The sequence below is a fragment of the Motacilla alba genome, chromosome Z (genome assembly GCF_015832195.1).
Source record: "Motacilla alba alba isolate MOTALB_02 chromosome Z, Motacilla_alba_V1.0_pri, whole genome shotgun sequence".
In the NCBI taxonomy this organism is placed as follows: Eukaryota; Metazoa; Chordata; class Aves; order Passeriformes; family Motacillidae; genus Motacilla; species Motacilla alba.
In genome coordinates this window covers 27048604-27120692 of record NC_052046.1, presented here as the reverse complement: position 1 = coordinate 27120692, position 72089 = coordinate 27048604, and positions in this window count along the sequence as shown.

The following is a 72089-nucleotide window of genomic DNA, read 5'->3' as shown; positions in this document are numbered from 1 at the left end:
TAAATTAGATAAACCAGATATGTGAATGAAGAAGTCAAAGTTTTTGAGTGATGTGGAATAAAGAGAGGACCACGACCTTTTTATTGTTATCTGTGCTTGTCTTCAGAATACAATAGTTTTTCACAACAACTTTCGATTAGTTACATATGTGGTGAAAAATTATTACTCTCAGGCTGTCACCCTGATTTTCTAAGACCTTGTTAAGCCTTCTGATGTTTGCATTCTTGTAACGAACTTTCTCACACACAGTTCTGTAAACAACTTATGTTTTGCATTCTTTCTTGGAGGAGGAGAGAATTGATGGACTCTTGGTCTGTCCGGTGTCATTGGAGAGGTGGCACTGTCCCCCTCCAATCCACTGTCACTTTTGGAAAACTATAAATGTTGGAGTCAGAAAATAAAGGTCCCTCTTTTTGTTCACCTGGAGAGCAGCAGTGTCTGTGTCGTCTTTTCGTGTCGTATTACGACAGCTGGTGACCCCGAGTGTCTCGCAGCCTGGCTGGGTGAGATTGTATCCTCCCACCACCTTTCTTTTGCTTGGCGTTGCCTGCTGCTCTTGTGTGGGATGGCAACCTCTGTGAGATCCGTGGATGATTCTCTTGTTTTAGATCTCTGGAGGGATCTCCTGGACCGGAAAGGGGTTTCCGTCTCCTGGAGTGATTTTGAAAATTTATATCTGTGGGCCAGAGAGCAAGGGTTTTTTCCAAACCCTATGGAGGCGCTCTCTAGGGAGGCATGGTCTCGCGTGGGAGACTGTCTCCTGGACGCCCTGTTTGATGATTGCTCTGTGGATGTGAGACCTCTGCTGGTGCAGTGGAAAAAGCTGGGCGAGGTTTGGCAGGGATCTGCTCGTTGTGGCTCTCGGGACTCTCTGGGGACCCCTTCCGTCCCGGACGTGGAGGAGGGGGTGTTTTTTGAGTTTCTGCGCGATGCGGAACCCTCCCCTCTACCCCAAGATGGTGAGCTGGGGGGCAGCTCCGTCCCGGAGGGTGACGCTTGTTCCCCCGGGGTGGATTGGGCTTCTGGCCAGCTGGCCCTGGGTCCGGGGGGTGGTGCCCCGCGGGCATCTCGGGGCTCGGTGGAACCGGAGAGCCGCCCTCGCCCCGCCCCGTGCCGTGCCGTGCCGTGCGGGCGGCGGGGCGGGGGGAGTCCCTCCTTCGCTGTGCGCCTTCCCGGCGCTTGGGGGCGTCCGGGAATCACGGGACCGGCCGCCGCCTTTGATTGAGTCTGATTCCGTGACGACCCTGTGTCCGCACTGTGGGGTTTCCACGAAGTTCCCCCTGGCCGCGGCGGGGGCGGTTTCGCCTGCCTCCGGGTCGGGCCCGTCGGAGGGGGGGGCGGTTTCACCCGCCTCCGGGCATGCGCAGTCAGTGGAAGCGGCCCGTCCGACAGGGCGCCCGTCGGTGCTCGGGCGGGCGCTGCCCCCGCGGCCGGGCAGCCCGCCCCGCTCCGCTCGGCGGGGGCGGTGCCCGCTGCTGCATCGCGCGGCGTGAGTTCGGCGCTCATCGGGGCTCTGCCGGACCCCCTTGTGCTGCCCCGCGCTGACGCGGCTCCGCGGGCCGTGCCTCTCTCGGCGCTCCCCCCCCGCCCCCGTGTCGGGGCAGGGGGACCCGCACCGGTGTCATTCTGGTCCGCACCGTGTTTGCGAGCCGTGCCGGAACCCGCGTCCGCCGCGGTGCCTGATGCCGGGGCTGCGGCGCGGCAGGGCGCTGGGCTGTTTACCTTCAGCGCCACGGCTGGCGCGGCCGGCGAGGGGCCGGTGGCTCCTCGGGACCGTGGTCGCTCCTCGTCGGGCTTGTGGACGCTCCATGAGTGTCGGGTGACAGTGCGTCCGAAGGAGCCCGCACGTTTCCGGCGGGAAGTCAAAGCTAAGTCCGACGAGATGTGTTATCCTGCCTTTTCGCGGCATTTGCAGGATCGAGGAGGAGGGTCTCCAGGCTTTCCCTGTGATCAGGGGTGTTACTCATAACACCCATCAACCTGTTCTATATAAGCTAGAGAAGGAACTTCGTGATGCGGTTGCTAAGCATGGTCTGGGGTCTTTGGAAGTCATGCAGACGCTCCGGAGGGCTACTGCGGATGTGCTGACGCCTCATGACACCCGCACTCTGGCACATTCTCTTTTTGACCCTTTGCAATTTACAGTTTTCGAATCCAAATGGGCTCGCATGGCGGCTGCCATGGTGCAGCGGACTGCTGCGCTGGGACCGCAGGACCCCAGGCGTGCAGTTGTTGTTGACATGCTGTTGGGCACAGGGAATTTTGCCGATGCTCAGGGGCAGGCTGGCTTTGCTCCCCTTGTGCTTGACCAGTGTCACACGCTGGGCATGGCAGCGATAATTCGGACCCTGGAGATGGCTGCTCCGCGGAAGCCGTTCCCGACCATTCTCCAGGGGGTTGATGAGCCGTTCATGAAATTTGCAGCGCGGCTGACCGCATCTGTGGAGAGGCAGGTGCCTGATGCTATAACAAGGGAGATTGTCATTAGAACTATGTTGAAAGTTAACAGCAATGACGCTTGTAAGAGGGTAATAGTGGCTCTGTCTGCAGATCCTACTGTTCCAGAGATGGTAGAGGCCTGTTCGGGTCTCGACCTTTTGGGTCAAAAGTTGGCTGGCATAGCTACCGCTGTGCAGCCAGTGCGGACCGGCAAGAAGTGGGGAAAGAAAGCGCAAAAGGCCAGATATCCCATGTTTTTGTGTGGTCGGTGTGGACGGCCAAATCACATGTCCAATGCCTGCAAGGCGACTGCTCATGTCACTGGCCAGGCTTTGCCAGGTTCGGGAAACGGGAAGCGGAGCGCACAGGGGAGATGTGCTCCGACACAAGCTTCTCTCCAGACCTCGGAGCCGATGGAGGTTTGCTTTGCAGGCTTGCCGCCAGCACCCGTGGATCAGCAGGTGTGGATGTCTGCACCGCAGGAACAATTGTTTTAGAATCTTGTCAGATACACAAGGTTCCCCTGGATGCCTTTGGTCCCTTGGGTGGGGGCATGAGTGCTCTCCTGATGGGGAGGTCTAGTGCCACCCTTCAGGGTATCATTGTGCATCTGGGTCTCATTGATGCGGACTTCACAGGTCAAATATATGCCATGGTTTCCACACCCACCCCTCCCGTCACGATCCCAAAAGGGACGCAACTTGCTCAACTTGTGCCTTTTAAGTCGTCTGTTCGCAGGACGGCTGACCGGTCGCGTGGAGCGGGTGGCTTCGGATCCACTGGGCCGCCTCAAGTTCGCTGGACTGCCATCTTGACCAAGGACCGTCTCGAGATGATGTGCACCCTGTCCGTCCCTGGTGCAACGCCGTCGGAAATCCGCCTCTGCGGGCTTCTTGACAGTGGGGCTGATGTCACGGTTCTCTCCCTTGCCGCCTGGCCCCTGGAGTGGCCCCTGAATCCGGTGGAGACGCCTGTCGCAGGACTGGGAGGGACAGCGCAATGCTTTGTGAGCCAGCGGCCAGTCCTGGTCGCGAACCCGGAGGGACAGATGGCCTGGGTTAGGCCTCATGTTACCTCTACCCCTGCTAACCTCTGGGGGAGGGATGTTCTGTCCGCCTGGGGGGTGCGCATCGGGACGGGTTTTTGATGGGGGCCACTGCGATGAAGGGCGCAGAGTGTCCAACGCCTCCTATACGGTGGCTGGTGGACAAACCTGTCTGGGAAAACCAGTGGCCCCTCCCTCAAGAGAAATTGGTCGCCCTTCGGAAGCTGGTGCAGGAACAGTTGGACCAGGGTCATCTGGAGCCTTCTACCAGTCCCTGGAACACTCCCGTCTTCTGCATCAAAAAGAAATCTGGGAAATGGAGGTTGTTGCAGGGCCTCTGAAAGGTCAATGCCGTGATGGAAAGCATGGGGACATTACAGGCAGGCATGCCATCGCCTACCATGCTTCCCGCAGACTGGCCGGTCCTCATTGTGGATCTGAAGGATTGTTTCTTTACGATTCCTTTGCATCCCAATGACAGGCTGAAATTTGCCTTCTCTGTGCCAGCAATTAACAATGCTGAGCCTGCACAGAGATATCAATGGAGGACATTGCCCCAGGGCATGCGCAATTCCCCGGCCATATGCCAGTGGTATGTGGCCCGTGCCTTGTCTGAGTTCGCAAGCAGTTTCCTGATGTGTGTCTGTATCATTATATGGACGACATTTTGGTGGCTGCGCCCACCCAGGATGAGCTGCTGAGGATTCAGCCTCAGTTGCTCCATGCTTTGCATACTCATGGGCTGCAGGTGGCTCCAGAAAAGGTGCAACAACAACCACCCTGGAAATATTTGGGGGTCAAAATTCTGGAACGGACAATCTGTCACCAGGAGGTGCAATTTGTGCATTCTGTGAGGACACTGAATGATGCTCAGAAGTTAGTAGGTGTCATCACTTGGTTGCGTCCGTATTTGGGACTGATCAATGCACAGCTGTCTCCACTGTATGATTTGTTGAAAGGAGACTCTGATCTAAAGTCACCTCGCACATTGACCCCTGAGGCGCACAAGGTGCTGGAGGTGGTTCAGCAAGCTGTTTCGGCTTGCCAGGTTCATCGCATTGATCCCTCCATTGATGTCACTGTGTTCATCACCACTCCAGATTCGCATCCCACAAGTATCATTGGCCAGTGGAGTGATAAGTGGTCCGATTCCTTGCACATCTTGGAATGGGTTTTCCTGCCCCATCAGCCACAGAAGACGGCAACTGCATTGTTTGAGCTACTTGCTCGCTTGATAATCAAATGCCGGCAACGGTGTTTGCAATTGATGGGTGCAGATCCTGTAAAGATTGTACTTCCGGTGCAACGGGAGGATTTTGACTGGAGCTTTGCAAACAGTGTGTCCCTGCAGAGTGTTTTGGAAAACTTTTCAGGGCAGATCACTTATCATCTGCCCAGCCATAAGCTATTGCATATGGCAAAATTCACACAAATCTCTTTGCGGCCCAAAAATAGTCAGGAACCTGTGCAAGGACCCACCGTCTTCACTGATGGTTCTGGGAGGACCGGAAAGGCCATTGTTACCTGGAGGGACGGATCTGAGTGGTAGGTTCTGGAAGGTCATGAGAATGGATCAGCCCAATTGGTTGAATTGAGGGCTGCTGTCATGGCATTTGAGAAATTTTCCCAGGAACCTTTCAACTTGGTCATGGATTCTGCCTATGTGGCCGACATCACACAGCGATTGGGTCATTCGGTTTTGAAGGAGGTCAGTAATCCTGCCTTGTTTCATTTGCTGAAGACCTTGTGGTGTGCCATTCAGGCTCGGGTTCATCCTTTCTATGTTCTGCATGTGAGGAGTCACACCTCTTTGCCAGGGTTTGTAGTGGAAGGTAACGCGAGGGCTGACAAGTTGTCTAACCCAGCGTGGGTAGCACCTCAGCCTGATACACTCGCGCAGGCCAAGGCATCGCATGGGTTTTTCCACCAGAACGCACATACACTGCAGAAGCAGTTTCAGCTGATGCCAAATGAGGCTCGTGACATTGTCGAGTCACGTGACGACTGCCACGCACTGGCTCCGCCTTTGCCGGCAGGGGTAAACCCCAGAGGCCTTAGGGCCTTGGAGCTTTGGCAGACCGATATCACCCAGATTGCCGAGTTTGGCCGGTTCAAGTATGTGCATGTCACTGTGGACACGTTCTCCTCAGCGATGTGGGCTTCTGCTCACACTGGAGAAAAGGTCCGTGATGTCCTTGCCCAGTGGAGTCAGGCCTTTGCCGTTCTGGGCATACCTTCTGCTCTGAAGACCGACAATGGTCCTGCTTACGCATCGCAGAAGGTGTGGCAGTTCCTGCAGTTGTGGGGTGTCTCACACAAGTTTGGTATCCCTCATTCTCCGACTGGTTAGGCAATTGTAGAATGCGCTCATGGTACTCTGAAGCAGGTTCTTCAAAAACAAAAACGGGGAATGCAGGGTGAAACCCCGCAAAGTCGGTTGGCAAAAGCTTTGTGCACAATCAGTCATATCACTGTGCCGCAGAACTCAAATAATCCTGTCATTTTGAATCATCATCTCTTGTTGCAGGCTGGGGATGAGGCACATCAGCCTCGAGTGAAGGTTCGGGTGCGGAATTTAGTCACCAAACAATGGGAAGGTCCCTATGACCTTATCGCTTCGGGGCGCGGGTATGCTTGTGTATCCACAGATATTGGGGTACACTGGGTACCTTTGAAGTGTATTCGCCCTGACCTACGACCGCAGAGACAGAATCCAGCTGACGGGCAAAGTGGAAACCATGACCAACCTGAAAGGCATCAAGCGGGTGACTCATCAAGTGATGACTCGGATGCAGACGACGCGAGTGATCACTCCGATGATTCCTCTGCAAACGAACACTGAACATTGTTCATGGTTTTTTCACATTGTTCATTTTCTTTTCTTTTTCTTTTTTAAACGGAAAAGGGTGAGATGTCACCCTGATTTTCTAAGACCTTGTTAAGCCTTCTGATGTTTGCATTCTTGTAACAAACTTTCTCACACACAGTTCTGTAAACAACTTATGTTTTGCATTCTTTCATGGAGGAGGAGAGAATTGATGGACTCTTGGTCTGTCCGGTGTCATTGGAGAGGTGGCACTGTCCCCCTCCAATCCACTGTCACTTTTGGAAAACTATAAATGTTGGAGTCAGAAAATAAAGGTCCCTCTTTTTGTTCACCTGGAGAGCAGCAGTGCCTGTGTCGTCTTTTCGTGTCGTATTACGACATCAGGCAGCATCATAATCCCCACCTCCTTGTTCAAGACAATAGTATTACTACATGTAGTTTCATTTATGAACTGTGATGCTGTAGAACCTGTTACAAAAACAAAATGTCTGGACAGTCTTGAAAGGTTTTTGTGCATTCTATTATGAATAGAGAGAGAGATGATTTATTGGAAATAGCAAGGCAATAACTTCATGGCAATTATGAAGGAAGAGAATGGGGTAATACTCCTAGCCTGCTACATCTCACGGTGTCTCTAGTGAGATCTAATCTCCCTGTCTGACCAGATCTCTTCTAATATCGCTTAAAAACTCAGATATATTGGATTTAATCCTTGATGAAGCTGGTATATAATAAAATAAAATCCAAATTGCAGAGGGGCTGTTTAGGGAAGATTCAACTGACCTACCAGAAGCATGAACTTCACCGCAGGTAGAGATGTCCTGGCTGTCTGACTCTATGGCTCCTATGTAACAGAATATCTGGACAGTGCAGATGCCCGAGCTATAGGAGATAAATGAATTTGCCAGAGGTGAATCAGCTGTATCCACTGTCTACACCTACTTTGTGTCAGCTGCTCTGTCTGTGGGAATTTGTTATCCAAAAAATCCATCACCTCTTTGATATGGGAAGTAGGTACAGTCATGTTCAGTTTGATCCTAAAAAGGATATTCAGAAATACATAGCAACTTGCAAAACAATTTTGCTTTAGTATTGAATGAAAATGCTTGGGACTGTTTACCTTAGACAGGAGATGTATGAGAAGAGATGCTACACAACCATACAATGCAACACATGCTCTGGAGCACACAGATCCATCCATTGCTCTCTTTTCAGTGTTAGAGAGCATTTAAATAACACCAAAAGGCGGAAATGAAAGAATGATTGATTAAAAAATTATTTTGCATGAGATATATAAAAACTTTGTAACCATATCACAGAGGCCATTGGAGGACAGGAAAGAAATAGGATTAAAAAAAGATTAGACATTTTTATGCATATCTGTAAGAATCAGGGCTATAATTTAAGACACAAAGCATTTTGGAAGGGCTATTAAGCCTTGCATTCAAGCCTTATACAATCCCTTGTTAATGAATGTATTCCTACACAGGCTCTCACAGGCAGAGATGACTGGGTCTGATGGTACCCTGATGACACTAGAAATGAAACAGCTTCTTCCACTTCAGGCCAGTTAGAACATCATGGAACCGAGCAAGGGAAACTGAACAAAGCTGCTAGCTTACAAAAAAAGTGCAAAACATAGAGATCTGACACTTTGGACCACCTGAGAGTGGTACCAACAACTGGGTCTGAATCACTTTTGTAATGGTGATGTTCCTGAGCTCTAGTGTTCTTCTTTCCAGTTCTATCGTTTCACAGACCTCATTCTCATGACATTTGGCTTTAGTATCTGTGCAACGTAGTGTTAAAACAGAGCTACCCCAAAATTTAGGAAAACACTCAAAAGGCAAATTCTATTGCGTTAAATTTAATTTTCTTTCTGACTGCTAGAAAATTTATGAATGCCCCTTTTGCATACTGCTGCAAAGGAAAATAGCTGCTACAGAAAACACTACATTTTCAAAACTTGGTTCAAACTTCTCAAAAATATAATTAATATTTACTTGCTTCTGTAATTTATTCTCACTGGGCTTTTCCTGGAGTATTGTGTAGACAAGAAGAGTTTTTCCTCTCTCCAGATTGCTATAGCCAATTGCCTGATAGAAAGGAGGAAATTTAGTCACACAGACATGAAAATAAGTAATGTACAACCTGTTTTCTAGGTTTGATACACTTTTCAGCTCACTGTTCTTACTGAATAGAGGATGGGCACTCTGTTTCTCTGTAGGTGGTAAAGAGTGATTATTTCTTTCTTTGCACGATCTGCATCTCATCACTGGAACTCAACACAGGCAGTGACTGACCTGCAACCAGGATGAACCATGTTTTTCTCTGCAATCCTGCCATAAGTGTGAAGGTAGGAAGAAGAAATGTGATGTTACTGTGATGTTCAGTTGTCGGCTTAGGATTCTAAGCAAGACAACTAATTCCCAAAAGATATAACAGTGTTTCACCATGCCCTTTCACATGCCCAGGTGTCTATAGCACCTATAAAATAACTCTTAATTATATTTTCAAAAACAATTGAAAAAATTGGGATCTCATCTTCCCTAATCAACTCGGTCAATGTCAAAAAGTCATGAAATTGTAAAGGCTAGTAAAGACCTTTCACATCTTCCAGTCAAACCATATGCTGTAGGCTTTAGGCAGGAGGACATGACCTGTGTGCTGCATACTGTCATTAGAGTGTGATCAACTCCCTATTTAAGTTAACTTTGACATACTCAAGCAAACAAAAATAATTTTACTTTTGGGTTATTACCCTGGCCTTAGATCTGCTGTACTATGTTAACAGCATTGTACTGTTAACTGATCACGTTGTTGCTTCATAATTTTTGTATTGCAGAATTAGATAATTTATTTTGGTTGTTGTATATATAATATATGCATTATGATAAAAGTGATATTTAAGAATTATACCATAACTATGCATTGAGGTAGCTGGAGCTTCTAATATGGATGCCTTATATACAAAGGAATTAATGAAACATATGGGCTTCTTCAGTAAGTACTGTTTTTGTAGATGATAAACCAGAAGTCACAATAGTGACAAAGTGTGATATATGGCATTTTGTCAGTTTACAGTGCATTCAGATTAATCTTACATCTTTAACCTGTCAGGGTTAGGATAGTCCAATGGTTAAAATACTAAAGTATTCCTGGGATTCTGTTACTGCAACTGTTTCAATCTCTGTGATTAAATTGGGACAAATATTTTAACTCCTCAGTGTTTAATTTATCCATCTAGAAGATAAGAGTAGTAAAACCTTTTTACTTCACAGTGCTGAATATATATTACATAAATGTCTGTGTATTATTTGAATACTATAATAACTGGGAGCAAACAAGATACTGGAGACATATTTACTCAAATCTGCAGTAACCTTGGCCAAAGCCATGATGGGGAAATGGTCAGCAAGGTCTGAATAACTCAACACAGAAGCATCCCAGAAAAAAAGAGAGCATGATAGCAGAAGAAGACAGTGGATTTTCTCCCTGCAAACTAGATAGTATTTAAATGCAATTCAAGAAAAGGCCAGAACTGCATTAGTACAAATTTGGGTAGTGTTGGACAAATTTGGGTACTGATGGATCATCTGTGCCATGTGGAGGATCTCAATCATCAGAGCTACCAAAGATGAAACCCTTCATAAGTGTTTTTTTGGTTGGTTCCTCCCCCCGACTCCTTCCCCCCCTTCCCCCCAAATATGGGCACATTTGACACATTTGTTCAGGCAGTATTTCAGGTGTGGATGTGAGGAAATACCTTGCTTGCAGTCAGACTGCTGAAAGAGCATGTTCACAGTAAATGTCCTCAGTTTTATCTAAGTTGCCAGACCAGACTTACTTATATTCATGGGTACTAATTAGGACAGATTAGACTGTCTTGATGCTTTATTGACTATAACACAAATATAAGAAACGGTGATCTAATTTCAATTTTTACTGTGGCCTCTGCAGCTTGGTGAAGACAAAGAGATGTTTAGAAGACCATGGAAGAGATTTGTACTACACATATAAATATCCCACCTGGACATAAATAACAGTTTCCACTGTGCATTTGGCCACGGAACAGAGCTTTATGACAAAGGCCACAATTCCCATCTATCTACTTTTTTCATATGAGTGTATACCTACCAGAGGTGCCTGTGCAGGTAAAGTGCTTGCAGAACAGTAAATACTGTCAAAAAACTGTTGTGACCAAGGGAAGATTTCATGACAATTGTCTTGTGGGGATCTGAGCTTCATTTTCTCCAAGTGTACTGCCAAGATTCATAGGAAATTCTTGAATATAGTGATAGGCAATCTTCTGGTATATAGGGAGGGAGTTCCAGTTTACAAGTGAAAAAGGACAGAAAACTAGAAAGCCCTTAGTTTGGTTACAAAACCCCCTTTCCCCTCTTCAGAGTACTCATTGCTTTCTCACAGATTAGTGCTTTTCTTCCTACTGATGTTGAATGCAGATAAGACTTGGTGCAGCCTCTGGAACTCACTCTGCTGGTGAGCTAACCCATGGATTTTACTTTACACTAGGTTATAGCAAATTGCCTGATTTTTACACACCTCTGGCCAAGTACCACCTCAGTAAGCCCAACATAAATCCCAAATAATACCCTTTATGTTGGTGAATACGGCACAGAATTTGAAAACAATTTCAGGGTGGCAACATAGCAGTAAATTGAGTTAGTTATTCTAACATCCTATTTGAAAATGAACTTGTTTTCTATTGGTACCTGTGTTTCTGTTGCCTTCTATAGAATGTCATAAGTAACAGGAATGTTTCTATACCTTCTTTAATAAACATTCAATAGGCATGTCTTGTATATCATAGCTTCAGTTATGTAAACTTAAATCTGTCATCAGGCAAAACTATTATATCAGATTATTGCATAATAAAAAAATATTTTCCTGATAATTTAAATTTACTTATTTATTCTTGTATTAAATACAAGCAAGAGTTGTTGTAGTTTTGTGGTTGTAAGACTGTGCAGGTCAGTATTGGGAAAGGTTGCAAGAGCCTGGTGTTTTAATGGGATTGGCAGATGTGTATTCCTATGACTGTATGCAATAGGGATTATGCACATCCAAGGTACAGTAAAAATCTATGTCAGATGCAAATGCATCATATTAAAACAAAGACATCCTTTTTCAAATGTGAAAGGATTTACTTCCCAATTTTGCACTGATCAAAACTTCTGTGAGAGTAAGGCAGGAGATCTGAGCAAATGAATCCCACATAAATGTAAATCTAGCAGAGAGAATACACAAAATAAATGGCTCTTAGTTGAGTACAGTTCTCCAAAATAGATTAAAGGATCAGGTCACCTAGTTCCTCAGGACAGCTTCTAAAACATTAAATACCCTGTGTTCACTGTCAGTAAAAGTCTTGATAGAAGCTTCTTAAAAATGGGGAACCCTAACTGATTGATCCCTCTGGAAAAGTACATAAAAGTCACAGAAACAGTTAAAATAGTAATAGAAGAATGAGTTATTTACAAGTTAGTCTTTGACCAAAGACCAACTCTCCATCTGCTGATGTGGAATGGCAGTTCTTTAAACCTTAGGCTAACATACAAACTCTGAAGCTTTAAATAATTTTCCTTTGAAATGGGGAGTTAAAAACCCTTAGTAAAGCATGCACATGCAGCCTTCACATTGAAACCTAAATCAGCATTGTTTGGCCTGCAAAGAATTTTGAATTGTACACCGGGGTAAAACATACACTAAAGGCGCTATATGATTCACCTCACCTCCCCACATAACCTTGTATTTTTTTTTTAATATTTTCACTTAGGAAGAACAGAAAGATTGCTTATAAAGTTAACAGGGAAAAAAGATAGAATCTAGAAAATGGCATTTTTTGCTTTAGGAGTAAACACTGGGTGGCTAAATCTGATTGCTTATCTCCAATTTTATAGCAGCTTTGCCATAGGCCTGTTTACGGATCTTCTCTCCTGTCATTGGCATGAGCCAAAAAGCCTCCATTTGAATGAGCATATGTCCCAGTAACAAGTCCTAGGGGTTCCCAGTGCAAGTAATATCCCAGTCCCTGTAAATAGGACTAAATGGCAAAAATGACTGATGTAAACTGTGGAAAGGAAGATATTAAACATAGACATGGAGAATAGGATGGGCAGTTTACTATACAGACATCTATTATCCTTTTCCAGCTTAGAGTTAATGCTCTCTCAGAAAACCCTGTCGATGTACAATTCAGTTTGCATATACATGTACAGTTTTATATGGTTTCTTCTTTACATTCAATAGTAAATTTGTTTGGCAGCTAATGGACTGCTAAGGCAAAGGTAACTTCCAGCACAGTAATTATCAAGTGCAAAATAACAGGACTTTATTTTTCAATAGATGGGAAATATTGAAATAGATCACCTTTTATCATTAGAAGAATAAGTTATCACCTTAGAGGTGATAGGTTGTTCCTCATCTTCACTTCAAGGTATAAACTGTAGTTTTACCCAGCCTATAGTTCATCTTAGATCAGACCGCAAAGCTGAGAAGAGACAGTTATTGTCCAGTTGCAACTGCACCCAGTGCTGCTGAGTTGTGCTATGTTAGAGCAACTTCATTGCTGATTGTGCAACAGCAGCAAATAAATAAGTGAAGCCAGACCTGATATCACCATCCTGCATTTAACCCTGTTTCCAATTACAGAAGCCATCCCATGAGCTCAGCTCTTGTACAATACAATATCACAGAAGCTTTGAGTGTGTGATGCATGTGGGAGGGCGAATACCGGAAATTCGGAATGCTCTTGATTTCAGTCAAGGTTATTTTGCCTATGGCATCCTTTGCTAGTGGTGCAGAAGCTATCCTACTGTTGTCAGCACCAGAGTTGGGAATATTCCCTGTGCCTGGTAATGCTGCATAAAAAAAAATTAGGATTGAATAAAAAAAAAAGTCAAGAAAGAGGCTTTATTCCCCTTGGCATTCCCTCCAATGGGTGAAAAACTAGTTTAAAAAGAAGAGCCATGATAAAAAAGTTCAAAACCAGTGACAGACTGCAACTGACTGGAATTCAGCAAGGCTCAGGGGTAGGAATGAGATAGCTGTAAACTACCCTTACTGCTCTCTTAATAGTGCTGATCTTATTCCAGTATAAATTAGAGAATCCTGATGGCTGCTTCCAGTTATAGGGTTTGACTATAGAATTCTCAGGAGGTTTTCTTCTTTCTGCTGTTTGTTAAGTGCAAGTCATGCAAGGAAAGTACCTTGTGTCAATCACAGTCTGATATTTCTTTGATGCTGGCATTTACTGAAAACTCTATCCTGTTTTAGTATTTCACAGCTAACTTGTGACAGTGGCAATAGCAATTAAATTAAAGCACATAAAGTGTTTTCTTTAGAAAGGTACCTTATCAATCCCAGTCCTTCCGTACATCTCTTAAAATATTTTGCCATTGAAATGCCTAAGACATGATTAAATAAAGGTGTCTGGTAAGACTCTTTATGCTGAGTAATTTGATCCTGAGCACTCTATTTCTACTCAGCACAAATACTAAGCAATTAATTCTTAGCCATGACTTATGCCACTGGCAATTAAAACAGGGTCTGGCACAAAAATTTTTGAGAATAGAAAAATGCGATGTCTAGCAAAGTGTTACTACATTATGCTACTTTTGATCCAATAAAAATAGGAACAATATAAGTGGAATGAATGAAGAAGGGAAAGAATTACAGACATGAAGGTAAAGGTTGGTCATCACACTCTTCTGTTGACCACTGTGTAATTTTTTTCTGATAATTTAGAGTGTGCCTACCTGTTGCCCTGCAACACATAGAGTGCTAATTTGATTATCATTGGTACATGCAGATGAAATACAGCTTTCCCTTTGCTTATTTAATCCTCTGCCTTCTTTTAGCAATGAAATCAGTTCCTTATCCAGTTTCAGGATTATACTCCAATTCAAAAAAATCAGTGAAGCATACAGAAGGGTCTTAAAACCTCTGCAGTTTTAGGTGTATTTAAAAGGCAGTGATTTTGGTGTGGTTTAAACATATGGTTCAGTGTGTTTCAATATCAAAGATATTGTCAGGAGAGTGCCAGGATCCATATGTCATAGATTTGATGCTGCAGTTTGAGTAGTTATGCACCAGCATATCCTCTACTTAGCTTTCATTTGTAGCTTTTCGATATCCAACAGCAAGGAAGCTGTGTTGTCTGGCTGTTGGCATGAAAATTGAATTAGAGAATTTATCTTTGATGCTACTGCTAATTTCAAGATCTAAAATTTGGGGCTTTTTTTAAAATTAAAGATATGTATTTTTTTAAATCACAGGAAACATTGGTTTCTAATTATTTCACAGGATTGTTTGTGGAGGCAGGATGATGTGGGAATCACTTCCTTATTTGTGTGGTTGTTTTCTTTTAGAGATTAAAAAACCCACACTTAATTCACCAAACCCTTGTGAAATCTCTAAGACAGTCAGTCTTCCAGAATTTCTGGTTATGTTTCTTATGGAAATAATTATCCTCTACTATTATATAGCACCGTATATGTGAGGAAGTGAAAAAGGGCAAAGAAAAAGAGATTCTTGAGATTTTGACAGAAGCAACTATAGGAATTCTCATGGGATTTTGAGAGCTGCTGAGCAGGAATAGAAAATAAAAAGAGTGAGAAGACATTTTTTCAGGTTCTGCATTTTAGCGAAAAGAGAAGTTCTCTGGGGGCCTTCTCTGAAACTTATCACAAAACTGAGATCTAACCATCCTAGGCTAATGACAGTCATCAATGAAAGTTGATTTTCTTTCAACTGGTAGGTTGAAGAAATAGCTAAAAGCAAGTGTGGAAAGACATATTATTTTTTGTTTTCAGATTTTTGGTTTGCTGTTACCTGATAATGATAATTTTGCAGCAAGTATTTAATTGATGGTACATAAGAGAATTTGCAAGGGTGAGAAATCTGTCATGATTATGATAGTTCTAGGCAAATCTATGAGATTGAACAAAGAAATAATAATTTTTAGGATTCCCACTTAGATGATAAGCAAACTCACGGCTTCTTGGATGTTTTACCTCTCTTTTGATGCTATTACAAATGCAACTTCTACATTTACATAAGAAAATATTTTCCTGTTCTTAAAGTTTTTAAGTATAATTTCAGAACCCAGCTATTACCTCAGCTTTTACAAGAAAAATAATTGAAACCAAAGGCATTTGAAAATTGGTACTGCATTATTTCAAAGCAATTCAGTTTGTATATGCTATAAGAGGTTTCAGATTTTTAAAACTTAGTGACTGCTACCACAAGTATAACAAATTTATTTTCCTTACTTAACCATCACTCAAAAAATTTACCATTACTAGAAGCACTCTCTTTTAACTCCACTCATTTTTAACAGTTTTCACAATGCAGAAGAGTTTGATAAACAAGTAAAATGGGCAATTTAGAGCTGAGCATTATTCTGAACCACCTGGTTGTAAAGTAATATTCGTGTACAGATGTGTATTTAATTAAAATATATTGTTCTACAGTCACATTTAGTGTCATATAATAGTTTAATTAACACCTTAAGTTTTGTTTATGAGACAATTAAAAAAAATGAAGTTAAAAGGAATTGATACACTATTTCAGCTATTCTACAACTGGCTGTATATAACACAAAACATATGGTGCCTTAAAAAGCATCAAACTCCACCTGCAAAATACAAAATACATCTTGATTCATCCAAGGTTTGCAGTGCCCCAACTGATGAAAAGTTAAATCAAGATGTGAAATCAGACTGTAGGTTTGGGTTGAGAGCCTTGCAAAAATGAGAAATTTTTTGTTTGGGACATCAGCGCCCTTATCCAGTGTCACTAAGGAGGACTTTGATCTGTCCAGTCTACCTGATATGGTGTGAATTCTCTCTAGTACACCACTTTCCGGGATAAACCCAGAGCTCTGCAGTAGTAATCTTTTATATGCTTTGATGAATTACCCTTCCTTTTTTTTGTGTTTGTACACAAAAGTATGTGAGACTTGAGTAAGAACCTCAAGGATATTGCTTTATCAGGCATGTGCACCTTCACCTTCTACAACACTGGAAGAAAGCACTGATGCAGACTTCCAGTGAGAGGTAATGCATGCTCTCGTCAAAAGCCTAAATGCCCACCATTTCTTCACTGTCTCTTGTCATTTTTGCCATTTTAGCAAATTGCCCCTCCTAATTCCTTTTTTTCTTGTCCTGATACCAAACTGAACCACCAGCAAGAGAAAATTATCAGTTAGTCAAGGGAATTGGCTTTCGACTCCACTGAAGTGCCTAACCTTCTTCTCACCCATTTCTGCTAGGCTTTTTTGGCCTCTGGAGGTGTGAGCTGTCATGGGACGGAAAGGCTGACACGATATTAGGCTTTACTGGCGGTCTGTTGGAGAGAACCAAGCAAATTTTCACACATACTACATCATGTTGATCTGTATAAGAAATAGAGGGTCATTTACCCCTCCCCCACTGTTGTCTCAGTTTCTTTGCTCCTGGTCCTATCCTTTGATGAGCTCAGATCCTCAGCTTGCTCGCATGTGTGTATTTGTTTATTTCCATGTTTAACCTCATTGCATGATGGCATTTTCCCAGAGCTTTGAAGAAGGACACCAATGTTGATGCACACGTCACTACCATGCTACCAAAAAATGCAGATCTCAGCGTGCCTGACCTTTTGCTCCATTTACAAATGAACTAGTGTTTTGAGAACTCCATAGCAAAATTAGTTTTGTTGATCTCTGAACTTAATGCAAATGATGACCTGTTGTATATGGAAACCCAGATGGAATTCTGAGGTGCCTGAGTACCTGGGACTCCAAATAGCAATAGCAGAAGAAGAAGGAACATTAGGACAAATAGTAGTAATTAACAACAACAGTACAACAAAACTCATCCCTTTTTTACCCTTCCCCCCCCCCATTCTTTAGAGCACTATAGGTGCACAGGTTTAACTATCAAAGTGCCAGCAGCACACTGTTCTTACTTGGTCATGATTTGGTTGTGAAAAGTCAGGACAAATTCACATCATCAGCTGATATCATCAGCTCCGTGAGTCATAGGAATTGAGGAGAACTTTCTGACACAGACATATTGGAGAGAGGGACAAGTGTGGTGAGGAAATACTGAGACAATAGCATGCTGGATTATGCAATAGTATGCTCAGATTCAGGGGTGATAAACACAAGGGTTCCATTTGTATACAAATGAGGTTGAAACATGGCCACTGAACCCAACACTGAGCTTCAAAAAAGCAATGAGATTTTTTAAAGGCAGGCAGGGTCTTTTTTCTGTGTGCAGATACCCTGGCTCTGAGCATGAGCCCTTCGCCTCCTGTCAGGCAGACGCTTCCTGGGCTTTATTAATTCCCATGAATTGGTGGAATACTGCTGCGTCTCCTCACATTTTACTGTCATTTCTGCATATCTCTTTCACTTCACCAGATGCAGTGTTTCAAAACCTGGTGTTTTAGAACTGCAAGTGTTATGTCAACATTGCATCACCAGCACTTCAGCATCATTACTGGAACCCATTTCATAGGCTTAGGTGTTTCTGGAATTAATATGTGCAATGCATAAGTTATATAAAGGATTCAAGTGTGCAATCTGAATAGGAAGAAGCACAGAAGACCTTCAGATGCACACACCTCAAAGGAACCAGGAAAGAAATTTTCCAATGTCATCCAGCAAATGTTCATCTTAGTGTCGTACTAGGGTCTTAAAGCTGCATGACGTGAGGTCTTCTGGCTAGTGTCATTGACTCCAAAAGCAACAAAACCAGTCCCTTTCATCCTGTTCTCCAGATCATAGGAAAAACCTATGCTTTGACTCCCAGAGATAAGAAAGAGATATCAAATTTTCTGAAACTGACATTGGTTTTCTAAAGCTAAACCTACCCAAGATACTTGTGCAAACTCCAAATCACACAGAGGCACTCTTTTCCTCAGTTACAATCAACCGTTTAGGGCATGTTTAGAGAGCGTTATTTTTCCTTGCATCATAGATATAAGAGATAGCAAGTGCATTTGGCAAGATGCGAACCCTTTCTACCATGCATTCACTAACATCAGACACCTTTGAAAGAAATACTGCCTACTAGCATGCGCAAACCAGAAAAAGGCATTTCTCAGGCACCACACCAAAGGGAAGAAAAAAATAACAGATTCTCTTTCAAAACATGTCTGGGGAAAAAAAAAAAAAAAAAAAAAAACCACAACAGATTTTTATATGAATAAATATCTACTGAACCAAAGATTAAATGAAATTTTTAGGTACCCTCAATAGAAGAAAGAGAATAGATCAGCTAAAAATTGATTAAATAAAAAGAAAGAAAATTACACTAAAATGTCTTTCAAAAGCCATATGAATCCCTGACAAAAAGAACTGAATTAGTTAAAATGAATAATTTGATAAATAATACAATGATGGTACCCCAAGGTTATCTGTTTATCAGATTTCTATTGTAAATAATCATTCTTCTCCCTATACCTCAGCAAATCTGTCTCAATGTTTTATGCAATTTCTCTCAGCTGATAATTGTCCTTCCCACATTTTTCTATGGCCCAGTATTTCCTCATATTTCTGCCATAACTTTTTAGTGAAACAGTTTGGAGTTAGAAGAGCACTTTGGAAATGTACAGGTCCCTTTCTCATTTTTAGAACTTTTTTTTAAAAAACAAAATTTTGATGATTTCAGGTCAGCAACAGTGAGTCTTTGAACAGCAAATTCAACAGCCAGACCTGTAAAAATGATGCACACAAGAAAATCCATATAATGATATTTAGGTGTATGTATACTTAATAGAAACAACAACAATATATGTATTATTAAGCATTATGACATGTATGTATCTGCATAGCTGTTAATTCCTAGTTGCTTTTATACCATTTGCATGTTGGTTTTATCCACATTGGAAAAACAGTCTGGAGTTATAAGGAGATAAATGGTTCCAGCTCTGTCTGCTTGAACAAACCTGGTGGTTTTTACAGATGCAACCACACCCTGCCAGAGAATCTAATAATTATTTTTCTTCTCCTTGGGGTGACCATTGTCTCCAGCAGGTTTTATACAGAATGAGTCATTAATTAAACCTGGATCCTTTGCTGGTGGCCTATTGCAGGGCTGTGGTCTACTCCTGCTTGTTATGCTCCTGCAAACAATATTTTGGGAGATTTCAGGCAATGTTATTTTTGTGATTTCATATTTTCTTCACTTTTCCTTCTGCCACAAATATTCCTCTGAGAGACAGAAAGGGAAAGGCTCGTTGAAGAAAAACACAGCCACCCCCAAAGTGCTAAAACTGCAATAAACCCATCACCTCTAACAACAGCGGCATGAAAAGATAAAACCCAGGCTGCCAAGAATGTAGTAACCACCCATTCACTTTCAAATGCTCTCCACACTTCAATGCACAGACCTAATTACTTTTCTGCATTCCCAAATCCACTTTGCAGGGCTGCAACCAGAAACCTGGTGTTAAAATATTTTAGACTTCTAAGGATCAAGACTAATTATGGGCCTAAGCTGCACCTCTTGGTTTCCTTATGAAGCAGTCTGCACCGTCCCCCGCCCACTCCAACCCCTTCCCTTCTTTTGGGATGTTTAAAAGCATGTTCCACTAGAAGAAAGGCTGTCCAGTCTCAGCTGGGGGTGAAGTAAAGAGAGAATAAAACAAAAAGCTACTCAGTCCAATTCAATAAGCTTCAATGAAGCTGGTATACTTAATGCGGGCCCAGGGTTTGCCTACAGAATTGTCAGAGAATACAATATTCTCAACAAAAAAAGATGTGTTTAAAGTCAGGCAAGGCCCCATAAGGCTGTTGTTGATGTTTAAGCAATACACCGAGGTATTTAGCTCTAAAGGTTTCTAAACATTCCAGCTGAGAATAAAACCACAGCTTTACAGTAGCTTCTTAAAGGTTTGGGGGGCTGGGAATGTTCCCTCCTCTTTGCATTGAAAAGTCAATAAACAGTAGGAAAGATCATGTCATAACAAGGATGAAGCCACCTATTGCAGGGTACAGTGATGGCTAACGGTGCTATCAGAAGGACTAATCCCATATAGTAAATGCTGTAATTATTAAAATAATATTATGGTTATTATAATGTCCAGGCATGGGGTATTTTTCATTTTGTGCAGTGTGAATCTACTGCTGATCATTCACCCTTCCTGTGGCTGGCACTTGCTAAAATACAGGACATTTAGATAATGACATCAGCATTGCTGGTAGCAGCCAGCACTCCAAGCACGTTTTCTGTTACATGTATTTTATATTTCCTGGCATTTACCAAGCTGATTTAGGTCACTTTGTCTGGAGCTGCAGTCCTAAAAACTTTTATTCGTGATAAACCATTATGTGCAAAAGTTGACACAAGTGTTTTTCCTCCATGAAATACTTTTAGATCCACTTACTAAATAACAGTAATAACATCATCATCATCATCATCATCACCATCAACAACAACAGTAATAACAAACAGAGACTATGTACTTATTGCAATATTGGTGGTGTGCCTCTTTCAAGAACCTTCATGGAAAAAACACCAAGGAAAATTTAGTTCTCTGATGTCTCAGTCTCTTACCTTTACACAATTCAGGATAGGCTCAGATGATTGCAAATCACATAGTTATTGGCACATAAACGGTTTAAACCCTGGTCCAGTTTAGGATAATTGTCATCCTCGTAGTCATCCTCAGCTACTGATAGAAGGGGAAGGGTTAAAACAAAAGGACACTAAGAGGCAATAGCTCACATGAAGGTTTAGGAAAAATAATAAGGGAATTACCAGAGACTATGCACATTGGTTTACAACTATCAATTAACCTTCCTTGTTAGATAGTTAATTTAGTCCACTCAGTAGCATCAAATATAGGAGGAAAAGGTGACCAAAACATTAGTTATTGTCATGGAACTCAAATACTTAAACCCATAATTCCTAAGAAATAAAAACAGAGGTTTTTTTTGAGAGGATATTCTTCATCTAAAGACTGCAATAAGAAAAAGGCCCTAGCTGTGACCCTTTACACTTCAAGGTGAAAAAGTAGGTTAAAGAAAATAATGGCAATAATCACAGGACTTTTCTACATAAAACGGCCTCTGAGTGGAGGTCAAAGATCAAACACTTGGGGCACTACCTGCGTCACACAAAGATCTCTTCCACAATAGAAATGAAGTACAAGACTGGCAGAAAACAGCAAGAAGACTAATCAATTCTAAAATTATTAGGGGAAAAAAAAGAGACAAAAAAGAAACAAAACGGATTTGAAAAGTCTGGATGAGATTAAAAAAAAGTGTGGCCATTCTCTTCTCAATTTTTTTTGAAAAATAAGTGTGAGGATTTCCTGTCCTTCACAGAGAGCTTCTACCATGAATGAATGTTAAATATTTCCATTTAATCTTCATCCCCACCTACCAGCTACATTCTTTTGCACTAACCGAAATGGTTCTTACATTCCTTTTTGTAACAGTTTGGGCGCTTTTACAGAGAACTGAAGATGCTATTCTCTCAATATTATATTCTTATTTTTAATTATTGTTAAGCTTTTGGATGATTTTTACACCACAGTGAGTAAGATCCCTACTCTGAACTTGTGTGAGTTATAAAAATATTTGACATTAAGAATCATCAAATGAAACACACTTCTGCCCTCCTTCGTTTTGACTGTTTAGTGTTCAAAGGTAGCTCCCCACAATTGCATCCAGAAGCTCTCTGGACTTGCTGCATAACCTGGGGATACTTTTCAAGGATTTTACAAGAAAGATATTCCTAAGTTTTCACTTCAGAAGATTAAGGAGTGAATCCAGTTGCCCAATTGAAAGAATTCCTTATTTTCCAACCACATTTTAGGCTACATTTTCATGCCAACACCACCCTGTTGATTTTACCAGTCAGGTAAAGACTTTCTGCCTTTCTTAAGGCAAGGTATATGTAAAGATTTTGTTGGAATCACAACACGCTGCTCAGCAGTAAGCAGGATTCAATGCCAGCAAAGCAGAGGGAACTGCTTCCTGAATACACTGCATACACAATGAGGTTACTTGCCAGGCTCATTTTTTGGCTTTGGTCTTTGAGTTACAGTTGCCTAGGTAGGTATTCATTCCCCCCCTGACAAATCTTGAGATAGAATGGTGATGTTTATCTGCTCTACAAGGTGGGTCGTGGACCCCTAATTCATCCTTAAGTTTTGCTATGAGATATAAAACTGATGTGTAAAGGAATTCAAACAGCATGCTCAAGTACAGAGAACTGGCCACCAGCATGGTACTGAGGGCTTTTGCTGAAAAGGTATCATATTTAAGTATCATATTTAAAACATAACAATGAAAAATATAAACAACATGTAGAATTAATTGACTTGACTTCTCAATAGATAGCAGAAGGTAAAATTTAAAGAGTAAAATTTAAAATTTTAAGTAAAATATAATTAATATTTTATTAATAATTCATTCTTAATTTATTTAATAATTACTTGTCAATCATTAATTAATAATGCTTTCTGGCACCAGAGTGTGGTGCTATTTTATGAGAAACTTTAAAAGACAGGTATGCTTCCTATTCTCTAAAATAAAACAAAAGAATAGGTGAATATTGTACATCTTTTTTTTTTTCCCTTCAGTAGTAGTAGTGACAAAGGACATCTCTCATTCTTTGCTGCAACTGTGGAGCAGTCAAGAACTTCTTGGATGTCTGAACATTTTATACCATATAATCTAATAATTCACTATAGCATCAGGTCACAGAAGGCTGATTCATCTATCTGACACATTCAGCTGTCTATAAGATACATACTAGCTCTTTTGCCCATACTGTACAGAGGACATTCTGTAAAATCTGAAGGAAAATATGACTTGACTTTATTATTTCTAATTGATCAGGGAGGTTGCAGGGGTGGAAGGCAGAAACATAGGTGCATCGTTCTTCCAATATTTATTATGTTGAGTGCTGAACTACCTCTCTAAGTTTTTAAGATAGACCAAGACAATCTGAGACATGAAAACGTGTCCTTTTTTTTTGTATTTTTGCAATATTGTTGTCTAAATTTTCATCATATACAGGTCTTAAGTCATCCTCTAATGTATGTCACCACAGATATAGCCCTTATTTTTAATTGCGTTTTATATGTTTATGGCAAATGTTTGCTTTCACTGTCAGATATCAGAATTCACTTCCTTGTGATGTAATTTCAGTTAGCAATCATTATCTGATTGACTCCTCAGAAAAAAAAAATAGCCTCAATAGTGACTGTGGGGACTGTGCTAGGAGGTATAATGACGACTACACTGGCCTATTGTTTAAGATCTTGGTCAACTAGAAGAAGGTCACTGAGGCTCATACTATTGATGTGATCTGACTGAGCATGAAGTCAAAATTATAGTTGCACAATGACAGTGGTGTTTTGAGTTGCAATATTTGCAATTAGCCACAATGTGACCTTCCTGTTTTTTCCCTTAAAGGAAGAATTATGTTATTGATTATTATTCCCGGCATCGCTGTAGTTTATTAGTTTTGTCAGGTTTATTTTATATTTAGTTATTTGCCACATGAGGATTATGTCGCAAGTCATGGAGTATGTGCCACACATTTTTTATTGCAGCAGATGTTCCTGAAATAGATGTAAGCATCTCTGCAAAAAAGCAGACCCTCTGTGCCAGATTCCAGCTTGTGTTAATGTAAGAATCCAGTAGGCTGAGAGAAAGAGTATAAAGAACCTTTATCTCTTGCTGCTATCCCTTTCTGAGTTTTGAAAATGCACCACAGATTGCAGTGAGTTGCAAAGAGAAAAGGGGCGGCCAAGGCCAAATCTTGGGTTTGCCCCTCTCTCTGCTTAGTTGTACTCCAGAGCACAACTGGTGCCACTTAGTTGTGCAGTGCAATCTCTTGAATGTGACTCAACATTTTGTTAAAATTAAAAATTATATACTATAAAGTACTTTTGTCTATTATGCATAATCTTCAACAGATGGCTGCATTTTCCCCCCAAACCGGCTTGCTTGGGATGTGTTGAAACTACCCGACACTGTGAACTCACATCTTCTCCTGCCATGTTTCACTCTGTTATTCTCCTGCAGCCTGCAAGGTCATGAAAATCTTTCAAAATTATTTTTTTATTTTCCCTCTGTATTGAAGATGCCACCAAAGCATCTTCACTCGTCTGTAATCAGTGCATACCATTTTTTTTTCTCTAAACATAAATGAGAGATTTAGGAGTTTGTTCCTAAGAAATAACCTTGGGAAACTTCAGTGACAACTTTTCCCCAAATTAATAGTTTATTTTAAACCATTTTAGTATTTGAACTCAATAGAGATCAGTTTTTCTAGCATACCAGTCCCTGCCCCTACAGCTTCACCAATGATTTTTACTGGTCACACTATCAGATATGGTATTGAAGCTTTGCTAGTCATTTGTCTCAATTCTTTAGTCCAAGAGAGTCAGTTGTCTTTTCCAGAAGATCTGTCTGGCATGAACTTCTTTGGGTTACTCAAACTGTACACTTTTTTCCTTCACATTTTTTCACACTTTTTTTTCACTAGTTTGCGGGGAGGACTAGTAGAACCGGTATGACTAGTAGAATTCATAGGGCTAGTAGTTTAGTAGGCTTTGCAGTGACCATTTCTGACTGGGGAGGTAAAAGACTAGTTTGAAATTCAAGGGAAGTCTCAGAGATGAAATCAAGCTCATGACCCTGAGCATATAATTAATTTGTTCCCCATGTCCTGTAAGGGAGAGCAGAAGCACAAACTTTTCTAATTTTACATTCAGCTGTGCTCCCCTGGTTTTCAAGTTCTGCTACTTTAGTACAACTAGAACTAGTTCTACTAGCAGTAGAACTTCTGCTTTCGCTAGAACTTTACTAGCTTTCTGTCAGGTTTTCAACATCTTCTGGGAAATGCTGTCTTTTCCTGCAATAATTTGAAAGTACTGTCAAATAGGATATGTTGCTATTTTTAGGATCTTTTTAGCTACAGAAAACTTGAGGTTTTTGGACCAACAATGTAATTTTCTAGGCCTGTCTGGAAATACTGAGCATCCCAAATCAAACCACTGCTGTCACTAACTCCAGGTGTGTTTTAGAAAAGTCAGGAGAGAAACAGCAGGCTTAAACAGGCTTAAACTCCCACATACTATCCACATTTAAGTTTTTTTAAGTATCAGAGCTGATGTTGGACAAGTTTTTCTTTCATGGATGTCCAGTCAGGCATGACAGGCTGAAAAGGGAATGCAAGTGAATGTAAAATATAAAATAAGAAGAGTAAACAGAGCAAGATGTTATGCTGGGTAACTGTGGGATAAGATGTTTCACCAAGAGTTGGGCAATGGATCAGAAGATGTTTTTGTAACCCATTACTTCTGTAGAGCTTGTGTGTTTCAACAAATTTTAAATAGGCAACTGGAGAAGCAGTGGGAGCCCCTGCATAACCACAGTAGAGTCCCTGACAATCAACAACAAACATTCTTCAAAAAGAGAGCATTCCTACCAGAGACCTCACAAGTTGCACTTGCAGTATTACTGATCTCAGCAACACAGGATCATATCTTTAGGGTAGAAGTTCTGCCAGTGAGACTCATGAGATAATGAGGTAATGGGCCATGTGTTGTGTGACAAACACGCTCAGGTCAGAAAGCAGCAATGACACAACCCTCTTTGGCAGCATGGGAGGCAGAGAAATTACATTCCTCCTGTTGTCACTTAAACTTTTGCATTACTTTACTTGTGTTTGCTAGGACATATACAAGCCTATGTCAATTAAGACAAATAGGTGTTTTCTATACTGAATTGTAGCATTTTCTAATGAGTTTGTTAAAGATTTACTGCTAGTTCTTCAGTTATTGCTTAAGAGTTCAGTACATTTCATTTTTGACTGCTAAATTATTCACATTAATGCGCACTTCCCACATCTACCCCTGGCTCATGATATTTCTCTTTCATCTTTGGATCAACAAGTTCCAGGCAGATGCTCTCTGTGAGTGAAAACTTTCAAACTACATTCAGAAAAATAATGAAATTCACTTTTAAATCTCATTTGGATACTTGTATATTGGGATTGAATATCAATTGCAATTGCTCAGGAGCTCTGAAAAAACAGGTAAATTATGGAGCATTGAATTACTGGAATTATAAAAGCTCCAAAGAGACGCCTGTAGACTGCTTGTGGAGCCTGCTACAAAACAATTGTTATAACGAAACCTTAAATATAAAGGGGTATTGTGTTTATTGTGTTAAACAAAACAAAAGGAGCAGCTTGGAAGAAACCTCCTCTGGTATGCAATGCTCCATGAAAGTTACTACATCTGCACCCTGGTGTTATTGCTTTTGAGAGCTGAGGATGACTTTCTGCAAGGCGCTGTCACGCGTAACTCTGTGCCACTTCTATTGTTTACAGAAACCGTGTTGTCAAGTGATCCAGTGTGCTCCAGCAAGTCACTACAAGAAAGAGTCAAGCTCTTCCCAAGCTCATGCATGCTACCATTCTAACTCCCTTTGGAATACCATGGAGCCAGATAGATCTTTCCAAATTTGGTTAGGAAGCAACAATATTGCCCAAAGCAGTTCTGCCCGTCTAGACAGAAAAAAAGTTCACCACCACATGCCACACTGTTTTCTAATTTTAAGACATATGGAATCCTCTATTTTGCTGCTTAATCATGTCAGGCTGCAGCACCAAGCAAACTCATGAAAATACAGGAATCCCATGCTGTCATTAGGATGTTCAAAGTCAGCCCTGAGATAAACTGTTCTCATATGGCTTCCATGAGCTCAGAAAACTCTGGTCCTAAAAGAGCCTGCCAAAACCTAACCCTTCCTCTGCTTAACATGAGAGTGCTTGAGGGTAAATTGCTGTGACAACTAATTCTGAGTCATCTTTGCTGATCTAGTGTACTTCAAAGGGTTTCCAGCCATAGTGGGCTGAGGATGCCCCTTGTCTCCTGTCTGCTGGGCTGAAAGCAGCAGCAGCGGCATATCCGTAACATCAGGGTGACTCTTTTCCCAGTCAATGACTTATGGGTAATGGGCTGAGTGCCTGGGAAGGTGCTGAAGGATCTAGCCACTCACTCAGACTAGAAAGGAAAGGGTAAAGGAGTTCAGCACTCTGGAAGTATTTTTTTAGTTAATTTTTGTTGTTGTTTTCCTGATTAATTATTCATGTCTGACAGTGGGCAGCACAAAGACTTCATTCATCTTTTATCTGATGGTTTGTAAAGGAAATGATTGTACAAGAGGGATTCCCTTGTGTTGGGACAATGCATTCCAACATAGGCTGGCAGCTATGTGCATAGAGACCTCATCAGCCTTTCCATTTTCACATAATTTTTGGTTGATTTTCAAGAAGGGTGAGTATCACAAGTCTCATGTTGGGATTTTTAAAATAAATTTTCTTACCTGCACACAAGGCTCATTTGCAGAAAAAGCACCCATCTCCTATATTTCACGTTGCAACCTTGAGGGCTTCCAGCATAGTAATTCTCATGCTGGGAGAATGAGAAGCTCATGAACTATCTAGCACAAGATGCTACACCTGATTCATTCCGCTAACAAATTGGTCTCTGCCTGCTGAAGACTGCCTGACGTGACTTATTATACCTTCCCCATCAGCAGAAAGACTCATATTATCACTGGGACAAAGGTGGGATTCACCCCAGGGTAGTGAAACAGCTGGCAGATGAGCTTGCAAAGCCACTCTCCATCATTTACCAACAGTCCTGGCTCACTGGTGAGGTTCCGGATGACTGGAAGCTGGCCAATGTGACACCCCTTCACAAAAAGGGTGCAAAGGAGAGTCCTGGTAATTATAGACCAGTCAGCCTGACCTCAGTACCAGGCAAAATAATGGAACAGTTCATATTAAGTGCCATCACAGAATTTACAGGATGGCCAGGGTATCAGACCCAGTCAACATGGGTTTAGGAGGGGTAGGTGATGTTTAAACAACCTGGTCACCTTTTATGACCAGGTAACCTGCCTAGTGGATGCAGGGAAGGCTGTAGATGTTGTTTATTTGGATTTCAGCCATACCTTTGACACTGTCTCCCACAGCACACTCCTAGATAAGCTGGCAGCCCGTGGCTTGGACAGGAGCACTCTGTGCTGGGTTAGGAACTGGCTACATGGCCGAGCCCAGAGAGTGGTGGTGAGTGGTGCTGCATCCAGCTGGCGGCCAGTCACCAGTGGTGTCCCTCAGGGGGTCTGTGCTGGGGCCAGTTCTGTTTCATATTTTTATTGATGACATGGATGAAGGTTTAGAGTCTTTCATTAGTAAATTTGCAGATGACACTAAGCTGGGAGCGTGTGTTGATCTGTTAGAGGGACGGAGGGCTTGGCAAAGGGACTTGGAACGGTTGGATGGATGGGCAGAATCTAATGGGATGAAGTTCAGTCGGTCCAAGTGCCGAGTCCTGCACCTTGGCCACAATAACCCCCTGCAACATTATAGGCTGGGGACGGTGTGGCTGGACACTGCTCAGGTGGAAAGGGACCTGGGGGTGCTGGTTGACAGTCAGCTGAACATGAGCCAGCAGTGTGCCCTGGTGGCCAAGAAGGCCAATGGCATCCTGGCCAGTATCAGGAATAGTGTGGCCAGCAGGAGCAGGGAGGTCATTCTTCCCCTGTACTCGGCACTGGTGAGGCCACGCCTTGAGTGCTGTGTCCAGTTCTGGGCCCCTCAGTTTAGGAGGGACGTTGAGATGCTTGAGCGTGTCCAGAGGAGAGCAACGAGGCTGGTGAGAGGTTTGGAACACAAGCCGTATGAAGAACAGCTGAGGGAGCTGGGGTTATTTAGCCTGGAGAAAAGGAGACTCAGAGGTGACCTTATCACTCTTCAACTTCCTGAAGGCTGGCTGTGGTGAGCTGGGGGTCGGTCTCTTTCTCCAGGCAACAACAGAGAGAACAAGAGGACACAGTCTCAAGCTGCGCCAAGGGAGATACAGGCTGGAATTAAGGAGGAAGTTTTTCACAGAAAGAGTGGTGAAATACTGGAATCATCTGCCCAGGGAGGTGGTGGAGTCACCATCCCTGGATGTGTTTAAAAAAAGACTGGATGTGGCACTTGGTGCCATGATCTAGTTGAGGTGTTAGAACATGGGTTGGACTCGATGATCTTAAAGGTCTCTTCCAACCTAAAAATTCGGTGATTCTGTGATTCTGTGAATTGCCTGGAGACAAAGTCAGAATGAATTTTTTGCAGTCCCATTACACCAGGCATTCAAACCACTTTGCCCTGGGGAGAGAACACCTTTAATTGTCGTATGCATATATGCTTATAAGGCCAGAGCAGATTCTCCCTGCAAATCTGCTCCAGGTGAGTGTGTCAAATCAGGTAAACCTGAGTAAAGTGTTTTGTTTCTCCTACCTTTTATTCACAATCAACACAATTGTCTGGATGAAGAAGAGGTATGGAACACCACTGAGATGGTCTGGAGATGATGCTCCCCATGTCTATTAGCCTCCGTGGAGTCAAATGTGCATAGCATGATGTATAACATACTAAAGCATGCAGATATTCAAATTCACATACTGCAGTAGGTTATGTGGGAAGAGCAAGACAGGGAAGTAAAGAAATCTATGCTTATATGTGGCTTTTGGTCCAGAACAACATCAAGATGCTTCCAGTCAGTATCAGCTTTCATTTGAAGAGTTGCTTTGTATTTATAGTTTTCTTAATCCCTAAAGCAAAAGAGGGCAATATTAATTTAAACTAAAGAAACAATTAAAATCCCCATTTACAATTAAAATCTACAGACCTAGATCTATAGAGCTACAGAGCAACTGCTCTAGCTTTATTTATTGCACACATAAGTAATCATACTTCAATTAACCGGTTAGTGTCTGTGATCTCTTCCCAGATTTAGGTTGCCTCAAAACTGCTTGGTTTGGCTACTGTAATATGACATGAATTCCTCCCAGAAAAATGTATTTTACATGCTGTTTTTGAGGTAAATTATTTTCTTCTAATATACCTACACAACTGTCACAGGGAATTGCACTGCAGATTTAGTGATGTTAAGCGTCATTTGTAATTTGGTGACAACCATTTTATTGGCCATGCATATTGCTCTGCAAGGACCTACTTCTCAGTATGGAAGCCACCGTATCATTAAAACCCACTGATCCTTCACTGATGACATAATTTGACTGGCAGAGAGAGGAACAGTGAGAGGCTTGTTTCCACCTGTGTGGAATCTGCTCTGTATCAGAGATGAATTTGCCCTCAAATTAGGGTCAGCACAGCAGACTGCTGCCTTGATTTCTTTTAAGGAGTTTTACTGGAATGAAACAGCAGATACAAATCTGTTTAAATATGTCATATATATATATATATATATACACTATGCAATCTCTAAACTACTCAGATATTTTTAGCCACTGAGGTATCAGTGAAATACTTTCAGCTTAACTGAGTCACATGCTTTTTCTCTCACTCAACCCTCCTTTTGCTCTCTCATCCATCCATCCTTTGGTCTGCAAGTCTGTCTTTACAATAGGTTCAGAGTATTAAATTTTTGTGTTAAAAAAGAGCAAAAATGTTTTAACATAAAGCCCATGTTTCAACAGACAAAAGAAGTCATACAAACAGTGTAAAAATTTAGAGTAAGAACAGAACCACAATCATACAGTCTGAAAATTTTATGAACTGACTATTCAAGTTATGTGTTTTATGCTAATATACATAGTGGTAACTTCTAGCAAACTGTGATTCACACATAAGGAGTAGAAAAGTTGAAGGGATTATATATGTAATATTTATTTTTCACGTGTATATCTTTATATATGCATTTTGTACTAATTCTGAGAAAGAGAACATGGATTCTGCGACTTCCTTAGCAAATATAAATCAATACAGCTGCCTTTCCATTGTCAGTATTTAATTTTTTTTCAGCATTGTGTTGCAAGAAACAAAGTGAAGTATCATAAAAGAAAGTGTATTCCTGGTAATTTCACCTAATTTCACACATACTTTGCATCTTTTCTTAGCCAACTGATTTCATTGAACATGCTGCCAGTGTTCTCTTATTAGAATTGTCCTTATGGTAAGTGGTGCTTTCCCCTTCAGATTCACTTTATTAATTTTAAATGTAGAAGAGAACCCTTTTCTTTTTATAAGACAAACAACATTTCTCCATATATACTTTTTTCCATCTCTTGTTTTCCCACAGTGCTTATTCTACCTTTTTTTCTATGAAAACTCTCAATTGAACTGTAAACAGCATACATTATTCAGTCAATTTCTGTCCAGTGGCATCAATAACACTCAAGCAGACATGCTGGTTATGACAAATTCTTTGTGTAAGAGAAATGTATCGTAGAAACTTTAATCAATAGCTCTAAACATTTCAGATCTGCTCAGTTTTGTTCTTGGAAAGGAGCACTCTTTGTTGCTCTCTCTTCCAAAGCTTTGGGGAAGTGTTCATTTTCCCCATGAGAATAGGGAAGCCATTTTTACCCACTCCAAAAAGAGGAGGGTATTAGTAAAAGAGCAGTTTCCTTAAGAAAAATTTCTTCCTCTTGAAAGCATATCTTATAGGAAAACTTGAATGTTTTAAATGCTTGCTATGCGATAAATTGCTGAGACTTGTACCTTTTGAAAAGGTACAAGAAACAGTGCCTTTTGAAAGCATAAACAACATGTATGAAAACATAACTTTTTATGGGAAAAAAAGTTTTTTAAGAATTTGAAAGAAAAATGCAAAAGAAACTCCCCACCCTGAACTATTCCTCTTCTGTTTTGCTGTGCTTTTAAAATAAGTCTGTTAGATTCTTGGCAACAATTGTCCTTTATCTGATTTAGAATCATGATTTTATACAGCTTGTGAGAGTTGAATAACTGCTTTATTGAGAACCAAACTCTGGCTTTAAATATTAAACTGCTTCAGAGGAATTTTTAGCTTTGTTTTTAGCTATTCTGGAAATTACTTTTGAAAGAGGATCTGCTTTGCTATTAGGATTGTCTTTTCCATATCACTGATGTAGAGGCCTGGAGTCTTATGAAATAGCAAGATTGTATCCACCATGCTCTCAAAAGTAGTATTTATACTCTAATACAATGTCTTGCATCAACGATTTTATTTCAGCATCATCTAAAATGTTGTCTGAGGTTCTGGAATAAGGTGCAGCTTCCTAGGTTGCTATGTGTTGCACAGAGAAGAAAAATATGTTTGAGTCAAATTTATATAAAGCAGCCACCTGAAAAAATGATGGCATATCTGAAGGATAGGAAGAGAATTAGAGATGAATGAAGGTCATCAGCACAGCGCAGAGCTTAGGCTAGGTTGTGTGAACACAACACAAGCTATTCATAGTTTTCAACTAAAGAGCAGAACATTTAAAACATGTAGGCATCCACCAAATAAAAACAATCTCAGAGGTAACTGTAAAAAGACATAAAACAACTAACATGTCCTTTTAAAGGAAAGTTTTATTATTTTTATGTTCTGGCTGAAATGAAGATGTCTGAATAGAAAAGGACCATATGCAGAAGGCATATGCAAATTTTTGTTGTTTTTGGTCATTCTAGTCAGCACCAAATGAAAAGGGACATAAGTATTGACATCCTAAATCAAAGCTGCTATCTTCTGAGTCTCATAGATGATTTAGCATAAGAAGAAGATCTGCTACTAAACACAGTGAATAAGTCTGTAATATATTAGTGCTTCTTTTTGCTTCCTGAGAGTGGTGATTTGTATAAATGTTGAGTTTGAGACAGTGTATTCATTCAACAAACATCTCTGGATTATAAATATTTGGACTATTAGGAGTCTTGTTTGCATGTACTCAGTCAGTCCTTTGTGAGCCTTGCAACATGCTTAGTCTCAGAGGTATCATGCATTGAAACTCCAAAGCATCATCACAGAGCAAGAATTTCTCTTTATTAGTTCACCTTACTTGTATCGCAAAAAGAAATTCAAAAGTAGCACAAAGCTGCCATTATAAACCTACTATCGGACACAGAAGACAAAACACATATTTCTCTGCAAAAATGAATACAATTTCATTACCACCCCCTCTGTGCCCCTCTCCTCCCCACTGCTCCCCCCCCCCCCCCCCAACAGGGAGAAAATGAAAAAATAAAAAAAATCTAGGGGGGAAAGAGAGAGATTCTCTGACACATCTTGGTTTTCCATGAATGCTGCAGCTGGGTTACCGCACACTCCTCTAATGTAAGAAGACTGTAACAAAAAAGTGAAATTTCCTCTTGAGTGCTTAGTTGGTCGTGTTAACAAGCTATGACTTTCTCCATGAGCAGTTCTGGAGAACAGGTGATTATCCTTTCCTAGTCCTGCAAAAATCACTACTGGAGCAAAGTGCTGCACGAGGGTTTAAATGTGGATGCAGCTGAATGAAGAGCCGAAAGCCTGCATCATGCAGTCTCCACTTTGTGAAACATGCTTTGCAGAACACGATGTTTAAATCCCTCAAGTGCGAACAATATTGTACATCTCTAGCCAAGCACTGCTCATTCACTTAAATGCAATTTCCCCTCAGCTAAACATCCAGCACAGGGATGAAAAGACTAAGACTTCAAAATACTAGGATTTGTAACCAGAACATTCTTGAATATTTTTGGATTTGATTGGAAGGAAGGTAACCATTTACTCAGAGTGCTGTAACTCCTCTTGAGTGTAAAGGATTAAGAGAAGGACTTTTTTTTTCATTATATTTGACATGGAATAAGAATAACCTAGAAGATTATTGAAGTTGTTAATTGATCCACTATAAAAAACTAAAAAGGACCAAATTCCAAGTGTAAAATAAGAGCCAATGATTTTGGATGCAGCCTTCAGACCTTTTAATAATATTTAATATCCTTTAGTTAATGGTAATGTCAGAGATAATGCTCTAAGCTCAAAAACAACAGATGTAAAGAGGCCAAAAATTATGTGAAAGGGGTCAATCCAAATTTATTTAATATATTATGTGTTTTACTCATATGTATGGATTGGTAAATGTGAGGTGCTTGAAGTGAAGACGACAGTGTTCAGATTAAAGTGAAAGCTTAATAAGGTGGCATTTTCTTGATTTTTTGGAATTTTGTTAATGTTTGCTCTTTTGGAATGCTTTGAAAATCTCTTGCAAGCAGATGAGTTCATGAAGTCTAACAACTGTCAACATTAGGAAAGGCCAGGACATAGAAAGACATATAGTGTAGATTCCATCACATCAAACGGTCTGCAGGGAAAAAGCAAGTTCAAACAGGGTCACACCTTTCTCCTGAAAAGGCTTAAAAAAAATCAACCCTGCACCATGCTACCACAAACTGTCACAAAATCCAGATCAATACATTATGTGTAATGAAAGCATCAATTCACAGTCTAAGATTCTTTGTAGCTTTCTCTTGAAACCTGAAACTCAACCTACAAAACCAGCTGCTGAGTTGGCAGGACAGCTTGAGAAGAGCCAGAAGACCACAATCACATATTAGTTCTGCTTTTCACAAATTTGTTCAAGATCTACAATTTCTCCTGATTGTTGAATCATGACATAAGGTAAGGAAATATTTTGGGGTGTTTTTTCCTTTTTTAAAAATAATTGTTTTGTTTTGTTTTGTAATTATATTTTAAATTTTCGTTTTATTTTTTTTCCCTAGAGTCTTGTCTATGAAGTAAGAAGCCCAGAACTTGCTCAGAGAAGTCCAATCTGTAAAAAATCATGTTTGAACATTTTTCTACAATAGCCCATTTTATGAGATGGCTGAAATACTAATTTTTTTTCTAGGCAGCCTTCACTTTTACTTTCTGTGTTATAAGTGAAAAGTGTATAGTTCATTACCATAACTAGAAGGGTTCTTTTGCAGAGTAACACCAATTTTGTTCATGTTTCAGCTTACGCTGATATGTTAACACACAATTCTGTTGATATGAGGCAGAATCCATGCCTGTCTCTTCACACTGGCAAGCAAGCCACTTCTCTTCTTGTATAGTCCACATTTGCCTCATTCTTCAGTGTTTTCTCAATTACAGGACGTCTCATCCCAGTAGATCCTAAAGCACCTGCCAGATTAACACCTCTTGATATACAAATGACTGCATTTCTCATGAAAGTAGCATGAGGTTTTGACTCACTCTCATAACAGGCTTGACAAGGCAACTTTGTTCTTTAGCTAATGTCTTTAATTGGGCATGCAGTAGTTGTTAGGGTAGGATTAATTGTGAGCATATGAGCATTTATTTATTTACTGGTTTGTTTTTTTTTTTTTTTTCTTTCTCAAACAGAGAGAATCCCAAGTCTTTTCTATGAAAAAATACACACAAAGACTTGGCACTTACCTTGAATTTATACAGGCCTAAGAACACTTAAAGGGGGATTACACTTCAACAGTGTCTCTTTGTGGCAGTCAAATTTGTGCAAGCTGTGTACTCCAGAAGACAGTAGGTTTGTATGATAACTGGACAAATAAGAATCTTCATTCAACTCCAAGTGCTCACAAAAATAAGGTGCAAAAAAGAAAGGTGTTCTATAATAGTTAAGTTTTGTGAAAAGGAAGAACAACCTCCTGAAGGTTGATATTCTTTTAAAGATATGCCCGAAATTAGCCTTTTCATTATTGAGGAGAGTTGTGTCTCAAAGCTTTAATACTCATTTAAGTACCACAAGGCAAATCTGTAGGAAAGAAGTTCTACACCAAAAAGGAGAGACCAATGTAAAACCCCAGTGTCTGAGCTGTGATCAGCAAATGAGATATTAAAGTACCCCATCCAGCTGTATGTTGTATATGTATGTGTGTGTGTATATATATATATATGGTAATAGTAAAAGTGTTTGGTGTGAAGAAGTGACCAAAGATAGGAAGGATGACGGAGTTTTTGGTAAGACTGGTGAACAGGAGACTTCATGATCGTTAACCGATAGTGTGCACAGAGATAAGAAAAGAGCTGCGAGACAAGGAGGACAGCTGTGTTGCCTTTTGAAGATTGACAGTGATAATTTAAGCATGTTCCCTTTGCAAAGCAGTTGGAGATTCCCAATCTACATATTAGTAGTCTTTTGCTGGAAGATGGCGCTCCCTACAGTACAGGTATGGGTGAATGCTTTTGATTTGCTTCAGCATGGTGTCAGTGGTGTCAGCTTAAACTCCTCAGACAGGTAAGTTAACTTAGGGGCAGCTGTAGTGAATCAGGATTAGCTCATCTACCCTAAATATCTAGCTGACATAGGTGGATCTGTTTCAAGTTCCCAGACAAAAATAACAACTTAAGTGGAGTGAGTCTTGTAGACACACAAACATCTGTCCATGTCTTGGCTGTCATTGCATGTAAACCCTGAAAAGTTTCAGTCCATGGTATCATGTAGAAATGATCTTAACTACAATGTAAGTGTTAAGCAAAGAACATTTTAACTATGCTTAGATAATATTCCAGTATCTAGTCATAATCAAGTAAAAACACTTATAAATAATGTTCCAAGGCATTCATACATATTTTGTAGAATTGTTCATATTAACTTGTTCATTAACGTTCTCTAGACCAGAAGACATGATGCTAGCCAGGAATATGGATGATAAAAGGGCAGAAGTCCTGGGATAGAAAAACCTTCACGGAAAAGCTGTAGCTCTTTCGGTAAACCTTTTACTTGGCTTTGATTTTCAGAGAGAATGTGGCATGGATTTGTGGGACAAGCTTCAGAAGCCTGTTGCAGTAGCCTAGAAATCCTACTAAATTCTTCAGAAACAAATCTAATTTATTTGAAGAATGAGATTATTGAACATACCAGTGAACCAAGACTGATAAGACTCTTCAGTGCTGCTGTTGGCTATTTTAGGTTATACCCCAGAGCCAAAGAATAGACTGATGTAAAGTTTCGAAACCCCAAAAGGAATGATTTCTATCAGAAGGCCACCACCATACATAACTTGGTCTGAAAACCATGGGCAAAATTTCTGATTATTTTTTTTGGATGTTACTTCCTGGTGTATCTCATGTGTATCCTGGCCTAAAAGTGAACATTCAACAATTCAACAATAACATTAAAATGTCCCTTTAAAATCTCTTGTCCAAAATAAAGACTATTTCAACAGCCTGTAAGTACATTTAATAAAGGAATTAAAATTTCTTGTGGCTAACAGAACAAATACTTAATCTTTCAGAAGCAGGTTGTCATTTAAAAATTTTTCAAAGAAAAAAAGGATTTATATGAAATTATTAGTCTAAAAGTAGTTTTGGATATGCTCCCTGTATTTTAATAGTCATTCACTTTACATCAAGTGTAATATGCTTTTTTTTTCTGATGAAACTTGGAGGTTTTCTCTTGAAATTGATGTGCCTTATAGGTAGCAGGAATTGAGCAATTTGAGCTACAGCAGAGTGACGACAAAACATTTTTGCCATGGATTCACTGAAGATACAAGTGTAGTTATGATATTTTATGAAAATCCCTTTGCTAGGGATTTTCTTCTCCTGAGAAGCTGAAGGGCCTCAGCTTCAAGTGTAAACAATTTGTTATCTGCTACTGTGGAATGCAGCAGGTGCTTCCTCGATTGGTCACTGTGGGATGTTTCTACTTGCTGACCAATCAAGGAGGCAGTAGCTTTTGGACTCTCTAGGAATCACAGAACTTTGTTATTCATTCCTTTCTATTCCTGTCTCGCCTTCTGATGAATCTTTCTTTCTGTTCTTTGTAGTATAGTTATAGTGTGGTCTTTTAAAATATAATATATATCATAATATAATAAACCAGCCTTCTGAAATGGAGTCAAGATCTCCCCTTCACCAAGTCCTAACTGCCCTGAAGACCACCGCATCATACAAGAACAAATAATAACCTTGGTAGGTCTATTACAGCACTTATTTAAAAAAAAAAAATAACAAAAGAAGGAAAGCATTTCAGATTTGAATTATTTTTATGTCTTCATATGAGGAAGAAAAATTTATAAACATATGTGGATAAAGGTTTAGGAGTAGGATGCTGTTGATATGTTTGAAAGTATTTTAAAAACAAATATGAAACTAAATAGCAGTTTGTGCAATTTCTAGAACTTTCTTGCTTGTTTTTAATGATAAAGAGATAGATATTTTATATACATATTTGAGCAAAAAAATCATGTTGTTTTGGTAATTTGATAATGATTCAGAAATTAGCAATCAATAACACTGATTCTAAACAAATAATGAATATAAAAGACATATTCTCATATGTACAGTAAGAAATAATTGACTATATGAAATATAATACATAAAAGCTTTGTCTGTTGGAGGAAACGACATAAATGCAAATCCTGTTCACTGTAAGCAAGCAAGAAACCTATTGAAACAGATAGAACTATTTCCAAGAAGAAATGCAAAAGGGATTTGACCCAAGCACATAATTTTAAAATTATCTGAATCTTGCCCATGCAGGTGCAAAAGGCAAATGGGTATACTCAAATATAGACATCCAGCCTATACTTCATAGCTCTTCCATGCAATATTGTAATTTTTATTTACTATTTAGGTTTTTTTGAGGAGTTGGCAGGATGAGAAAGAATTTAGGAAATGCTTTCACATTGAGCTAGGGAACCTGACCATCCTGTCAGTGAAAGGAAGCAGTTAAGGTTCCCATGGTTCATTGCTCCCACCCCACCTGGGATTTCTCAATTGCTAAAAGTCTAGAGACTACAGTTTTGGATTTGTTTTCTTCATCCCGGACTTCCAGTTGATCCTACTTTTAGAACTGTATTTAGAGTCTGGCACAGAGCCACTGTTATCATAAATCCTCTCTGCTAGCTTGAGCGGAGAGCAGTTCCAGACTTGGAGTTATCTTCATGTTAGCACAATTTCTTAAATACTCACAAGATGGAAAAAAGGAAAATAAACGAATTATTGGGAAATAAATTTGGTAATCAAAGACTGAGATATTTTATTAAAATGATAACAAAGTTCTTGTCATCAATTAAAGCCCTTTCATCCTTATGTAAATGCTAAACAGAGAAATGATGCTGTTTGGTGTCCTTTCTGAAATTCATGGAGGATATCATGATGAGTATGCTGAGCCTTCAGCCCTGAGGGTTGTTCTGTGTGGGAGGACACACCTGTCTAAATAGGAGTCATCCGCTCCCATCTGTGGGATCTCAACATCTGATTTCAGCACGTGCTTAAAATGCAGTCACCTGACAAAACAGTTCTAATTATTACACCCTTGAGCTAACATTTTTCAGAGTGACTGGCTAAAGCGCACTCCAGCTCATAATTCTTATCTCCGACAGTGGAAGACATAACCTAGTTTCCTCTAATGCAAAAGCCTCTAATCTAGAGGGCAAGACCCTTTTACATATAACATTGAAGGGAGAAAATGCAATTTGAGCACAGGGAAATTGCCTACATAGTTTGATAGTTCTATGTTTTTTTCCTCCAGGATTAAATGTCTTGCTTTATTTTATGCTAAATTATGACCTGGCTCAGACTTGTATATATTCTTCATCATATACTGGGAATCTTCTCCTGTAGAAACAAAGGGACCTAGAAATGTGGTCTAGTTTCTTATTCACATTTTAGCCATTAGAATTTGCAGATTTCCTCATGGGGCGAAGGATATTTTTTTCTTAATAGATAGTCCTTGCTTCAGCAAGTGGCACTTGCAAACAATAAGCTTCATTCACTTCTGGGTTAATCCAGTTGTGTAACAGCACAACATGATTGATTTAATATTGGTTTAATGCAGTAGTGAATCAGACTCCAAGGTTTGAAAACAGAGCAGTACATTAAAATCTACATTTGTATCCTGACACACTGGGGAGCAGACTTTCAGATGGGCTTCATCCCAATGTTGTTTCCTCGTCACACATTTTTCAGCACAAAAATAAAATAATAGTAAAAAATCATCCACAATTTTGCACTCATGAACACCACAGGGAACAAAAATTAGAAAGTCTCTTGGATAGTGAACTCCCTGAATTATACATCCACCTATCTGAATTATACATGCAATTGAGTAGTTAGATGCTTAACTACTAACATTTGCAATAGAGAGAACCTGTCAAAATCTGGGCCTCGATGTGCAAGCTCAACTGCTAACAGCCTCTCAGCTGAGATGAGCAGATATACCGGTGTGCACAGAGGGGGCTGCCTCACTCCAATTAGCACCACCTAAACGGTTCAGCCTTCTCTCCCCACTGACATCAGGGACACAACTGCATCTGTCCCCAGCTGAGCCTGACCAGAAGGATTCCTGGCAATATTACGAGAAATGTATTAATATTTTTCTCCTTTTTTTTTGTTCAGTTCACATTGGTAGTGGCTGAATAATAAGTTGCCCTCAATCTTATAAAGCGAAAAATGCTGAAGCGTTTCAAAGAAGTGAGTCAGGACTGCTGGAAGAGTTGCTTTTTCTGCTGTGTTTTTATTAAATTTTTTTTTTTTCTCCCAGCCTAAGAAACACCTTTTACTTTCTAGTTTGACAGCTGCTGCTTAACACCTATTTTTCCAGATGGTAGGGCAGCAGGGTGAGCATGTTTGTGGTTAGCATGCATTGCTCTTGTAAGCACCAGTTCCCTCCTGAAAATGCAAGTCACCCCACCCTTGCAACTCATAAGCCTTCCATCACTTTGAGGACTACCGAGAAATACTGGAGGTAAAAGTGCTGTCCAAATAAAGGACATCCAAAGCTATCTTCTGTTAAAAGCCCAATTTCTGCAATGATTATTTAGCTCATATTCTTTGAGCTGGACTCAATACTGATGGTCGACAGAGTTTTCAGTGAATTACAGTACTTTGTGCTGGTGAGTCAGTGCTGGATGAATGGTCCCCTTTGCCTTTTTTAAGGACAGAGAATGAGTGAACATGAGTGGGGGCAAACAGGGGCCTGAGGCCATAATAACTAGGGAGCTTAAATCTATGAAAATCACTTGGGTTCAGATTCTTGGAAGATGGAATTTTTTTTAATACATTCTTTTCTGTGTATGCACATCTGTTTGCAGGATCTCATCCTACACTTGCATAGAAAATCACAGTATTTTTAAACATCCATGCTTCAGGGTGAAATTGTGACAGGAACAAGGGCTCTGAACAATGACTTAGATTGCCTTGCTAGGACCTCATAAGGCATGGTACATAATACAGTAGCTACTGCATAAGACCATAAAAAGTAAGATATTTGGTGGGGAGATTCTTAAATGAGGTTACCTTTGCAATCAGAAGAGGCAGCTGAGATGTTGAGTACTAAAGCCTGAATTTAGCTGAGCAGTGCAAACCCAGTAAAATGGCATCTCCCTACACTCTTAGGTTGTTTCCTTGTATTTCTGTGGTTAGTGAGGCAAGCAGGGAGATATAAAGAAAACTATTTTCTACCATCAAGAATCACAGCATTAACAATTAATATTTAAATTACCTTGTTTTCTACATTTTTTTCCTTCCTATGAGACCTTGAGCTCATAAAACATCAGAAGAATCATAAGGGATTTCCAAGAAAACTTCTATTCTAAAACAAGCCCATCAATAATCACCATATCTTATACTGCAGTCAGATGTATCAGTGCTCCTTACTCCTGGCCATGGTGGACCCCTGCAAAGGTCACAGACTTTTTGATGTCGCGCTGAACCATCAGTCCTTAAGCATCTTGCTCAGACAACTGCTTGTCAGCCTGCATTCCTCTCAGATGCTGTAGGAGACACATGATTAATAGCTTTTAGTCAGTCCTGTTGAGTGGGATTATAGTCAATGAGAAAGGCTTAACACCCATTCACCAAGACATCTGTTGTCTGGTAGCTAGGTTTCATAATGATCTATCCTTTGATATAGATTAACTGATAGCTTGTCCTTCAATGAGACACAGCATAAGTACTGAAAGATCCTTCATAAAACTGGTGTTTAAATTCAGACTGACAAATGAGCTGTAACCACTACCTGAGGGAATAATCGTACAGCAGCTCTATGCAGCCGAAGAATTGGCAAGGCAAGAACATCCTATGGGCAGGTCACTCAAATAACCTCTGCTGAAACCATAGCTCTGAGCAGCAAAGGGCTGAAATATACCCAAATTCCTGGGAAGACCTACCCCAGAGACCCAAAGATAATTACAATTTTGTAATGCTGAACACAGTATGGAACACATCAAGGAACGCATGTAAAGAGCAAGAGATCTATAATCAGCAAATGGTGCTTGAAGGTATTTCTAGTGTTGCTTGGAAAGGACGGTGAACAGCATTTGAACCTTCTTGAGGTGAATCTTACTCCTTTGCAAAGAACACCTATAAGCACAAGCCTGCATTATTCTCACCTTCTGACTCCCATAGTTTGGGCACTGTCACACACTCCCATGGTGCCATGGACTCTTGTCATTCACCAGTCCCATGTGACCAGTGTTGCTGGTCTTTCTGAAGACCTATTTGAAGCCCAGTGCTTTCCTGACATGATGTTGCCTCCCTCATGGAGGAGGAAATTTGAACAGACCACTCCAGTCTCATGTAAATAACTTTTTAGAACAGAATGGTCTTGGCACATATAGAATATCTTATAAGAAAGAAGCTCATTTATCAGGACAATGAAAAAAACTAGTCCTTTTTTTTGTTTGTTTTTGTGACAGTTGTGTCGACAAGAAAAGAAGAAGCCTTTATCATCATTTGGACTACATGTAGTTGGATTGAGTAGCTGGGATGACAATGTGTTTTTGAACCAAGCCTTAATGATATGTTGTTTAATGTTTCCTGAGGGGAGAAGTAGAGAAAGGTGAATCAGCTGGTCAGTGGGAGATGTGCAGTTCACTTCACCAAATCTAGGATTTCATCGCAAGTCTGCTGCTGACAGCAGTGTTGATGAACATCTTAAAAACACTGCAGTATTATGTCACTGTTTAGTTGGGAAGGGAGTAAGTCTGTGCCGTGGAAGTAATCAAGTATCACCTAAACAACTTCATCATCTAAGTTTTTCATGTGTATGCAAGGCAGACCCAGATACTTGAAAAGGAAAAACAATCTTAATACATTTGAATACCTACTGGAGGACACAAAATTCCTGTATTTGCCTAGGGAATTCTTCATTTTATCTGCACTGTTTCTAAATCATAGCTTTGGTTTAGTAATTTTCAGCCTGCTACATAATGAATTTCACTGTTACAGATTTTTGTATTCAAGAATAGAAAACTATAAGGAGCAGAGACATGAAAGCAGTAACAATTTATAGACACAATAGTGGAAAATGGTCTTACTTTTGCAGTAGAGTTACTGATTTGATTGCTCTTCTTTTAACAACTTACCTACATTCCTTTAGTAGAAATTACATGCATGAAGAAAATAACTCCATATATGTTTCAGTTAGGTATTTTCTGTCCATATGCTCATGAAGGAACTGGAAAGGTTCAGGAAGAGAATGTGCACAAACACGTGCATTAAGTCTGACTTCCAAAAGTAAGCAAAAGTAAAACAAAGAGAAGACACATGCCTATATAACAAGAATATGATACAAACTTTTACTACTTTTACTCACCTGCATAATCCTTATTTAGGAATGCAGTGTAAATAACATCACACATGTATACAGACTGCATGAAATACTTCAGAGTGGTTTCCTAGAACAATCTTTTTTGCATTGCAATTTTTTTGAGCAACCCAAACATCCCCATTAAACAAACCCAAAAAGGATTCAGAAAATGCAGGGTTCCAAAACTTTCCCCCAGGATCAGAGGACCGCTGAGCATTCTTGTTCAATTTAAACAAAGTAAATGGCATACCGTCCATTAGTATGCCCCTAATGGGCACCCCCACTGGGGACGTTGTTCAGGCACCACTACAGACACATCCCAAATGCAGCTGGATATTTAAACAGGGACATGATCCACCTAAAAGAATACTCACAGTTTGGCAGAGCTTGCTGTGCTGTTAATGTATTGTGCCAAAGCAATAACAAAGCCATAATTTTAAAGTTTATTTGCAAGATTTTATTAATTAAGAAATTTTCCAGAAATCACTTCTGAAGGAAGGACCTTCCAGAAAGTCACCATTTAAGGTAATAAGGTTTCCAGATGATTTTTTTTTTTTTTTTTTTTTTTTTTTTTTGTTCCTGTAGCCTGTCCCTCAGAATAAATCACAATTTAGTCTGAATTCATTGGAGACAGAAAACACAATGTTGTAATACAATAATACAATGTAAGGGAGCCTTCTGGGTTTTTATTCAGAATTTTCTCCATTTCTTGCAAGACCAATAAGCTTTAGGTTACAGTTCTTCATTAGGCTGGAGATAGTCAAGGTGCTTTACCTTGGCTTATTAGCAATGAATTCAAAACATTAGCAGTTAAAAGTTCAATACAGTCATCCTGTTAATGTACAGACTGATATTTCTGAGTTTGATACTCTAAAGAAAGAAAGTAGCTTGCCAATTTTTTCAGTTTTATTAATTGATAATCTGGATTTTTAAAGTTTTTCTAGTGTTTTTGAGACAGTAATAAAAATGGCAGAATAACATGGCAAGAAAAGATGACATTTTGAAAATCAGATTTCCATGACCCTTCAATCTGACAGAATAAGGTAAAACTGTACTCAGAAGTACTAGCAAGATTTTTTATGGATATGACTAATCAAAACCAAATACTAAGCCTTTTTCTTTTTGTAATTAAAAAAGTAACCTTAGAAATTAAGGAGAAGAGTCTTCTAAATGTATTATGTAAGAAAGAAAGTAGGAATGCCACAGGGAAAATGATGCCTGGTTAATTTTATCATTGCATATCTTCACTATAATCAATATTAATAGCACTTATACTGAAAAAATTAATATTTTTCAATAGTAAGTTAGTGTTCGAATTATTTTTTGTGTGATTTAAAAAAAAATCTTTCTTTTGAAGTTATTCCATATGTTCAGTAAATTTTGGTCGATCGAAAAAGAAATATGTGTATATCTTTTCTGTGTGCTGTGCTCAGCTCCACTTAAAAATCATTGTTAGCCCTTCATTTTTGGGTAAACCTTTGGCCATTTGCAATGCTGCTAAACTGGACATTGCTACAAACATTTTTGGATACAGGATCCCTGGATATCCCGGATAACTTGTTACTATGTATGCACAGAACAGATGTGTATACAGTGTGCTCCTGGCTTGCCCTGTGCCATGATGAACTTACCACATAGGTTTGGATCAGATGAGCATGTTTGGCAAGTCCCATGCTCTGCATTGCTATACATGTGCACTCCACTGCAACACTTCAATTTACCACTTTGATACCTGTTAAGCTCAACAGGTGTGTGTTTAAGCTGTTTTTCCAGGAAAGTGTAACTGGAAACCCTTATTTTCCATATAAACCTAAGCAGAACTAATTGATTTTAAAAAAAGTGTATTTTGGGCTAGCTTGACCCTGACTCCTTAGCAGGAATTTGTTGCAGCTGGATTAGCTGGATTCTTTTGCAGCTGAGGTCCTGCTAATGTTCCTGCATACTTACCATTCTGCTGTTTCTACAGATCTTTACTGTGTCCTGTACAAGCCTTTAAAGCCTCTTGCACCCCAAACACTGCGGTTACTGGCTATGCTGTTATTTTCAAAGGAAAGTTCAAAAATTCATGACAGCCCATGCTTTCAGACCTGATGAGGTAGGGCTTTCAACCTTACAGCCTGTGGTCAGGCAAAGCAAAACTAGAGCAAAGCCCTTAATATCTCTGATGTAGTACCTCCTTCTGTGTGCTAAGATGCACCCTGTAGTTGGGAATGGTGAAAAGTAGTATTGGGATTGACTTGATTTTTACAGCTGCGGTTTGATTGGCTGCCAGCTGACTTTCTGGACGAAACCCAAAAGGCCAGGTAAAAGAATTCTATTTTGTCTAGGATGTTTTCCTCATTTTTGAGACCTATGGATAGAAAAATACTGTTATCACTGACTACAAAATATAGATGTTCTTATGTCACAGCCATTTTTATTCTGTGGTGGCCATGAGAGATGTCCTTTAGGTGATACTCAACTCAAGCAGAAGGCACTTGTTTAATATCAAATACAGACATCTCTGTCATTTCGGATGTTGCTGGCTTTGATTCCCCAGTACAATAGTAACAACAACAACAACAACAAAACAACAACAATAACAGTAAATAATACTTACAGATATTATAGTTTTAAATCAAAGAGCTTATTATTTTTCACATCCCTGACAGTATTTGTTCTGTTTCTTTGGTGTTCATAGAGACACTTTCATAATGTCACAATCTCCTAACACAATGCTATAATTACATATTAATTATTTCAATGCTGAAAAATACTTCCATTTTGGTAAAAAAATTGAAAAGAATGGCTCAGCTGACAGCAACACATCATTTTAGATCCATACCTTAAGAGAAATTGAGCCATGAGTGAAGCACAGCACTGAATTTACTGCAGCTACCTGCAAGAAGAGGCCAGGATCTCTGAATCCCTGCATCAGTCAAATTGTCTGACTCTACTTTGGAGTTGGTAAGCATGATGTCACAAAATTAGACAGGGAAGAAAGCAAAAAACCTCAAAACAAAAAGATCAAAAAAACTCCTGCCACCCCAAAACCAAAAGCAAACACCAAAAAAGAAAATGTATGTTTAAGAGGTCTATATTCTAATACCTTCCACCTGGAAAAGCCAAAACTTAGTAAGCAGTGGGAAATTAATAATGTGCTTTCCCCTCAGAACATAATTGGTGAACGGTGAATTTATACTTTTATCATGAGGTACTATAAAAACTAGAGAAAAAATAGATACTCAATTTCTACAGCTCCTCTTTTTCACTGATATCAGTTCTTGGTGCATTTCATGAAGATTGGGGTCTGTCTGACTTGGAACTCTGAAGCAGGCTACCTGCAGATGCTACATATAAGAAGAATGCATTGACTATTAAGTGAATGTGTACATGTTCTTCCCATCCACTGTCCCCCCTCCCCTGCCCCTCCTCTAAAAATGCATGGAGGAAACAAGGATTTAAAACTTCCCTTTTTATTTTCTGTAAAAGCAGTGGAAGGGTCACACATAACTATTACAAGCATACCAAATGTCTGAAAAAACTGATTATTTTTATTGCTTTATGTTGGTGCTCCAGAAGTGGAACAATTAAATAATTTTGCCTTCTGTTGAAACAATATATAACATCTTCATTATCATTCATAGCTTTCAAGGAGACTATTAGTTGAGGATATGGTGTATCCAGCTGGCTGCTTACATAATCTTGATGTTTAAATTTATATAGTAGGAGTTTCAGTCTATTTATGATGCATAGTATGAATGTATTTAACAATGCATTTAAAAAGTAACTATTATACAGTCTTCCTTAACACATACACAGAAACTTCAGAATGGATCCAGATTTTCTGTTTGGAACTTCAAGAAAAAGTGAAGACAAGAGACATTTCCAAAATACCTGATTTCCTGTAGAGATGATTTACACTGTGAGACATTTTAGTTCTATATGAAAAAAAGAAAAAAAAAAAAAACAAAAAAAACCCCAAAAAACTGTTGTGGGCCAACTTTAGCTGAAAGGAAGTAGTACCAGAGATCAGCTTGGTTTCTATGGGTGAAAACCAAGGGACTGTCAATCTAGGTGCCTGATTAATGGTCTGAGTTGACCTTTTTGACAACTCAACTCTTTCTCTCAAATTCCCTGGAAAAGCCTTGCATGTGTTTTGGTTTGCTCTGATGTAATGATGGCCAATTGACAAATGACCTCCATTTCCATAAGCACTACTTTAGAAAATTGGATGGTTTCACAGCAGTTGAAATAATTAAAAAAACATTTTATACTGTAGCTTGCACATACCATTCCTCTGTATGCTCGTAATCTGAAAAAATCTCTAGAGTACCATTGCAGCCAAGTAACATTCTGCAAATCACTAATGACCTCCAAGTCTATAAACACATTTGGGCCATATATAAAACTCAAAGATATCTAGCTCCAGAGATGCTTGAAGGTTTAATTCAGGATAAAACCCCAGGTAGGAGCCTTCACTGTGGCATTCTCTTGTCTGCCTTGGGCAGAGAGGAGAAAAAGAAGTAAGATGGGTGTTATGCAGGAATTAAAGTATCTACCTGCAGTTTTGAGAATGAACAATCAAATCCTGAAAGGAGAGATGGTTTTGCTCTGCTAATGAGCTAATGATCACCCAGGCAATGTAGAATGTAGAAGCACTGAAACCTATCATCCATAGGCTCTTGGTTAGATATGTAGACTACACCTAAAGCATGAAGATTGAAGGTATGGTTTTGCCATAATGTCTAGAAGCAACAGAACAGAGACTCTGTTTTTGCAGCAGTACAGCTCTTTGAAAATAGCAAGGCTTCATGGTATAGTCAAGAATAGCATATGGTCCACAGAAGAAAGAAATTTCAGCCTTAAGTTGTAAAGGTTTTTCAGCCAACGGCTCTAACAAATTTCAATGATGGATGTGAAAAAAAGAGAGAAATTAGCCTTTCACATTTAAATTCAGCATATAAAGCTACTTAGTCAGCAAAAATGCTATTATTAAATTGCTGGTGTCATACTTGCTGTTGAAAAAACCTGCTAGAATGTCAAGAAATCCTTATGTACAGTGGACTGAGGTTTATATCACACTTCACTAAAGTCGAGATTTGACATCTGTGACTTTCACCTCTGAGCAGAGATATCTGTGAGGATGTGGATTGATAATTTTTTGCTGTATGCTGAAGATCAAGTGAAAGAGCAGAAGCAGCAGATACTTAAGGGTCTGTCTATTCAGTGCTCTGAAAACCCCCTTTAAGTAGCCTCAGTAAAAGTGATGGTTGGAACAGTGCTTTAAAAATCTGTGACAAATCATCTATGATCCTCTGGAGTAAGTTGTGCAAATTACATTGGTTTCATTTTGGAAACTGTTTTAAAGTAGTCAACAATTAGTACAGTTGGGCTGGGATTTTGATGTCACCTTAATTTTGGGTGGAATGAGCAGTTGAAGAGAGCTGGGCACACAGCTAAATGTCTTTCCTGGAGATTTTATAACATAAGGTATGGGAATAAAAACTAGATTGTTTTATGTGGTGCTTAAGCCCTCCCAAAGCCTCCATCCCACACCCTTCCTGTGCTATCTCGACACACCAAAAGCTAGGACTTTTTCTGAATAATTTTATAAAAAAAATCAAACTTAGTTCAAAGATCATCCTGCCTTGTCAAAGAAATACCCAGTGAATAAAAGCAAATCCTTCATCTGGCATATAAAGGTCTTTGGAATCACACATATGCTTCAGTCTTTCTCTGTATAGATTATAAAGCTGTTTGATTTTAAGGCCTACTTGGGATTTATCGGATCTAAAGGTTCATTATCGGTTCCGGTTTGGGCAGGCACAATCCTCTTTGGATAAACACATTGTGTTGAAAAGGACCAACAAATGAAATATAGCGGTAACTTGGTAAAACAATAATGATTCTATGAGTTCAGGAAACGGAATATCACAAGTTACCCAATACCTTTTTATTAACTATGAAATTTTTTGAAATTGGAGATAGGCAGTTTAGTCTCTCAAAGAGTAGGCATGTGAAGTACTGAAACAGAAGCTCTGAAAGCAACAAGGTAAGTAAATTGTTTTGTCAAATCCCCGACCAGAAAAATTTATTGGTAGTCATTTAATTCTTCTGAATAAATCTTGCTGACAAATTCTTCTGAAATATAAATAAACAAACAAATGAAAAAGGAGAACTTCCATCATACCAGCCTAATGGTGAATTATAGGTCAGCTCTGTCAGAAGGTGTAGCTGGCAACAAACCACATTAAATTACAGAAGAATATATTTGCCACTATGATAAAGTGATAAATATATGCTCTTAATCAGTGGACTCTACAACATGAGAAATTTCTAGAGCTTTCATTAAAACTTTAATTTCATGTCCAGTGCAGTCAATTGGATGTGTGTTTTTCCTTTTATGTTTCTTCCCGCCACCAAGGGCTCAAAGGGACTACACCATACACATAATATTTACTGCTTTCAAGGAGCTAAATAGTTTCGGAAATTACATGATTACAACCTCATCTCAAATACCATGTCAAATTATGTTCAGATAAATGTTTATGCTTTAAAATAAACACACACACACACACACACAAAAAAAAAAAAAGCTGCAAAAATGTCCACAAATTTTTTAAAAATGGCCTTCATGTCTCTGTGCTTCATGTTTTTCTTATTAAGCGACATAAATCTTGGGTTTAACCACAGGAACATTATTTTTTTCCATAATGAAAAAAACAGGAGGAAAAAAAGAAAAGAAAGGTACAGTAATTTTCTAATTTCTTCTGATATATTATCAATTGCGGTTATAGGCTCCTTCCTTCCTTCCTTCCTTCCTTCCTTCCTTCCTTCCTTCCTTCCTTCCTTCCGACACTTCCTTCCTTCCTTCCTTCCGACACTTCCTTCCTTCCTTCCTTCCTTCCTTCCTTCCTTCCTTCCTTCCTTCCTTCCTTCCTTCCTTCCTTCCTTCCTTCCTTCCTTCCTTCCTTCCTTCCTTCCTTCCTTCCGACACTTCCTTCCTTCCTTCCGACACTTCCTTCCTTCCTTCCTTCCTTCCTTCCTTCCTTCCGACACTTCCTTCCTTCCTTCCGACACTTCCTTCCTTCCGACACTTCCTTCCTTCCTTCCTTCCTTCCGACACTTCCTTCCGACACTTCCTTCCGACACTTCCTTCCGACACTTCCTTGCTTCCTTCCGACACTTCCTTCCGACACTTCCTTCCTTCCTTCCTTCCGACACTTCCTTCCTTCCTTCCTTCCTTCCTTCCTTCCTTCCTTCCGACACTTCCGACACTTCCGACACTTCTGACACTTCCTTCCGACACTTCCTTCCGACACTTCCTTCCTTCTGACATTTCCTTCCGACACTTCCTTCCTTCCTTCCTTCCGACACTTCCTTCCTTCCTTCCAACACTTCCTTCCGACACTTCCTTCCTTCATCCTTCCACTGCTTCCTTCCTTCTTTCTTTTGTGTCTGCCTCTTCTTCATGCCTCCCCTCCCTCCCTCTCTCTTTCGCTCTTTCTCTTTCTTCGTTTAACCTTTCAGATCATATTTAGTGCATTTTGCAAAGTTAATATTCCATTTTATCTTCAGTAATTCCAGCTGCCATCATAAATTTTTACTCTTCCCTGAAACTCTGGACTATTGTAGGGTCAACAAATTCCTGCAAACATTTGCGTCAAGCTCGTGTGAGCCTGTTAACTCTCGCCAAACATGGGATCTCTGCTGCGTGTTTTCAGCCTGCCAGACGGATTCTTCAAATCCTAATTAAGTGACAGAAAATATCTCACATTAAGAAAGAATTTAGACTTCATCCTCTTGAAAGTCTCCAAGAGAATACTCTAGTTTTGGTTGTTCTAGGTTAACAGTGTTCTGCTAATTGCGAGAAGTTATGTCTAGAAACTTAGGTGTCTTCACATTTGAATTCTTACACTTGTAACCATCTTATTAAAATGATTCACCAACTTTTTTAGACACAAACATACACAAGCTGTAATAAAACCTTTAAGGAGAGGAATAACGAGCAGCTTATTAATGCACAATGAATACCTTGATTAAAAAAAAAAAAAGCTATTTCTTCATAAGATAATGCTATTTACATGAAAAGACAAGCCAAACAAAAATCAGAAATAATAAGGCTGTGCCGTCTCCTCCTCCTTTTTAGGCTACAGTTATGGCATGTGATGGATTACAGTTTAAAGACAACAAACAAGGTTGACAGTTTTTAGAGACATATCCAGTTGATTTCTATGTACATGCACAATGTTTAGCATGTGAGAGCTCTGATGCCGTAATTGTCTTGTGGAAAAAGTGGAGGATGAAAACAAATAAAATTGGCTGTATTATTGATATGTGCTCTGTGTGCACTAGATGTGAAACAACAGAAAACATGCAGAGGGGAATGAGCAAAGTTCATAATTTACAATTTTTAGGTTAGAAGTTTCCATGCTGAAGGTATGTGGGCACCAACAAACTTGAAATTTTTAGTAACCATTTTTATTCCTGGCTTTTTAGCCCAAAACCACAGCCAATAATCTTAACTTCTGATATCTGATATATAAATAAGTTGAGAGCTCTATCCATCCAAGAGGTCCTAATTTAGATTTCTTCCACAAGCCCACTATTCATGTTTCCCCATCAAGGTGTTTTAGTTCTAGTATCTTGCTACTGCTTTTGAATTTATCAGTGTTATGAGTGGTTCCTTGTAGAATGTTTTTTTCCTTGTGAGGAATATGTCAAAATTCATAAGAAAATAAAATAATATGATGCGTATAATATAGTTATAGATGAAGAAAATAATAGAAAAAATTAAGAAATAGTTATAAAAGTTAAGAACCTGTTGTATCCCAGGAGACTTCTCCAGGCAAAACCTCAACAGACTAAGGAAAAAGCAGCTTGCAGCATGACCACATTTACATGTGAAGGGGGAAAAGTGTCACAGAGTTTCAGAAATCTTAACTAAGTAAAGAATTAAGCCATCAGTGACACACCTGGCTACTGACAACGGGGGGGGGGGGGGGGGGGGGGGGGGGGGGGGGCGGAACCGACATATCCAACAGTAATCCATTCAGACCTATAGTCTGTTTCTGGGAAATCCTTTAACATGCAAAGGATTACCAGTAAGGGACTGTTTGACTTGTATATCTTCCCGGACACGGGGTTTGTGTATTGCAAGCTTGGCTTTTCAAGTTCTGTCTAGCACAAGACAAGGAACTGATTAATTATTCCCGAGACATCGAGAGCTGGACCGTCTTCCATCTGATAGCTTTATCCTGGGACCAGAGAAGCTTTGGGACTCACTTGATTAAGAAAAGGACAAAGAACATCCTGGCCTGCGGCGAGAAAAAGAGTATAAAAACTGGACTCAGACACGGCTATGGTGTGCCACTACCACTCTGATGCGGAAGAGGGTCAGAGCTGTGTACATGTGTCACCCAGAGCCTAAGTCCTGGGCTAGACTCTGTCCGATTCGTGGCTGACCCAGATTTTGTCATTCAGAGGTGAAATAAATTTTATACTTTGTTATTTTATCATAATTTGGCTCTTGCAAAGTATTGATTCGATTTAATTGGCAACTATGTTTAAAATATCCTTTTGCCATTTCTGTATTTTGAAAAATTAAATCACTATTTATACTTTTCCCTGAAAACTGGGGAACATATTCCACTAATTTCTACCACTCCAGCTGTTAGTTCATGCTGCAACTGAACTTATATCGTGCAGTAGTGAAAGTGAAAACTTTTTATACTTAATATTGAGTAGAAAACAATATCATCAGTCACTTTTCTTAAGAGTTACAGTATTGACCTCACAAAAGTCGAATAAAATAGAGCCATGAATACACACCCTGGAATAGATTTTCAGTACTTGAACAGCGTCATCATATAGAGAAATATTTTATGACATTCAGGATATTTCCTAGTAAACAGATGAATGAAGAAAAGAAAAGGGGGGAAAAGGAAGAAATTATGTATGAAGAGTTAATCAAAATGGGGTTTTATTTTAGTTAGGTAACCCAAATTATTGTAGTTAGTTTCATTTTTTCCTTGAACTTTTTTTGTCTAAAGTCATGTATCTGAATTAAAACAAAACTCTGAACTCATATGTACTAAAACCACAGTCAGTATCCAGCTAACACTTCTCTCTCCTTAACTAGGAAGGTTATTGTAATATTTCCACATTAAGTCACAGCGGGAAAGCAAGAATTTTATGTAAGATTGTGAGAAATGCAAATAAAATCTGCGACCTACTTGCTTCACCCTACAGGAGTTGAAACAGAGTTAGCCGAGGTAGGAATTTTTATGGAGTCTCTCTTGTAAGATGGATATCTTTATTTCTGCTATTTATATGTCCTTGTTATGAATGAGTGTCAAAATTCATATTTATTAGAGTAGAAGAATAGATTCAGAATAGTATAGAATAAGGTAGAAGGAGAGTTACGTTTGGACATGTTCTCAGGGAAATACACTAGAAAAGTCAGTGCAGCAAAACACCAACGCCTACCACACCGATAGACTCTATTTACATGTAAAAACCCAACAGAGACAGTCAGTTTCACAATTGCAGCCCCACAGGGAATGATGTCATCAGCAGCACACCTGGATCCCCTGACTGAAGGGGGGGAACACACTACTTAGAATTTTAAAACAGTTCTGGGAAACTTCGGTTTGCAAAAGAGATTTCCAGTAAGAACTGAGTATCGGATGATAAGGATATCTCTCTCGGGATGTGATTGTGTACTGTTAAGATTAATCCTGTCTAGCACAAGACCAAAAGTCGATGAATTATTCCCGAAGACATCGAGGACAGGACCACCTTCCATCAGATACCATTCTACTGGACCGGAGAAACCTTTGGAACTTGTTTGGTTATGAAAAGGACAATAGACTTCCTAGCCCGCGGCAAAAAAATGGGATAAAAAGACCTACATGGAGAAAGCTGGTGTGCTCGCCGCACTCTGGAGCAGCCAGTGCTTAGAGTTGCTCAGAGCGTCACCCAGGGTCTATTCCCGGGCTGGACTCTGTCCGATCCGTGGCTTACCGAAATTTTGTCAATTTGCGCGAAATAAATTTTGTACTTTGTTTTTATATCATAATTTGGCTCTGGCAAATTATTGATAAAATTAAATTGGCAATCTCACTCATAACATCCTGTTTAAATGAAAATGTTTAAATTGTGTATATATTGATTCTATCTGGGTGTTTAAGTGTCCAGGGAAGCAAAACATTTGTTGCAAGTCCAAAACCACTTTGCTACTGTCTTTCACTTGCTTGAGTGCAATATTGTTAATCTGTAATTTCTTAATTACTGTAAATGAGGCCATAAGCACTAACTCTTTTTTTTTTTCCTGAACCTGTTCTATTTTAATGTCATTGTTGCACTTCCATGTCTACTATTGAGACATTAGCATTATTTTAATGTGGAAGGTAACAATGAGGCACAGACCTCCTCTTGCTTTAATAGACATTATAGATGAAGAATGTGTCAAAGCTTCTCAGTCTCCATTGTCTCTGATCTGTACTTGAGAGATAGCACAACCTGTGAGAGAGTGCAAAACAACTTGTCCGGGGACTTTGCCATCCTTCTTTATAGCACACATTTTCAGAAAAAAAAAAAATCCCAATCCAAAACAAAAAGAAGAAAAATCAACAATTCTGCCTGGCAAACAAAGACTGTGGTGGCTAATGGGTGGCAATTAGTGGGCATGTTCACTTCCCATCTTCTTTTAAGACTTACTATTCAGAGCCCTGAATAACAATTCTCCAACTGTGAACCCACACATATCAGCTGATTGATACTCCTACCTATATCCAAAAACATTAGCTGGGAGAATTTTCAACCTCTGCACGATATCAGCAACACCTTGCCAAACAGATTTAAAAGAAATCTTCAAAAGGCTTTTCTGTTTAAGTTACTTAATAATTTTGGTCCTGTTAAAAGGTAACTCAGATCTATTCCTGTTTCATTTAATGTCCTCTCTACTTATGATAAATTCCATCTGTATTAACACACCTGTGTGAGAGAAACAGCATGCAGAGATCTACAGATGTTAAATAAAATGAAAAAGGAAATATTTTCTGTAAGAGAGGACAGTTTTTGTTATATACACATACCCCCACATTACTTAGTTGACCTTTTGGTTGTCATTGTGGGATCTCAAGATTTTTTTTCAGAAATAAGTATTTTTTTCTTTTTTTTCCTGAGGAAGTGTTATGTATCTGATTCTGCTTCCTGTCTCGGGCAGAAGAAAGTCTCAAACTCCCAGTTTTTTAGGAAAGAAGATCCAGAATTTTTGTAAATCAACTGATCAGCATAAGAAGTATTTGGTATAGACTCTTGGTTACCATAACTGAACTAAATCCTAATATTAGATCGAGGTGTATAGCTCTGAGAGGAGCTAGGCATGCAAACACATGAAATGTATATGCTATAGTGGAGTAATTGTCTTTGAAGACCCATAGGTAAATCTCACACTCAGGGTATCAGTGTTGACAAGGACTTAGTTTAAGAGGTTTCCAATGTAGACTTCAATTTGAATTTTGTGTTAAGACACTCTGCATTTTAACTCTATACTGACCTTGCTATTTTACTTTATTTCTTCAGGATCATGCCTGGATAGCCTGTCTGCAAGATTTTATCAAAAAATTAGCTAGGCTGCAAAAGTTTTTCCTTCTAGTAAAGTTCAGGTAGTGAATGCTGTATCTTTCTACTAATGAACAGAATAATAATCAGTTAGCTTAAAAATCTTACAAGTACAGAAGGACTACAGTTCTCCCATGGTCATTGTAAGTCCTTGAAAATATGAATTTGTCCTACGAATGATATATAATATACTGAATATAATCATATTATGAACCTTGACAACTTCTCTTGAAATAGTTCGCTGTCACTGATGATACAAAAAATAGTTTTTGAGAAGGTCTGTTCCTACCTAGGCTTAGGCAAATGTTCATGGAAAATAGTAAACCTTTGTAAACAAGAGAATAGGAAGTAAACAAAAGTCAGGAAAACAAGTTAATTCTTTTCCTATTTACTAGTGTAATTTCTAGAAATAACTGCATATTTTTAATGACTTGACAACCAAAAAAAGTGTAAAATCTATTTTGTGGAAATAATTTTTCATATTTGGCATTTATGAACTATTGTGCATCTACAAGTAAGATCTAGAAACAGAATTACTATAGGAAATTTGTTTTGAGTGAACTCATATAATTTGGGAGTTTGAGTTTTCATTAATTTTATTAATTATTGGTCTCAGACTTTAGGTAAAAGTGAATAATTCTAGGAAAATGTGTATTCAGCCTATCTCTGAGGGCCCTGACAGTCAGAAATATAAGACTCTCCAGTGAATATTGACAAAAATTAACTATAAGGTCAAACTTTCAATTTGTCTATTAAACCATGAAATTAGAATTTTGGAATGGACATATTCTGCTCGTATTTTTGCTCATATGCAAATCATCTCTAAAAACTTTCCTCTAATGTGCCATGCACCAAAAAGAAAATCTAAAGTTGTTCTGAGCAAGAAGAGGCAAAGGTATTAAATCATATCAGACAGATGATGTTTCCTTAGAAAGATGAGAAATGGAGGTTCATTACTCATCTCTAGTTCCCGTGTTTATCATCAATGTGCAGCTTACATGAAAAAGCTAATAATGCAAATTTAACCTTGCTTGCTTCTCTGACATGAAGAGTATATCTTGTATATCCCTTTTTCCTATCTATCTGTCTTCTAAATGTTGAAGTTTCGGGGTGGACATAGATGTTAAGTGAATGTTAACACCTATCTTATCATTAACTATCTTATTCCTGACTGTTCTGATTCCTGTTACCACATAAAGATGTTTTAATAATTCTGTATTCTTGTTACCATGTAAAGAATCACCAAACCAGGACAAGGGCAGATTTCCTTCATCACATTTTCATCCGGGGAAAATACAGAAAAAGGTAGGAGAAGAAATTTCCTGAATGTTGTGTGTGAGACCATGATTTGAATGCCTTATAATGATGAAAATTGCTCTTCACCTCCAGTAAAAACATCAGCTTTTTCAGAGTTGTTGAATACTCAGATTTTTAAACTAATCTCAATAGGAGCTGAAATAATCCAGGTCCTTTCAAAGTCAATACCATAAGAGTACAATACCCTCTAGAGGAATGGAAAGCAACATGCATAACTACAGTATGCTTGTATATTTCATGTCTAGCACCAGTTTTGTTCTGAATACATTTTTTTTTTAAATTTCTGAACTGAAGTAATAGCTAATAGTGATCCAAATACATTATATTGCACTAAATACCATACCCATGCCCCCTTTCTCTTTCATTTTCTAAAAATGGCAGAGATTCTTTTGCACTGCAAATATGAGATGGTGATTTTCTAAACTACCTATGACTCCTCCTTTATTCACCTAGCATTTAGTTCATTCCTTTTTGATGGGCTTAATTTTTTTGCTGCTACTCAAACTCTCTATATAATCAGCTTGGGCTTCTAGGATTTGTATCCTCCTCTCCTGTGAAAAAAAATAACCAACACTTTCAGAATTGTAGCTTTTTACCTCCAAACTCCAACTGCCTTTTCCACTGATATTTTTCTTAAACTCAAGAGTGATTTCTCTTGAGATATGCACAACTGCACAACCATTGCCAACATAAAGCCAGAGGCACACTTTTTCCACAAAAATACTATCTGGTTTTTTTCAATCTTCTCCACCTTTCCACGTGGCCGATTTTTCCTGCCTTGTAATTCTTGCACTTTACATGTTTTGCAGAGCACCTAAATGTCTTCTGCACAGCTGAGTCTGAATTATTTTTGTCCAGCAAGTGTAAAAGAGAAGATTTTCCTACAGATCTGTGCTCCTGCACAGATACTAACAGGAATTTTATTGAGGTTATAAGTCCTGGATGGTTTTCTGCAATACCATTAACTTGTGCTCAACACAGGCTCTGTCCCTGGCTGCAGCAGACTTACCTGTCTAAGGATTACCTCCTCGAGGATGATTTTGAAGTTACAGCACTTATAAAACAGCTGTGAAAATACATGGGGAGTTCAAACTTGACACTCTGGAGAATGCAGTTCTTCTGCATCACTTCTATACCTCCCTTTACAAGCCTATTATCTCTGCAGACATAGCCTAGTGTAGTGTCTGAATTAATTTATTGTTTAGTGTATACAAATAAAATAAAGTCTAATGTTCTCTAGTATTGAGTTGGCTAAGGAAGAATTTTACTAGATGTATCCCTGCAATATCCATCAATGCTTTTAACAAAAAGTGGAGAAAAGGATTATGTGACTCCACATTTAATCAGACTAGGCCAGACATTTAAAGAGCATAAAAAAGAAAGTCCAAGGATCTGGTGAGGCAGAACACTAATATTAATATTATTTGTATAGGGTTGAATGTATCTTAAATGAAGAATATTATGCTAACATGACAGCAGATCCCCACCTTTAAAAAAAAAAAAAGAATGAAGGAGTTCCTTGAAAGACCAATTCAGATTCACAACTGATTTATTTTTCACAGGAAAAAAACCCCACCAACCACATTTTGTGCCTTTATGTTATTTGTCAAACTTCTTTAATTTAAATTGCTAAATTTTGAGGTGTAGCAGGAGAACATTTATTCTATTGGTGATTATGAGTACTATTGACACTCTGAAATAGTAGTAAATTACTCTTGTAATTTATTTACTACCATAAACAGCAGCAAAGGAAGTATGGTAGGCAATGTTTACGAGAGAAAAGAACTAATGTCAGGGTGATAGGGCACATGCAAAACAGTGTTTATTGGCTTGGGATGCTTTGTCCAATTTGCAATTAGTTTGATGCATTATATTTGATGATGGCATAGCTCTTGAGCTATTCTCAAGATTTCTTGGCAGTTCAAAGTAATGGAAAAAACAGCAGCTTCCTCAGAAGCGAAGAACTTCTGAAATTAATAGTGCATGAAAATAGTGTTTTTTGATATTTACTCCTAAATCCTGTTTGCCAAAAATGGCACTAATGAACAAACAATTTCAGTTTGTGCAGTTTCTTAAACTTCAGTAGACTTGAACACATAAGAAAAATATCATCCAGCCTTCTTCTCAAACACAAATTAATATTTTTTGGAAATGCACCCTGAATTCTCAAGACTGTAGCAAAAACCTAATCAGTTTTGGGCAAGATTTTGTTGCTGCAGCCTGCATAGCTTCAGCAAGAGTAAATGGCTGAGAGTAATAATGTACTGAAGATGTCTTTCCAGGTCAGCTGAGGTACAATTAATGTTAGTTCTATTTTCCTTCCTCCTCTTGTCAAGAGAAAGGAAAGCAGGGACAACAGCCTGAATCCTCAGTCTTCCTGCCTCTGCTTTCACCACAGTGTCACAGGTGTGTGAGGAAATGTTCAGCTCATTTTTACTGGTAGTCACAACCACAAAATTAAACAGTTATTATAGGTTTTCTGCTTCACCTCAGGGCTCAGCTGGTAAATATCTGATAGAATTGGACCATCACTGGCTGCTCACTTGTGGCCTGACATGTGAATTTTACTGTGTCTTTTTCAATGCCTAGTAGTGTTTCAGGATTTCAGGATTATGATGGGCTTAATGAATCTGAGTGAATATCCTTATGAAAGATAACTGACAATCTCAGGATTGTTTGCACATACCAAAGGCTGATCTTTGTTACTTCTCCCATCCCAGTGTGCCAGAGGAAGGCTGATCGAGGCAGTAATTTCAATCTGGATTTCTTACAATGGCAGGTGTGAAAAAAAGCTGGGATTTCTGATGGGATATGCTTCCTCTTCCAAAGGAGAAGGGTCATGGTGACCACTGGGAAATGCAAGGGTAGAAAATTTCTAGCTAGTTCAATCTGTCTCATGGGTGCATTCAGTAAAGTTTAAATTCAAAATATACTCTCCTTATGGTGCCTGCGTTGCAGATGCCTGTATGTCCATCCATTTTAGTTTAAAATGAAAGTCACTGTTTCCTAACATTGATTTGAATAAAATGAAAACAGAAGCTAAATATTGAATAATATTTTATCATGTGATATTTTTTTATCTCTATCATGTGATAGAGATTTGAAGTTTTCAGCTTAAATGCTTATAGGAGTTAAACTTGTTCCCTAAGTTTCAGCTCAGTGCAAAGAGCTAGTAAATGCTGAAAATCAGGACTTGCAATGGCTAACCCAAACTACTTACGCCTCTATAATGTCCTATACCAGCTATGCAACTGCAGAAATAGACTTAAAGAAGTAATCTGTCCTTTTAGCTAATAACATCAAAATGAGACCTTTTTCTTCACTCTGCTTGGACCTCTAACCTTTAAAGGTGACTTAGACAGCTGCACAAAACCTGATCTCATTTTCTGCCCATGGCAAGATTTTTTCAAGTTCATCTCCTTTTTTCCCCCTTCTCTCAAAATCTGATGAAAAATGAAATGTCATGAAAACAGGCTCTGAGGCTAAAAACCCTCTGTCTGTCTCTGTGACAGATGTCAGTTTGAAAGGTTTCAGGTCACCTGTCAGAACTATGTCAGTATGATCCATACAAACATCTACTCAACCTCTAACACTAACATTGAGTTCTGCTTTTTAAAATACTCCTTGAAAAAGAATCAAATGATTTCAAGTCACTGCCTTTTCCCCTTTCTTTTAACTCTGATTAATGAGCCAAACTCTCAGGCAAGGAAAAAAAAAAAAGAAAAAAAAAAAAAAAGAAAAAAAGGAAAAATGGGTGGGGAGAAAGGAAAAAAAGAGCCTGTAAAAAAGGACAGTTTGACCTTTTTGTGCCCCTGGCAGTGAACCAATCAGCATTCTCATAATCCAAACACAGACGCCTGGAGCTAAACAAATCCTATACTTGTGAACAAGAATCCAGTTTGCTGTCAAAATATAATGATGAGCAGTAAAGTGCTGCTCTTAAGAAAAATATCCTGAAATAAATTAAAATGTTTTCTATTAATGAAGGAAGTAACATGAGTAATGTTGTACATCACTAATTGCATCACTTGGGAACAAGTATGTTATATATTTATATTTATTCTACCTGTGAACATTTAAATCACAGTATCTCATCTCTACATGAGACATAATCCCATAATATTTTATGACACCAAAACCACTGCTCATCTAATGCTGCAATTCAGTACTTTATAATGATTAATTAATAGGCTTGCATGTTACTTTGTTCCTTGCTCAGTGTCATAGAGTCTGCATTATTCTCACAGGCATGATCTGCCCTTTTAAAGTTTAAGCTTCTATTAAAAAAAAAAAAAAGTGCAGTATTAAAGAGAAGATCCCAGCTGCATGACAGTTTTCATCAGGATGTTGTTTTAATAGCCTATGAAATAGATATGATTAGAGCTTTCTGCCAATTTCTATTTTCAAGTGTCCTACATAGATCTTATCAAGTAGGTTGTTGATGTGGATGGGCATACTTTTGGATGTTTCTTAAAAATCTGTAATGTCAATTTTAGGTTCCAATATAACAGTTGGGAAAAAAGACCTGGACATCACACTGATACACCACAGATGTACAGGATACATATTTAAATGTAAGCACAAAGTAATTCAGTACTATTTTTTTTCATGGCTAAATATGTGCTTCAATTCATGAATGGAACAGGTGAGAAAGAATAGGTGGTCATTTTATGCTGTGTTATTGTGGAACTCTCTCCTCACACATAGAATCCTCTTTTTAACATTTTTCCTAATAGGTATTTGTATGCTGTTGCTCCCTACAGGACCATAATCTTTCCTTTTCTGATATGTGCCTATGTGCCTATGGGAATTTCAATTCCTCCTTCTTTTTTTTTTTTTTTTTTTTCTTTTTTTTTTTTTTTCTTTTAAATGCTTAATGATGGTACTATGCTACTCACTCAGTTGGTTTCATTAATATTAAAACTGAGTAATTTGACAGGAAAACAGCTTGATATCAAATTATTACAGCTTTTACAAAACAACTATCATCTTCACTTTGGGCCATCCTAGAGACTTGGGAACAATTGGAGACAGAACTGTCCAGAGAAAACTATCAGTATTGTTTAGATGAAGACAGCCACAAACATCCTGAAATACTTAACAGTATCTAATCTCTTTGTGACTCATATTTACAGGTTTTTTTTACTTTACTGTAAGTTTCTTTGGCTTTTATTATTTAATCTTCCCATTGAACAATATTGTTTAATATAATTATAGAATGGAAATAAAGGAATTTAGATGTCATATTATACTGCAACGTGGACAGTATGATTATTTCAAAGCCCTGACTGGATTGGTCAATTTCCCTGAAAACACACCAGCTACACAATTTTTCTGGGCACAGTGGCCATGACTCAGATTGGACCAGGATGAACACTTTAAATACTTACTGTTGTAGCTCCAAGTCCACCTTGCAAATGAGGGTAAACCTCTTCAAAAAGCAATATGCCTTGTGTCTGCAGAATTGTAATCAATAATTACAGATATTTCCTTTCCAATCTCCTCATAGTTTCAAAGTTTGCAAATAAACCTGCAAGATATAATTTTTTCTTGTGCCAAAACCCCTATAAATGCTATGGGTTAAATAGCAGAAATGTTTAACTGATGATAAACAATTTAACATAGCTTCCTTGCCTGTAGTTATTTTCAGCACTTAGTTTGTGACACTCTGTTCCTCAAAATAAAACTGTGAACTAAAAGCTATACACAGTCCTTATCACATAGTAAGGACTTTTATAACCCAATAAATTAATTACATCTGTAAAGAAGTCTTTAACTTGCTTCCCTCCCTTAGCATAGACATCTGTATCTGGCCAGTCAGCCAGATACTGAGAGGGCATTATTGCAGATAACAACCAGGAACATCAAAGCAGTTACTGCTGCCACACTGGAATAACATATTGGCATTGCCACAAACAGTCTTTCTCTTGTAAGAATAGTGCTATGATGTTCAGACTCCTAGCAAGAGTATTAGGGAACAAGGAAAGCAACAAAACCAAAACAAAACTACAGAACAAAACAAAAAAAAACCAAAACAAAAAACCCCAACTAAAATGCAATCAACCACCCAACCAACAAACCAACAGAAACACAACAGAAGGGAGGGTGAAAACAGTAATGACTGTGAAGGTAGATTTCCCAGTTGAAATTAGGAATTCTGAGCAGTACTAAAATTAATTACTGTGTAGTAGCAACCAGGCAGCAGATTTATGGTAAATGACAGAATGTTTGCAAATTTTCCTGACAACTTGATTAGAAAATGCACCAAGTACAGGCACCAGTTGAGTATGCATTATTTAAGTGGTTGGAGTCTGGTGACAGTTTGGAAGCTGGAGTCATTGTGGTTGCCTCTAGAAAAATTGCACTTTCTGAGAGAAATTCTTTCACCTTTGCGTGCCCACAGTACAGATCTCTCCTCATGGCAGCTTAGGATACACTGGAACTTTGTGACCTGGAAAATGCGGGACAGCATATACAAGGTGACCCCCTGAATGCTGGCGTAGGCCAAATTAATTTAAAATTTTGCTTGGCCTTGTCTCTTCCAATTTTCTAAATCCTCTGGAAAAATGATTAATGCGTACACTGCCAAAGCGAAAATATTTTTGACCCTATTAAAGTCAATCAAGGGTAAACCAAGTGTAGGCTGGCATTGTATCAAACTAGCTTTATGAAATTTGAGTTGAGGTTTGTATGAGGAAGGGACAGATAAGGACATCATTTTGCACAGCAACTGCCTTTTAAATGAAAATACTGTGAGGAATACAAAGTATTTATGTACTTTGGTACAGAGATGTATTTAACCTAGCAGAATTTTACCAAAAAAATGTTACTTTTTGAGAAAGCTTAGTATTTCCTCAGTGGGAAAGCATATTGTTGGTAAAGCTGATCTATTATATGATGAGCATTGTTTCCCTTGGAGAGATTCAGACCTTGCCTTACTTCCTGCCTTTTCAGATTTTTATTCCCCAAATTATTCTTGTCTTGCCAACTCCAGCAGCTGGGAAAAGGGTTTGAGGATATGCTATAGCAGACGTAGGCATCTCAGACTTAGGAAGTGCTATTTTCAACAATTTTCCCACTTTCTACAGCACTCCTTGTTGTTGTTTTTGTCAGCAAAGTGCCCCAAAGTTCTGCATAAACCAAAAATATTTCTCAGCATCTACTCTAGTGCATTAATTATCTTTAAATACAGGACCCTATCCTCACCTCCCAGGAATCTTTTATGCCTGCAAAAGAAATAAGCCCAAAGGTAATCACTCACATTTTAGCTGCAATTATTAAAAAAAAAACCAAAACCAAAACCAAACAAACACACACAAAAAAAGAAACCAGAACAAAGAAAAGAAAAGAAAAGAAAAGAAAAGAAAAGAAAAGAAAAGAAAAGAAAAGAAAAGAAAAGAAAAGAAACGAAAAGAAAAGAAAAAGAGCCAGAAGTAAGGGGACAGTGCAATTTTTTGAATTGAGAAGAGGGGTAGCTGCTCTGTTTTTCAGCCCCCTAAAACCTGACAGAGGACTTCAGATGCCATCCTGTCCCTGATTCTTTTTGGCCTCTTTATGTATCCTGTTGGCAAGTTTGGCTAGTTTAACACAATTGCTCACAAGTTTGTCAGCTCCCAGTCCACTCTTGCCTAGCTCCAGCTTGGAAACTGGAACTTCATTAATTTAAATTTTTGCGACTTGTTTGGAGGGACAGCCTGCTTGCTCTAAGGCAGGATCTCCAAGCTGACTGTTGCTTGCCCAGCAACTGGAAGGAGATATCTGCAGGAGCCACTGAGCACCTTGGGCTGCTGATTATGGGGTACAGATTTAGGGCTAACACATTAAAGAGGATTTTTCTGCTTTGTATCAGTTGACAATAAAAATCCCTTTAAATATTGTGGTACAGCTAATGCAGAGGAGACCATTCAAAGCTTTTAGAGACTTTGAGCAATAAAAGACTCATGATTGCAAACATGACAACATTAAATAACTCTTCAGCCATTCAAGAAAGAGCTAAAACAGAAACTGCACAGCCTAGACAGCCTTACTTAGAGTAAAACTACAGCTACAGTGAAAAAAATAACCTAACTACTGTCTTTGAGGAGATAGACAAACTGATGCACACATATGACAGTGTAATTTTGGTAAAGTGTGAGCTCACTGGAGAGGACCAAGAAGTTGTCAGCAGGTAAGCATTAAATGGTTTTGATGAAATTTTGCTTGCATTAAGCTTGATACACTAAAACGAGGAGTCCCTGAATGTCCTTATTGAACTTCCTCCAAATGCAAGTTTGGCATCCTCAGAAAGCATTCCATCACACCTAGATGTAGTACAAATGTGTGTGTGTGTGTGTGTGTGTGTGTGTGTATATATATGTATGCCTAGAGTTTTTAATTTGTATACACTAGTTTTAACCTATTTATATAGAAACTTCTCTTCCTCCAGGCCTCTCCAGGCCTGTCAGTTCCTCCAGGTGTGTCAGTAAAAGATAGATAAAAATCAGGCATGATATGCAAAGCTTGGGTCTGACTATCAAACACGATTTTTCTAAAAGTCAGAACTCATATACATGCCTCATCCCTTTATAGCTCAGGAATCATTAATACAAGCAGATCTCTGAATGTCTACTTAGTGGCATAAATTTGAATTGGCTGGAGCTAAGGACAGTGTAAGCTTAATGCGAAAGATCTTAGATTTAGGCATGTAAAAGAGAAACACGATGGTAGCTCATCCCAATCAAATAAATTAAATGGTTACAGGGATTGTTGAAATGAAAAATACATACATAGAAGTGCATCACTGCTATACTTGAATTATTTCATAGTTTTCCTGTGAATAGACTTGGTAACTTCTCCAGTAAGTTAGTTTTTCTAGAACATAGTGGACTGCCGACAGCATTTTTGAGAACAGCATCAGATCCAAGTATTAAAAAAAACTCCTTCATGATTCCAAGCTATTTTTAATACTGAAACTTCAAAGATAGGTTCACCAAAGGGTGAGAGAACTCACATAGTGAGCATGTATAATTTGCTGAACAGATGCAGACAGTTTCCACATTGACTAAACAAATCACAATTATTTTTTTCAGTTCTATTTCACCTCCATGCTTTATCTATTTATAAGACATATATAATTTTGTACTTAACTGTAAAGCATTTTGAATCAAATTTTCATTCGATTTCTCCCTTGGTAAATAGAAAGAGAAACACAGAAATATCTGTAAAGTGGTTCAACAAAATATTTTACTTATCTGTAATATAAACTTCTCATTAGAGGGCAATGTCTGTGATTGAAGTTTTGCAAATTCTGCCCTGCATATACAAATACACCAAAAGCATATTTTGTCAGGTTCTTTGTTTGGATTGCTTCTAGGGCTCCCACACCTGTGACCTTTGCCACCACCTTGCTATTTTACTCTTTCTTTCAGCCTTTTCTGGAGAAGTCAGCTCTTTCGGTGACAATTACCCATACAAACAAGAACTGTGCTTTTCTGCCAGGATGTTTGGGTGTTGTTGAACTACATGCTTAATGATTACCTGTCCACTGTCAAAGACTGTGTGATAAATAAGTAATGGAGGGATCTAATATCCTGTAAGGGAATATGAACAATATCTGTGTAGGACAACAGGTACATTTGAAAGCTCATATATTTTCATTTGAAAGCTGTGAACATCAGAGAAGGAGCCTTTTGTTCAACTGACAAAATAAGCCAACTGTTTTCTGGTGTAATGAAAGTGAAGGATCGGGTTTGAGATTTGTTATAGTACTGAAGCTACTTGTTTTAATGATTAAATCCTACTCTGCTGATAATTAGACACTCCACATTATTATCCTTAGAGAGAAAATGTGGATATGCTCTGTCAAAGTCATTTTAATGCCCAGTTTGTGGGAGGACTGCTTATGATTTATGTAGATCCAAGGCTCAAAAAGTAAGTATATGTTGAGTTTAGCTTAGATGTCATTGTGAAGATTTACTTCAACAAAGAGGAAAGATTGTCAGGCATGAATAAGATGAATACATCCAAAATGTGCAGCACCGTGAGTTCCTTTGCCCTACATTTCTCCACAACCTCACTGGAGCTGGTACACAAGATGGTTTGGTTTGAAGGCTCCTTTAGTCTTCAGATTAGGTATTTTCCATGTTCAGTCTGTTCATAGTTCTCTATTTTCTGCAGTAGGCACCTCTGATTCTTGGTTGCATAATTATTTTTTTTAACCAAAACCCATGAAATTCCTATTTGTCTTAGGATGAGAGAACCAGGATCCTCTCACTTGTCAAAACAAATGTTATCTTCAGACATAGCCTTGTGGAGACTGTGTTTACCAAAACACCTCTATCAGACTAGATCTGTACCCTTAAGAGCTGTCTATGTTCCCTCACGGACTGTAACTTCTGGAAGAATTTGACTTGGCTTCACATTGTGGTGTGTTAAGAGCAAACACTAGATTGGCAGTTTTTTGAGGACTACAGATAGTAAGGGGTAGGGAGCAGCTGAATATCAGTTTACAGAGACAACAGAACAATTTTAATGGGAGAAAGTAATGACAGCTCATTTGAGCACCTAGCTAAATGAAGAGGCTGGATAAGATACTGGAGATGGGTCTGTGCATGGATAGCTAACCGTATCCATTGCTTAAGTGGGAATGCATACACTGTTCATGCTGCCAGCTGCTGTGGGGTGAGGTGAGATCTACAGGAGAGATAATGAGGAGTAGATTGATAGTGCCTCTATGTTCAAAGACCTGACAAAGACTAGTCCAGTCTTGAGTTCAGTTTAGCTATTTTATTAATTTTCAATAAGGACCAGTTTTCCAAGAAAACTGTGTCTATAGGAGAGATGAGTGGAATAACTGCAGATAATTTTCTCTTTTATGACTAAAGATGCTTGTATTTCTAGATTAAATAGAACAGCAATGCTGTAGCTAGAATGGTAGATGTTGTGTTTTATCCTGTATAATGTTGAAAAGTTTTCTAGCTAAGGATTTTGCAGAGGCAAAATCTGCACAAACTAATGCTCAATTAGTACCATAATTCCAATATCTCCAAAATTAAGTATAAAGGCTGAAGCGATTAGTAGTTATTTCCTGTACTAGACACAGTAGAAATTAAGCCTTTCATAACAGCCACAGTTCCTAAGTGATTGAGATTACCTTTCACACAACATTTGTTCCCAGATCTTACTCTGCTATTGAAGTTGCATGGTTCATTCAAGACAGGAATTAGATTCTGTGCATCCCAGAGATCCAATTGCAATTACAGCATCTTTATAAACCTCACCATGGTAATGTATATGGTTGGTTCTTGCTCTGTACAAGTTGCTGCAGGAGACATTATCTGGGACAGAAAGTTATTTAGGACAAGTGTCTACTCTACAGCTTAACTCTGATGGAAGCAATCTGGTTGGAGTTCTTTTCAGGCTTATATTGCTCTCTTTCTCTATTTAAACGTCATGACCTTTCCAATTTAGTATATTGTGTATTGTGTGGTCAAGCAGGTATTCTGACCATTATTAATGTGTACATTTTTGGGGTGTTTTCATTCCATATCAGAATTGTGACAATTTCAGGGTCAACAGTTTTACCCTCAGCTGTTGTTTAAAACTTTCCCACTAAACTATTATCTACACATGTTAATCATCCACAGATAACTCAAAAGATCAGTAGAGTTTAATATCCTAAAGCTTTATATTTGTTTTTGAGATACTGCACCACACCAGCATGCTTCTATAATGTCATATTTTGTTGCATAAAATTACAGTGAGAAAAAATTAACAGGAAGTGACATAGTTTAAATCATGCACTGACATGTATAATTTAAAGATTGTAATCTTATTGGAAACAGACACCTACATTAAATTCAGATATTGGGAATTCAAAATGAAACATCTGAAAGCCAGAAGGACCTTATGATGCACATTGAGCTCATGAACTGGTGAGTTATTCTGTTTATCTAGAAGAGCAGCAGAGTTAGAGCTACTAAATCTCATGCTCCTTTGTGGAGTACCATTGTTGTTGCTTTGATGAATCTATAAAACACTTAGAAATTATTGTTTCTTCAGCTCCTACTGAAGGCAGAGCTTGATAGATGTCTTTGTTTTCCTTTCTCTTAATATTTTCTATTAACTCAAAATCCATATTGTTGACTAAATTAATGAAGGAAATTACAGTTACTATGTATGGTGCTGTGTTGGTCAGTGTATTGTATACCAAGCAGAGATACAGTTTCATGGATACGACCACAGGTCATAATTCTGTACAAGCAATTTTGCAAGCATATGATGTTACATCTTACACATACGTCTTCAAAAATGATTTTAATACAGCAAAACATGCAGGCCTTAATATATGCCTACCTATTTTCTATTTTTTTTTCCTGTAGTAACATAAATATAATCTGAAATTCAGTATTTTGTTAATCTCTAATAATTGGAAAATATTGCTTTGTTTAGCTGTGGCCTACTGTGAAAGCCCTAAATGAGCCAGCAGCTTGAGTCCGGCATACTAGTAGTAATGAACACAGTGGTTGTAAGGTTGAAGGAATTTTTATATTCTGTCTATTCAAATGATTCAACACATAGTGGATCTGGATATCTGTCTGCCTGAAAGAAAGTAAGAAAAGCTACCTGAACAGCTTTGAAACATACATAATATGAAAAACATAAATGAAGGGCAGCAGCAACAGATTTCATCCTACTAGGACACCACTAGTTTCCACTGTAAGTTTATATTTACTAATTTTATGGATAATTCATAACTGATTAAATGTTAGCCTTTATTTATAGTTTGTGTATTATTTTCCACTGCATTACAGTTAATCAAAAAGGGTCTATTGACAGACAATTTAGGTTGATCGACCTAAGTAAGTAAAACAGAGATTAGGAACTTTATTTAAATCTAATCATCATGTGGATGCTCATACTTAAGGTTCTGTAAAAAGTCTTGGCTTTTTCCTCTGAGTGTAAACCCTTCTTTTCCTGAGACTATGAATGTTGACAGGAAAAGTAAGAAAAGTAAGACTTGGAGTGGACCCTAGCAATAAGAGATTACTACAGCCACCTGTATTAAGGAAGCCCAACAATTAAATAATAGTGTAGGTATACAAAATACTTAGTAAACTCTGATATATCTCAGGTGGACTGAATGGGTCAAGAACAGAAATTCAGGCAATCATTGTACTGCAGAATGGACGTACCATTGCCAAGATCTGCCCTTCTGAGCTGAGACAGCCTCACAGAGAAAATCGCTAGAAGACATCTTTCACTGACTTTGGAAACATGTATATATAAGCACTTCAGCATAGGCTGTCTGTGTGATATTCCCCAGACTGAAAATTATTCATTTATCTTCGTCCTCTCATGTCTGGGACTGTTTGATTAGGCAAGCTTTTTTTTTTCTTCTGGTTAGACTACTTCTATCATCCAATAGTGGGGCTTGAATTGTGAGGCTGATGAACCTACTACAACATACTTGCTTAATTTTCCCTAAAGAGTTTGGCAGTCCTGAAAGACATGCTCAGTGTAAACGAGCAATTGAGAATCTAATTAAGAGGCATGTTAAACTATCAGAAAGGGGTAGTAACCACAGTATGCTTTCATAAATTAAAGCACTTTCTAGTATCAGCCAATTACATTAACCTCCTCTGGCCCCTATATTTCTTAGGCTTTGTGTAACTGCTCCCTTTATCTCTAATGGGATCCTTATAATGCTGACCATGTGGCTTTAGAAGAACACCAAAATGCTAATCTAATCCCCAGTGTTGCCCAAAGGCATTACATGGGCCCTGACATGGATCCAGGATTGGTGGCACACTAACTCAAATAAAAGCAAGAATTAGGGTTGATCAGGTGTCCCAATGACAACAGCACAATGAGCGATTGGGGGCAGGTGGGGGCAGGTTGGGGAGGGGGAGATGGCAGCAGCAAACGATCAGACACATTTCAAAAGTAATTGGTCTCCAGGGAGGGTGTGGATTGCTTCCCAGACTACTTCTACAGAGCCCTTCGCACCTTGCCAGCTGGAGGGAAAGTGCAGCCACTTCCAGAGAATAGCAGAGGGACTAATGGAACTGCACACAGAAAATGAAGGGCTGGCAGCCAAATTTGGTCTTATCATTATGCTGACTTCATACAGAACTAGGTTAAATGCAAAAACTTAGGATCCCTAGAATAACTAGTTTAAAATCAGAAAGGTACACTTCCATCCCTGTCTTGCTGCATATGTAGCATGGAATGAAATAAATTAATAAATTAGAAGGAAATAAAAAATTCTCAGATTTTTTGGGGTGTTTTATTTCTTTAAACACTAATATTTATAAAATACTTTTGTACTGCAGATTTTGAGGCATTCTCTAGTTGTATGACGGCACCATCAACCCTAGTTTGCACAAAGGGGAAATATACCAAAAGCTGGTGTTTTGGGCTCAAAGACACTGGAACAACCTCCAAAAATTACACCTTAGGTGCTCACCCCACTAGAATGCATCTAAATGTTAGTAAATAAATTTGATCTTTGCTGC